We start from the raw sequence: 72,089 nt of genomic DNA, 5'->3' as shown, positions 1-72,089 counted from the left end.
AATTGATCAATTGTTTGCTAAATATCTCATTTTGATATACAGTCAGAATTTAATATGCGCATTTGCGCTTTTCAAATTGCTTTCTGACCACAAGCAGCGCTGGTTTCTCTCTTTTTGTTTTGTATTGGTTTGTGGCTGACCACCACTGTTGCCGTGCGCGCTTGGGTCATTTACGCCATTCTTTCTGTTTTCATTGTGATTGACCTAGGCTGCTGTACACACTTACAGCAGCCCTGCCCTGCCCGGGCTCTGTTTTAATTAGTGCACCTGGGCCTGGCTCTCTCTTTAAGCCATGGTGCTGGTTAGGCATTGTAGAGGTCAGATCTGACATGTCCATGCTTGGACCCGGTCGACCGTTATTGTTGCATACCCTTTCTGGCGCCATGGGAGTGATTCGGAAAAGCTACAGGTACGGTTTGCATTTAATATGGTCCCGCTTTTAACACATTTAGGAGGCCGTAATGGCACAGTGAGTAAAACATAAAAAAACTTACAGCGGGACTAATGTGGTCTTTCTCCCAGCATATTAAGGAGGCCGTAATGGCACAGCGAATATAAAAATCGTAGAGCAGGACTGCCCCAAGAGATTGCCGTGACGTGGCGGGGTGGCTCAAAGAATTGATCAATTGTTTGCTAAATATCTCATTTTGATATACAGTCAGAATTTAATATGCGCATTTGCGCTTTTCAAATTGCGTTCTGACCACAAGCAGCGATGGCTTCTCTATTTTTGATAGGACTTTGACCAGAGCTGAGCGGCAAGAACACAGACGTCAGAATGGGCTGTGTTTTTACTGTGGTGACTCCACTCATGCTATCTCCGATTGTCCTAAGCGCACTAAGTGGTTCGCTAGGTCTGCCACCATTGGTACGGTACAGTCTAAATTTCTTTTGTCCGTTACTCTGATTTGCTCTTTGTCGTCCTATTCTGTTATGGCATTTGTGGATTCAGGCGCTGCCCTGAATTTGATGGACTTGGAGTTTGCCAGGCGCTGTGGCTTTTTCTTGGAGCCCTTGCAGTATCCTATTCCATTGAGAGGAATTGATGCGACGCCTTTGGCCAAGAATAAGCCTCAGTACTGGACTCAATTGACCATGTGCATGGCTCCTGCACATCAGGAGGATATTCGCTTTTTGGTGTTGCATAATCTGCATGATGTGGTCGTTCTGGGGTTGCCATGGCTACAGGTCCATAATCCAGTATTGGATTGGAAATCTATGTCTGTGTCCAGCTGGGGTTGTCAAGGGGTACATGGTGATGTTCCATTGCTATCAATTTCGCCTTCCACTCCTTCTGAAGTCCCTGAATTTTAGTTGGATTACCGGGATGTATTTGATGAGCCCAAATCCAGTGCCCTACCTCCTCATAGAGATTGCGATTGTGCTATTAATTTGATTCCTGGTAGTAAGTTTCCTAAGGGCCGACTGTTCAATTTATCTGTGCCAGAGCACGCCGCTATGCGGAGTTATATAAAGGAATCCTTGGAGAAAGGTCTTATTCACCCGTCGTCATCACCGTTGGGAGCAGGGTTCTTTTTGTGGCCAAAAAGGATGGTTCTTTGAGACCTTGTCTTGATTACCGCCTTCTTAATAAGATCACAGTCAAATTTCAGTACCCTTTGCCGCTGCTGTCTGATTTGTTTGCTCGGATTAAGGGGGCTAGTTGGTTCACCAAGAGAGATCTTCGAGGGGCGTATAATCTTGTGCGTATTAAACAGGGCGATGAATGGAAAACAGCATTTAATACGCCCGAGGGCCATTTTGAGTACCTGGTTATGCCATTTGGGCTTTCTAATGCTCCATCTGTATTTCAGTCCTGGATAGATTCATGATTGTATATTTGGATGATATTTTGGTCTTTTCGGATGATTGGGAGTCTCATATAAAGCAGGTCAGAATGGTGTTCCAGGTGTTATGAAAGGCAATTCAGTACTACAATGGACATAGCGGTCAGAGCACATACAGTGATCTGACAATAACCCAAAATCATAGAACGAGCTCTGAGACGTGGGAACTCTGCAGACCGCAATCCCTAATCCTCTCCAAACAACACTAGAGGCAGCCGTGGATTGCGCCTAACTCTGCCTATGCAACTCGGCACAGCCTGAGAAACTAACTAGCCTGAAGATAGAAAATAAGCCTACCTTGCCTCAGAGAAATACCCCAAAGGAAAAGGCAGCCCCCCACATATAATGACTGTGAGTTAAGATGAAAAGACAAACGTAGAGATGAAATAGATTCAGCAAAGTGAGGCCCGACTTTCTTAACAGATCGAGGATAGAAAAGGTAACTTTGCGGTCTACACAAAACCCTAAAGAAAACCACGCAAAGGGGGCAAAAAGACCCTCCGTACCGAACTAATGGCACGGAGGTACACCCTTTGCGTCCCAGAGCTTCCAGCAACAAATTAGACAAGCTGGACAGAAAAAATAGCAAACAAATAGCAAAGAAGAATTTAGCTATGCAGAGCAGCAGGCCACAGGAATGATCCAGGGAAAAGCAAGTCCAACACTGGAACATTGACAGGAAGCCAGGATCAAAGCATTAGGTGGAGTTAAGTAGAGAAGCACCTAACGACCTCACCAGATCACCTGAGGGAGGAAACTCAGAAGCCGCAGTACCACTTCCCTCCACCAACAGAAGCTCACAGAGAGAACCAGCCGAAGTACCACTTGTGACCACAGGAGGAAGCTCTGCCACAGAATTCACAACATCCAGGTCCTTCGTGCAAATTCCTTGTTTGTGAAGGGGTCTAAATGTCTCTTCGGAGTTCAGAAGGTTTCATTTTTGGGTTTCATTTTTTCTCCTTCTACTATCGAGATGGACCCTGATAAAGTTCAGGCCATTTATGATTGGACTCAGCCGACATCTGTGAAGAGCCTGCAGAAGTTCCTGGGCTTTGCTAATTTTTACCGTCGCTTCATCGCTAATTTTTCTAGTGTGGCTAAACCGTTGACTGATTTGACCAAGAAAGGTGCTGATGTGGTCAATTGGTCCTCTGCGGCTGTAGAGGCTTTTCAGGAGTTGAAGCGTCGTTTTTCTTCTGCCCCTGTGTTGTGCCAGCCAGATGTTTCAATCCCGTTTCAGGTCGAGGTTGATGCTTCTGAGATTGGAGCAGGGGCTGTTTTGTCGCAAAGAAGTTCTGATGGCTCGGTGATGAAACCATGTGCCTTCTTTTCTAGAAAGTTCTCGCCTGCTGAGCGCAATTATGATGTTGGCAATCGAGAGTTGTTGGCCATGAAGTGGGCTTTCGAGGAGTGGCGACATTGGCTTGAAGGAGCCAAGCATCGCGTGGTGGTTTTGACGGATCACAAGAATTTGACTTATCTCGAGTCTGCCAAGCGGTTGAATCCTAGACAGGCTCGATGGTCGCTGTTTTTCTCCTGTTTTTATTTTGTGGTTTCGTACCTTCCGGGCTCTAAGAATGTGAAGGCTGATGCCCTGTCAAGGAGTTTTGTGCCTGACTCTCCGGGTGTTCCTGAGCCGGCGGGTATTCTCAAAGAGGGGGTAATTTTTTCTGCCATCTCCCCTGATTTGCGGCGGGTGCTGCAGAAGTTTCAGGCTGAGAGACCTGACCGTTGTCCAGCGGAGAAACTGTTTGTCCCTGATAGATGGACTAGTAGAGTTATCTCTGAGGTTCATTGTTCGGTGTTGGCTGGTCATCCTGGAATCTTTGGTACCAGAGATTTGGTGGCTAGATCCTTTTGGTGGCCTTCTTTGTCACGGGATGTGCGTTCTTTTGTGCAGTCCTGTGGGACTTGTGCTCGGGCTAAACCCTGCTGTTCTCGTGCCAGTGGGTTGCTTTTGCCCTTGCCGGTCCCGAAGAGGCCCTGGACGCATATTTCCATGGATTTTATTTCAGATCTCCCTGTCTCTCAAAGGATGTCGGTCATTTCGGTGGTTTGTGATCGCTTCTCTAAGATGGTCCATTTGGTACCCTTGTCTAAGTTGCCTTCCTCCTCTGATTTGGTGCCATTGTTTTCCAAGCATGTGGTTTGTTTGCATGGCATTCCGGAGAACATCGTCTCGGACAGAGGTTCCCAGTTTGTTTCGAGGTTTTGGCGGTCCTTTTGTGCTAAGATGGGCATTGATTTGTCTTTTTCTTCAGCTTTCCATCCTCAGACAAATGGCCAAACTGAACGAACTAATCAGACTTTGGAAACATATCTGAGATGCTTTGTTTCTGCTGATCAGGATGATTGGGTGTCCTTCTTGCCTTTGGCTGAGTTCGCCCTTAATAATCGGGCCAGCTCGGCTACTTTGGTTTCGCCGTTTTTCTGTAATTCTGGTTTTCATCCTCGTTTCTCTTCAGGGCAGGTTGAGCCTTCGGACTGTCCTGGTGTGGATACTGTGGTGGACAGGTTGCAGCAGATTTGGACTCATGTGGTGGACAATTTGACATCGTCCGAGGAGAAGGCTCAACGTTTCGCTAACCGCCGGCGCTGTTTTGGTCCCCGACTTCGTGTTGGGGATTTGGTTTGGTTGTCATCTCGTTATGTTCCTATGAAGGTTTCCTCTCCTAAGTTTAAGCCTCATTTCATTGGTCCGTATAAGATTTCTGAAGTTCTCAACCCTGTGTCATTTCGTTTGGCCCTTCCAGCTTCTTTTGCCATCCATAATGTGTTCCATAGGTCGTTGTTGCGGAGATACGTGGCGCCTATGGTTCCCTCCGTTGATCCTCCTGCCCCGGTGTTGGTCGAGGGGAAGTTGGAGTATGTGGTGGAAAAGATTTTGGATTCTCGTATTTCGAGACGGAAACTCCAGTACCTGGTCAAGTGGAAGGGTTATGGTCAGGAAGATAATTCCTGGGTTTTTGCCTCTGATGTTCACGCTGCCGATCTAGTTCGTGCCTTTCATTTGGCTCGTCCTAATCGGCCTGGGGGCTCTGGTGAGGGTTCGGTGACCCTTCCTCAAGGGGGGGGGGTACTGTTGTGAATTCTGTTATCGAACTCCCTCCTGTGGTCATGAATGGTACTTCGGCGAGTTCTGTCCATGGACTCCCTTGGTGGCTGTGAGTGGAGCTGCTGCTTCTGAGGTTCCTTCCACAGGTGACGTAGTTTATTCTTTGGCTGGCTGCTCTATTTAACTCCACTCAGATCGTTACTCCATGCCAGCTGTCAATGTTCTTGTACTGGTTCAGTTCGCTCTTGGATCTGTCGGGTGTCCTGTCTACTCCAGCAGAAGCTAAGTCCCTGCTAGTTTATTATTTGTTCTTTGTTTTCTTGTCCAGCTTGCTATCATGATTTTGCTTTGCTAGCTGTAAGCTCTGGGATGCAGAGTGGCATCTCCGCACCGTGAGTCGGTGCGGAGGTCTTTTTGCACACTCTGCGTGGTCTTTTTGTAGTTTTTTGTGCTGACCGCAAAGTTACCTTTCCTATCCTCAGTCTGTTAAGTAAGTCTGGCCTCCCTTTGCTGAAACCTGTTTCATTTCTGTGTTTGTGACTTTCATCTTAACTCACAGTAAATATATGTGGGGGGCTGCCTTTTTCTTTGGGGAATTTCTCTGAGGCAAGGTAGGCTTTATTTTCTATCTCTAGGGCTAGTTAGCTCTTAGGCTGTGAAGAGGCGTCTAGGGAGAGTCAGGAACGCTCCACGGCTATTTCTAGTGTGTGTGATAGGATTAGGGGTTGCGGTCAGCAGAGCTCCCACTTCCCAGAGCTTGTCCTTTGTTGGTTTAACCATCAGGTCATTCTGTGTGCTCCTAACCACCAGGTCATAACAACTCCCGTCTCCAAGACTTTACACGTGCTGCGCCGATTCTTTGGAATGCACTACCTAGGTTAATACGATTAATCCCCAATCCACACAGTTTTAAGTGTGCCCTAAAAATTCATTTGTTCAGACTGGCCTACCGCCTCAATACATTAACCTAACAATCCCTGTGTGGCCTATTTATAAAAAAAAAAAAACACAACATAATCAGGTTCCTCGCATTATGTTCTCATTCACTTTATGCAGTTAATAGCCCTCTGTGTCTGTACTGCTACATACTTAGGCAGTTAACTGGTTCATGCAGCTTTACATGAACACCCGAGCCTTACACCATGGCTGGTCCGAATAACTAAAACAATTGTTACCATCCACCTCTCGTGTCTCCCCTTTTCCTCATAGTTTGTAAGCTTGCGAGCAGGGCCCTCATTCCTCCTGGTATCTGTTTTGAACTGTATTTCTGTTATGCTGTAATGTCTATTGTCTGTACAAGTCCCCTCCATAATTTGTAAAGCGCTGCGGAATATGTTGGCACTATATAAATAACAATTATTATTATTATTATTATTATTATTATTGGTGCCGAGATCTCCATCTGCTCATGTGCCGCCCCCGCAGCCATTTTCTCGGAGTCCACCCCATAGGAAACCATGCAATTGAAGGGGCTCTGGCCATTCACAATATGTCGACAGAGCCCCCGCAGCACCGTACACCCGCAGCGACGCACCACACATGCAATCACCCATTCCAGCCTGAGGACTGCAGAGACCCTGGACCCTGCTCCAATGCAGCTGGTAAGGTATATCTGCATTATAAGACGCACCCCCATTTTCCCCCAAAATTTTGGGGAAAAAAAGTGCATCTTATATTCCAAAAAATACGGTATGTCTGATGCCTCTGTTTTATATTAGGGCCTGTTCACACTTTCTTTTACTGCTCCCAGTGCGTTCTGCCAGACACGGAAAGCGGCCAGAAGACACTTTTTTATTTTATAAATCTGTTGCTATTGTCTTTCAGCGTTTCTTTCCCTATTCAAATGAATGGGATACAAAAATGCAAGGGAAAAGGCTGCAAAAACACGGAATATTTCCAACACTGTAGATGAATCCGAAGCAAAAATGGTACGTGTGAACCGACACTACAGGGGTTTTCTGAGAATGTAAAAATAATTAGCATGAAATGATAAATCCCCCGCGGATCCAGCACTGATGCTCCGGGGGTCTCCGATAGTCTTATCACTGGGCTGCAGGGGTTTTGTGGCTCCCGGTGTCTCTGCCAGTCTCAGCACTGCACTGCAGGGCTCTTGTGGCTCTGGGGGTCTCTGCCAATCTCCGCACTAGACTGCAGGGGTCTTGTGGCTCTGGGGGTCTCCGCTAATCTTAGCACTGGGCTGCAGGGGTCTTGTGGCTCTGGGGGTCTCCGCTGATCTCAGCACTGGGCTGCAGGGGTCTTGTGGGTCCAGGGTTCTCCACCAGTCTCAGCACTAGGCTGCAGGGGTCTTGTGGCTCCAGGGGGCTCCACTAGTCTCATCACTGGGCTGCAGGGGTCTTGTGGCTGCACCTTATATTATAGCGGCAAAGTGAATACTAACCATCAGGGCCCCGGAACCATCGGCCACACGGAGCCAGAGGGGATTTAACAGAGTAGGTTGGGGGAAATGTAGGACTTTTTTTTAAATCGCTTTTTATTCTGCTGTTTGTGAGGAAGGATGTAGAAAAAGATGGCAATTCTGCTGTTTTCTATTATGTGACTGTACGGCCCCTTCACACAACCGGGTATCATGTTTTTCACGGATGCCACGTGTGCCCTATTTGACCTATGGTGATGCACTCATGTCCGTGTTTTCCCAGCAGCACAGATGACAAGGGCCAATACAAGTCTATGAGTCCGTGTAAACATGCCGTACGTGAGCTGTGCGTGTGCCGTCCGTGTTTAACATGGAAAGTATGTGAGAAGCTTTGTAATTTCATTTCCATTATCCATACCGGAAAAACACGGATGGCACAAGGACGACACACTGATTGAAAACACTTGTGACACCGATATCAGTGTAACATGTATGTGTTTTATATAGACATGGGGGCCCCACTTTGAATTTTGCCTAGGGCTCCAATTTGTCTAAGACCGGCCCTGCCCCAGATGAAGAGAGATTATCAGTGGTCTTGTATTTCTTCCATTTTCTTATTGTTGCTCCCACAGTTGATTTCATCACACTAAGCTGCTGGCCTATTGCAGATTCAGCCTTCCCAGCCTGGTGCAGGACTACAATTTTGTCTCTGGTGTCCTTCGACAGCTCTTTGGCCATCACCATAAAGTTCAAACAGGTGCCATTACTACAGGTAATGAGTGAAGGACAGAGGAGCCTCTTAAAGAAGAAGTTACAGGTCTATGAGAGCCAGAAATCTTGCATGTTGTTAGGAGATCAAATACCGTATATACTCGAGTATAAGCCGACCCGAGTATAAGCCGACCCCCCTAATTTTGCCACAAAAAACTTTAAAAACTTGCTCCATACATTTCATTATTGCCCCATAGATGCTCCATATAAAGCTGTGCCATATAGAATGCTCCATACATTTCATTATTGCCCCATAGACGCGCTATATAAAGCTGTGCCATATAGAATGCTCCATACATTTAATTATTGCCCCATAAGATTATCCATATATAGCAGTGCCATATAGAATGCTCCATACATTTCATTATTGCCCCATAAGATGATCCATATATAGCGGTGCCACATGTAACGCTGCTGCTGAAATAATAAAAAAAGACATACTCACCTCTCCTTGCTTGCTGCCCGCTGCTCCCCAGCATCCCGTCTGACCGCACTGACTGTTCAGGCAGAGGGCGGTGCGCACACTAGTACGTCATCGCGCCCTCTGACCTGAACAGTCACAGCAAGAGGACGGGAAGATGGAGCGGCGCCCGGCGGGTGGAACACGGACAGGTGACTATGAAATACTCACCTGCTCCAGCGTGGTCCCTGGCAGCTTCTCCCAGACAGATGGTCTCCAGCGCCCGCAGCTTCTTTCTGTAATAAGGGGTCACGTGGGACCGCTCATTTCAGGAATGAATATGTGGCTCCACCCCTATGGGAGTGGAGTCCAAATTCATTACTTTAATGAGCGGTCCCACATGACCGCTGAACAGAGGAAGAGCTGTGGCACCCAGAGACCATGGGACAGGCAGGGACAGCGACAGGAGCGCCGGGACTAGGTGAGTATATGACAGTCGACCCCACCGACCTCACCCACCGACCTCACCCGCCGACCCCACCGCCGATCATGACTCGAGTATAACCCGAGAATGGACTTTCAGCCCAAAAATTTGGGCTGAAAATCTCGGCTTATACTCGAGTATATACGGTACTTATTTTCCATCATATTTTGCAAAATACATCTTGCAAACTCAGACAAGTTGATTTTCTGGATTTGTTTTCTCATTTTGACTCTCATAGTTGTGGTCTTTTTAAGTGGGAGAACTTGCACAACTGTTTGTTGACTAAATACTTTTTTTCCCTACAGTATATTGAGATATGACTGTAGTTGCCATGGCACATCTTATGTCTGAAAACCGGAGGCTCTCAGGAGGAACAAAATTAATTTCCTCCCAGTACCCAGGATTTCAGTGTGGCAGCCGCACAGCTTTAGAATGTTGTTAACCTACAGATTGATCCCATATCTGCAGGTTAATAGCTTTTGGACACATGATAGGTTCCCTTTACATTTTCACCCACTCAAAAACATAATGATATTCTTCATGATGTTGGACCTAGTGTGTGAATGGAGAAAATCCTGAGCCACATTGGGGACTTTGGCATGGAGTAAATGTTTACAGTTTCTGTAAACTTGGAACTAGTTAATAGAAAGATACATCGGCTATACAACCTTGGAAGCTGGTTAGTATGAAGGCCAAATCAAAATCTTCAACTCATCCTTTTCCCCAAAACATTCCTGAAGAATACTTGAATGATGCCTTATCCTGCTGTTATAGGTACTACAATTAGGGAATACGGATGCCATGCAGCGGTAAACTCAGTGTGTAGTAATATTTAAAGAACCACTTCAGCATTTTTTTCACTGCTGAAGTTCCACTTTAATTGTAAGTCCCCTGCCCTGGTCATATACTCACCCTCTGCCGTCTTTACCGTTTTTCGGTACTGCTGCGATCCCACGGTGCCATTTTGTGAGCGCAGCTTCTGACTGGCCGAATGTCAGAAGCTATGTCACAAGCTCTCAATGCAAGCCAGAAAGAGACCAGAATGAAGCTCTCATAGACTTACATTGATTAGTAACTGCCTTGCAGCTCAAAAAAGGATTGGAGTTGCCGGCAGGACACTTTTCACCAGAGACCGATGTGAGTGATGCTGGAAAGTGATGAGAAGGTGGCAGGTAAGTATGAGACAGGAGGCAGGGGAATTACATTTAAAACACCACTCCAGCGGTTCAATAAAAGAAAATGCAGGAGTGATGCTTTAAGTACATAGTAACTGTTAAAGTAACAACCTCATGAATCAAGGTTCCCCAATAGAACATTGCCCAAGTGGTCACACTGCCTCTGCTAGCTTGCTTGTCTAGCGCTCCTTAAAGTTGCATAGATCATTATGCTGTCCATTTTTCCAGCTTCCAACACATTTGTAATACCATGTTATGTGCAGAAGTTATTACTCCACCATGGCAGTGACAAAAAAGGATTTGTTACTCCAGGATGCCCTTAGTTAGGCTTGCTTCACAATTGTTTGATCTGCGTAGATCCGCATGCGTACATGTATTTAACATGGTGTACGCAAGGACATGCGTTTGCCTGCGTTCGCTTGCGGATGCGTACGCATGCGTCGGTTCGCAGTGTGCAGTTGCATTTTTTTGAGGCATCAAATATGCGCTGCCATTCGCATGCGGATGAAATGCGTCAAAATAATGCATTGCTGTCTATGGGAACGCATTGGTACGCAAGGACATGCGTCCTCTTGCGTTCGATACGCATGCGTACTTCAGAATTAGCAGGTCCAGGAAATGGTTTACTTGACCCCCAAAACAAAGCTGTATAAAAAGAGGGTGTGGGCACTGGAAGTACAGTACTCTGAAGCCTCTGGAAGTGATTGTTACTGCTTTGCTGCTCTAAAGACTGTTTTGCTGATCTGAAGACTCTGGATTTCACTCAGGATGTGACTATAAAAGCTATGAAGATGTCTGTCTGTTTCTTTCACTGCAGTCTGTACTCACTTCTATCTCTCTTGCAGCATTCCTCATCTAAGAGGAGACTGATGAAGTGAGTACATTTGCTACTGATTGGTAAGTATTGACCATCAATATGACACATGTGGTAAAATCATGTATTTTCTTTACAGAACAGTTCCAGTGTGGCAGAGCAGGAGCAAACTCAGGCCCAAGTTCAGATGGAAAGACGGCGGGTAAGTATTCTTGACTGTTTTGTTTTGTTTTATCTTTACAACTATATTAATGTGTTTCTTTGATTTCTAGGTTCCACACTATGAAGCCACCATTGAAAATGACCTCCTAAGAACACTGGTGCAGGATCGAGTTCCGTTGTGGCACACCTAGGATCTGCTGCATTCGGACACTGTGGTCATTCAGCGTCTTGGGATGATGTGGCCAGATCGCTGTTGGATGATTGGGACCATGGCAGAATTTTTTTTTTAAGCATTGCAATGTGGTCTTTTTCCCCCCCCTTCACAGTGAAGAATGTCAAAGTCCGGTGGTGTTCGATGAAGGATCGCTTCAATGAGGATATGAGAGAGGAGAGTCGGGTTTGAAGTGGTGCTGCTCAAAAGATTTCCAAATACAAGCCTGAATACTGAATACTGAAGCCTACAATTGGTCATCGAACGTAAGTATTTTTGTGTTGTATTCCATGGTATAACATCTGAATTGTTCTTTTCAACAGGGTATGTTGGCACTTTAAAAAATTTTATTTTTTTGTAGCAAGGTTTTTCATTTGTTTTCAAACAGAACCTGGAGCAGCACCACTGAACCTGGATCATCCTCTGTTGGAGCGGCCACTCATCGATCAACCACCGAACAGTCCCAGTCATCCACCAGCGATGCAGCAAGTGGGCAGGCTTCACAGGCTGGAGAACAGGCAGCTGGTCCTTCAGGTTTTCCCCTGTCTCCGTCCTCTGCCACTGTTTTTTTTGCTTTTCTCGCCAGTGGTAGAAGGCCTGGAACAGGCTACTCATGACCGAGTTTGTTCACATAGGCTCAGTCTTCCAGAATGGCCTAAATGCCTTTGGAGACAGACTGGAAAGTGAGTTCGCGCATGTGAACTCACTTTTTCTGGAAGTCAACCTACACCGTGACGGCCTGGAAGCCAACCTTCAGAGACCGGCACAACATTTTTTTTTAATGCTAGTGAGAGGGGCATGTCAGAAAACCTTACGCCTGGTCTCCAGGTGAATGTGATGCAGGCCTGCCATGCTGCTTACAGCCAGGCTATGCAGCAGACTCGGTACTTCCAGCAGCCACACATGGCATTTCTGGCTGTTCCACCACTAACCAGGTTCACCACCATGCTAAGTCCTGCTGCACGCTTGTCTACCTCCACCACCATGCCGAGTCATGCTGCACACCAGTCTACCTCCACCACCATGCCGAGTCCTGCTGCACACCGGCCTCAAGCAACCATTCCCACCCTACCAAAGAAAAAAAGCAAACAGAAGGCCAGTATCAGTTCAGCCCAGCAAACCAAGAAGACTAGGACCAGCAAGCGTACCCCCAAAACTGTCCTACCACCTCCACCCTCACTTTCCAATGTGTCTCTGTTTTCTAATTTGTCTCTCCCTTCCACGCTTCCACTTCTAATGTGTCTACTTCCATTCTTGACCTCCCAGACCCCACGCATTTTGTAATTTTGTAGGCCTTTCCCCTGGAACCCCTTCATCATCCTCACATGCTAGCCAATCATCCCAGCTCCACACCCCCATGTCCATCATATTTCACCCTCTGACATTCCCCAAAGCTAATTTTTTATTCCCCAAAGCTAATTTTTATTGTTAAATAAAATTTTGCTTTTGTTTGCACATTCATAGTGTGTTCTTTATCTCTGCATGCACCATCGATATACACTTATGCGCCGTCACCGCAAACACACACTTATGTGTATTGTATTGTTGAGGGAACTTGGAACAGGTGTTTAACTAGAGGTTTTTATTATTTCAGTCAGCAAACATTACAGGCACATTTTAACATTACAGGTAAATTTAACCCCTTAATCCCATATGACGTACTATCCCGTCAAGGTGCCCTGGGACTTAATTCCCAGTGACGGGATACTATGTCATATGCGATCGGCCGCGCTCACGCTGGGTGTCAGCTGCCTATCGCAGCTGACATTCGGCACTATGTGCCAGGAGCGGTCACGGACCGCTCCCGGCACATTAAAGGGACACTGTCACCTGAATTTGGAGGGAACAATCTTCAGCCATGGAGGCGGGGTTTTGGGGTTTTTGATTCACCCTTTACTTACCCGCTGGCTGCATGCTGGCTGCAATATTGGATTGAAGTTCATTCTCTGTCCTCCATGGTACACGCCTGCGCAAGGCAATCTTGCCTTGTGCAGGCATGTACTACAGAGGACAGAGAATGAACTTCAATCCAATATTGCAGCCAGCATGCAGCCAGCGGGTAAGTAAAGGGTGAATCAAAAACCCCCAAACCCCGCCTCCATGGCTGAAGATTGTTCCCTCCAAATTCAGGTGACAGTGTCCCTTTAACCCCCGGCACACCACGATCAAACATGATCGCAATGTGCCGGCGGTATAGGGAAGCATCGCGCAGGGAGGGGGCTCCCTGCGGGCTTCTCTGAGACCCCCGCAGCAACGCGATGTGATCGCGCTGCTGCGAGGGTCTCCTTACCTCTCTGCCTGCTGCAGGCCCGGATCCAAAATGGCCACGGCATCCGGGTCCTGCAGGGAGGGAGGTGGCTTACCAAGTGCCTGCTCAGAGCAGACGCTTGGTAAGCCTGCAGCACTGTAAGTCAGATCACTGATCTGAGAGAGTGCTGTGCAAACTGTCAGATCAGTGATCTGTGATGTTTCCCCCTGGGGCAAAGTCAAAAAGTAAAAAAAAAAATTTCCACATGTATTTAAAAGAAAAATTAAAAAAAAATCCTAAATAAAGAAAAAAAAAAAAAAATTATTCCCATAAATGCATTTCCTTATCTAAATAAAAAAAACAATAAAAGTACACATATTTAGTATCGCCGCGTCCGTAACGACCCAATCTATAAAACTGTCCCACTAGTTAACCCCTTCAGTGAACACTGTAAGAAAAAAAAAAAACGAAGCAAAAAACAACGCTTTATTATCATACCGCCAAACAAAAAGTGGAATAACACATGATCAAAAAGACGGATATAAATAACCATGGTACCGCTGAAAAGTCATCTTATCCCACAAAAAACGAGCTGCCATACAGCATCATCAGCAAAAAAATAAAAAAGTTATAGTCCTGAGAATAAAGCGATGCCAAAATAATTATTTTTTCTATAAAATAGTTTTTATCGTATAAAAGCGCCAAAAAATAAAAAAAATGACATAAATGAGGTATCGCTGTAATCGTACTGACCCGAAGAATAAGACTGCTTTATCCATTTTACCAAACACGGAACGGTATAAACGCCTCCCCCAAAAGAAATTCATGAATAGCTGGTTTTTGGTCATTCCGCCTCACAAAAATCAGAATAAAAAGCGATCAAAAAATGTCACGTGCCCGAAAATGTTACCAATAAAAACGTAAACTCGTCCCGCAAAAAACAAGACCTCACATGACTCCGTGGACCAAAATATGGAAAAATTATAGCTTTAAAAATGTGGTAACGCAAAAAATATTTTTGGGAATAAAAAGCGTCTTTCAGTGTGTGACGGCTGCCAATCATAAAAATCCGCTAAAAAACCCGCTATAAAAGTAAATCAAACCCCCCTTCATCACCCCCTTAGTTAGGGAAAAATTAAAAAAATGTATTTATTTCCATTTTCCCATTAGGGTTAGGGCTAGGGTTAGGGTTAGAGTTAGGGCTAGGGTTAGGGTTTGGGTTGGAGCTAAAGTCAGGGTTAAAGATTGGGGCTAAAGTTACGGTTAGGTTTGGAGCTAAAGTTAGGGTTGGGGATAAAGTTAGGGTTAGGGTTGGAGCTAAAGTTAGGGTTAGGGTTGGGGCTAAAGTTAGGGTTGGGGCTAAAGTTAGGGTTAGAGTTTGGATTACATTTACGAGCACAGCGACGATAATGTCATAAAGGACGTAGATATCCTGCGTCTCTGATTGGTCGAGGCCGCAAGGCCTCGACCAATCAGCAACGGGCGGCACAGCGACGATGATGTCATAAAGGACGTAGAAATCCCACGTTTCTGATTCAGCGACGGGCACAGTATCGATGTAGATGTCATAATGGTTGCCATGGCGACGATGATGTCATAAAGAAAGGTTGCCTCGACCAATCAGCGACGGGCACAGTCTGCCGCGAATTCTGGAATCATCATTGTCCATATACTACGGGGACATGCATATTCTAGAATACCCGATGCGTTAGAATCGGGCCACAACTAGTCTATATATATAATTGCCTAAGGGTTTTTCCATCTGTCTGTCTTTCTGTCTGTCTGTCTGTCCTGGAAATCCCACGTCTCTGATTGGTCGAGGTCGCCAGGCCTCGACCAATCAGCGACGGGCACAGCATCGACGTAGAAATCCCGCGCCTCTGATTGGTCGAGGCCGCCAGGCCTCAACCAATCAGCGACGGGCACAGCGACGATGATGTCATAAAGGACGTAGACATCCCGCGTCTCTGCGACGGGCACAGCGACGATGATGTCATAATGGTTGCCATGGCGACAATGATGTCATAAAGGTTGCCTTGACCAATAAGCGACGGGCACAGCGACGATGATGTCATAATGGTTGCCATGGCGACGATGATGTCATAAAGGTTGCCTCGACCAATCAGCAACGGGCACAGCGATGATGATGTCATAATGGTTGCCATGGCGACGATGATGTCATAAAGGTTGCCTCGACCAATCAGCGACGGGCACAGTCTGCCGCGAATTCTGGAATCATCATTGTCCATATACTACGGGGACATGCATATTCTAGAATACCCGATGCGTTAGAATCGGGCCACAATCTAGTATCTAGATAAGTTCCTTGGGAGGTCTAGTTTCCAATATGGGGTCACTTGTGGGGGGTTTCTACTGTTTGGGTACATCAGGGGCTCTGCAAATGCAACGTGACGCCTGCAGACCAATCCATCTAAGTCTGCATTCCAAATGGCGCTCCTTCCCTTCCGAGCTCTGTCATGCGCCCAAACAGTGGTTCCCCTCCACATATGGGGTATCAGCGTACTCAGGACAAATTGTACAACAACTTTTGGGGTCCAATTTATCTTGCTACCCTTGTGAAAATTCAAAACTGGGGGCTAAAAAATAATTTTTGTGAAAAAAAAAAAAATAATTTTTATTTTTACGGCTCTCCATTATAAACTGTAGTGAAACACTTGGGGGTTCAAAGCTCTCAAAACACATATAGATAAGTTCCTTAGGGGGTCTACTTTCCAAAATGGTGTCACTTGTGGGGGGTTTCAATGTTTAGGCACATCAGGGGCTCTCCAAATGCAACATGGCGTCCCATCTTAATTCCAGTCAATTTTGCATTGAAAAGTCAAATGGCGTTCCTTCCCTTCCGAGCTCTGCTATGCACCCAAACAGTGGTTTACCCCCACATATGGGGTATCGGCGTACTCAGGACAAATTGCACAACAACTTTTGTGGTCTAATTTCTTCTCTTACCCTTGGGAAAATAAAAAATTGGGGGCAAAAATTCATTTTGTGAAAAAATATGATTTTTTATTTTTACGGCTCTGCATTATAAACTTCTGTGAAGCACTGGTTGGGTGAAATTGCTCACCACACATCTAGATAAGTTCCTTAAGGGGTCTTCTTTCCAAAATGGTGTCACTTGTGGGGGGTTTCAATGTTTAGGCACATCAGGGGCTCTCCAAACGCAACATGGCGTCCCATCTCAATTCCTGTCAATTTTGCATTGAAAAGTCAAACGGCGCTCCTTCCCTTCCGAGCTCTCCCATGCGCCCAAACAGTGGTTCCCCTCCACATATGGGGTATCAGCGTACTCAGGACAAATTGTACAACAACTTTTGGGGTCCAATTTATCTTGCTACCCTTGTGAAAATTCAAAACTGGGGGCTAAAAAATAATTTTTGTGAAAAAAAAAATTTTTTTATTTTTACGGCTCTCCATTATAAACTGTAGTGAAACACTTGGGGGTTCAAAGCTCTCAAAACACATATAGATAAGTTCCTTAGGGGGTCTACTTTCCAAAATGGTGTCACTTGTGGGGGGTTTCAATGTTTAGGCACATCAGGGGCTCTCCAAATGCAACATGGCGTCCCATCTTAATTCCAGTCAATTTTGCATTGAAAAGTCAAATGGCGTTCCTTCCCTTCCGAGCTCTGCTATGCACCCAAACAGTGGTTTACCCCCACATATGGGGTATCGGCGTACTCAGGACAAATTGCACAACAACTTTTGTGGTCTAATTTCTTCTCTTACCCTTGGGAAAATAAAAAATTGGGGGCAAAAATTCATTTTGTGAAAAAATATGATTTTTTATTTTTACGGCTCTGCATTATAAACTTCTGTGAAGCACTGGTTGGGTGAAATTGCTCACCACACATCTAGATAAGTTCCTTAAGGGGTCTACTTTCCAAAATGGTGTCACTTGTGGGGGGTTTCAATGTTTAGGCACATCAGGGGCTCTCCAAACGCAACATGGCGTCCCATCTCAATTCCTGTCAATTTTGCATTGAAAAGTCAAATGGCGCTCCTTCCCTTCCGAGCTCTGCCATGCGCCCAAACAGTGGTTTACACCTACATGTGGGGTATTAGCGTATTCAGGACAAATTGCACAACAACTTTTGGGGTTCAATATCTTCTCTTACCCTTGGGAAAATAAAAAATTGGGGGCGAAAAGATCATTTTTGTGAAAAAATATGATTTTTTATTTTCATGGCTCTGCATTATAAACTTTAGTGAAACACTTGGGGGTTCAAAGCTCTCAAAACACATATAGATAAGTTCCTTAGGGGGTCTACTTTCCAAAATGGTGTCACTTGTGGGGGGATTCAATGTTTAGGCACATCAGGGGCTCTCCAAACGCAACATGGTGTCCCATCTCAATTCCAGTCAATTTTGCATTGAAATGTCAAATGGCGCTCCTTCCCTTCTGAGCTCTGCCATGCGCCCAAACAGTGGTTTACCCCCACATATGGGGTATCAGCGTACTGAGGACAAATTGTACAACAACTTTTGGGGTCCATTTTCTCCTGTTACCCTTGGTAAAATAAAACAAATTGGAGCTGAATAAATTGTTTATAAAAAAAGTTAAATGTTCATTTTTATTTAAACATTCCAAAAATTCCTGTAAAACACCTGAAGTTTTAATAAACTTCTTGAATGTGCTTTTGAGCACCTTGAGGGGTGCAGTTTTTAGAATGGTGTCACACTTGGTTCTTTTCTATCATATAGACCCCTCAAAATGACTTCAAATGTCATGTAGTCCCTAAAAAATATTGGTGTTGTAAAAATGAGAAATTGCTGGTCAACTTTTAACCCTTATAACTCCCTAACAAAAAAAATGTTGGTTCCAAAATTGTGCTGATGTAAAGTAGACATGTGGGAAATGTTACTTATTAATTATTTTGTGTGACATATCTCTGTGATTTAAGGGCATAAAAATTCAAATTTGGAAAATTGCAAAATTTTCACAATTTTCGCCAAATTTCCATTTTTTCACAAATAAACGCACATTATATCGTAGAAATTTTACATCTATCATGAAGTACAATATATCACGAGAAAACATTATCAGAATCGCCAAGATCCGTTGAAGCGTTCCAGAGTTATAACCTCATAAAGGGACAGTGGTCAGAATTGTAAAAATTGGCCCGGTCATTAACGTGCAAACCACCCTCGGGGCTTAAGGGGTTAAACATAACATTACAGGTACATTTTAACATTACAGGTACATTTTAGCGGCTTAAACCATTTCATCTTGCCATGCCAGACGTCCATTATCAGAAACAAAGTAGGCAGCAAATGTATCCCTCATTTGGGCAACTTCCACTGAAGTCCTCAGAAGGTGATCTTGGTAATCTCGCAATGTGGTAGTAACAGGTTCTTCTAATTCTAAGTTTGGTCGCTCATTAGCCAGGATGTAGTTGTGCAGAACAATACTCGCTTTCACAACCTCATCAAAAATATAAATATTTAGATTAATGGCTGTTCCCAAAATGCGCCATTTAGAGACCAGCAATCCAAAGGCCTGCTCCACAGTTCTTAGTGCCCTTGTCAGTCGGTAGTTGTAAATCTTTTTTGTGTGATTTAAGTCTTGACTTGAGTATGGTTTTAGGAGGTTGGCACACATTTGGAATGCTTCATCCCCAACCACAACAAACGGCATTGGCGGTCCTTCAGTGTTGGGAAGAGGTCGTGGCTGTAGAAAATTAAAATCATTACCATACAAACATTGGCCCATGTCAGAGTTTTTAAAAGTCTGTGAGTAATTTCCTCGTCCTAATGAGCCAATGTCAACGGCGACTAATCTACAGTCAGCATCTGCAATCGCCATGAGAACATTAGAAAAGTACTTTTTATGATTGAAAAACTCGGATCCACTTCCAACTGGTTTCCTAATGCAAATGTGTTTGCTGTCCACAGCCCCCTAACAGTTAGGAAAATTACAAATGTCCATAAATTTTGCAGTATTTTCCAGCCACAGTTCAGTTGTGGGTTGGGGGAGGAATTCTGCATGCAGAACGTCACATAAAGAACAGCAGATGTCTTCAACAATCCCAGAAAGGGTGGACACTCCAATCTGGAATTGGAAATGGAGAGATGATAATGTCTCTCCAGTAGCCAGGAATCTGCAGAACCGAAAATGGAAAAAAAAATCAGTGCATGTCTTTTAGAAAAAAAACGAAAAAAAAAAAAACAGTAGATAGCTTTTAGAAAAAAATGGAAAAAAATCAGTACATAGCTTTTAGAAAAAAACGGAAAAAAAGTCAGTACATGGCTTTTAGAAAAAAATGGAAAAAAAAGTCAGTACATGGCTTTTAGAACAGTCATATTAATGACAGGTGTTTCTTTTTCAAAATTACGTACCTTAGGGTCACCAACAGACGTTCCTCAGCAGGAATTGCTCCCCGTAGCTGTGTGTCGTGCCTGGTGATGGATCCTCGCACACTTTGCAGCAATTCATTGAAGCTCTGTTCCAACATCCTGGTGTAGTCGAAAAACTTCTGAGGGTTTGCACGCAGCTCGGTGTACAATGAGTTGAAGGTTCCACGTCTCTCTCGGACTTCAACGATGAGGTATTCCCAGTAGCGACGACGATGTCTTCTCAGTCTTTCTCTTTTTCTTTCTTCATAACAAGCAGCAGCAAAGGCATAAGCCAAGTTCAAATCCAAATCCAGATTACGATATAAGCTCTCCATGCGAAGACCCATCTTGCAGCAGGAGACAGCAGCAAAAGATAAGGATTTCATCTGTACAAGGGTCTATATAGAGAATTTCCATGAGACACGCCCATTGGACATGGTTGTGTCAAGGAAATTCTTCTGGAAAAGCATTGTACTATCGAACGCATGCACATAAACGCAAACGCATGCCAAATGCAGCGCTTTTTTGGCATCATGCGTAAGATGTGAATAAAAAAGTCTGCGTTAGCATGCGTTTTGACATGTGTTTACGCATGCGGATGATTCGCTGCAGACTCAAACGCTAATGTTTGAGTCTAGCCTTAGCCTCTACTTCCGGGTAGTGTGATGTAATGTTGTGCACTCCAATTAACCCAGGAAACAGAGTGGACATAGGTTCAATTGCAACCATTTACTTGTGCAAGTATCACAGATACATCTATCTCAAGGGTTCTTGAACACAGTTTCCATTCTATTGCAGCAAATACAGTTACTGTGAATTGAGTTGGCAGTTCTCAGGCAAGGTATATTTTGTATGTGTTTCGAAGTTCACCTAACTTCTTCCTCAGGAGATGCATTTCCTGAGGAAGAAGTTATGTGAACTTCGAAACACGTTGAGAGAATAGTGAATAAAATACCAATTTCTTTATCCACATACTGGGGTTGTGATTTCTACAGCAGCGCAGTCTTTATCCACGTTTTCTTCTATCTGCTATTGTGAATTGGTCAAATGGTTTGACCTGTGGATCTGCGGCAGCTGTTGGCTCTGATGAGTCCTATGGGCTTTTGTAATATGGAATACTAGGTGAGTGCAAACTGATATTTATTATGAAACTACCATCGGATAAGACCCTATTTGTGCTTTTTCTCTGCTAGAGTGTTCTGTGACGCTGTTAGGATTGGCATGCTACAGTGCTTCATTTTACAATTATAAGGCTTGTCCAGGTTAGAGATTAAAATCTGCAGTCACTCTATGTGACTGCAGGCTTCTGAATTTTCACAGCACGTGCACTGCAGACTTTTAGGATTCTCCCTTGCCAGTGGCAAGAGTGGACAGTGATGTGAGCACAAGTATGCAATTTGTATACTTCTGGCCACATTCCGACTAGACCAGTGGCGTAGGAAGGGGGGTGCGGGGGGGGCGGTCCGCCCCGGGCGGCACAATGCGGGGGGCGGCCGGCGCTGCTGGAGAAGAAAAAAAAAAAAAAAAGACGCCCCTTTAAATCTTCGGGCGGCGCCGTCCGCCGCCACGACCAGGGCCAGCTCCCCCCACCACCGGACCCCGCCCCCCGCTCTATACTCACCTCTCCTGGTTCCTGCCGCGCCGGCAGCTGCAGCGTCCTCTGACTCTGCGACGTCTCAGAGCAGAGGGCGCGATGACGTCACTACTGTGCGTGCCGCTCTGCCTCTCTGTCCTGAGCGTCGCAGAGCCGGAGAGACGCTGACTGCACCGGACCTGCGCTAGGAACGGGAGAGGTGAGGATTTTACTTTTTTTTTTTTTCTTTATGTCTGACTGTCTGGGGCAATGCTGGACACACTGGGGCAATACTGGAGACCATGGGGCAGATTGCTGGACACACTGGGGCAATACATGAGACCATGGGGCAGATTGCTGGACACACTGGGGCAATACAGGAGACTATGGGGCAGATTGCTGGACACACTGGGGCAATACTGGAGACCATGGGGCAGATTGCTGGACACACTGGGGCAATACTGGAGACCATGGGGCAGATTGCTGGACACACTGGGGCAATACTGGAGATCATGGGGCAGATTGCTGGACACACTGGGGCAATACATGAGACCATGGGGCAGATTGCTGGACACACTGGGGCAATACAGGAGACCATGTGGCAGAATGCTGGACACACTGGGGCAATACAGGAGACCATGTGGCAGAATGCTGGACACACTGGGGCAATACAGGAGACCATGGGGCAGATTGCTGGACACACTGGGGCAATACTGGAGACCATGGGGCAGAATGCTGGACACACTGGGGAAATACTGGAGACCATGGGGCAGAATGCTAGACACACTGGGGCAATACAGGAGACTATGGGGCAGGTGCTGGACACACTGAATACTGGAGACCATGGGGCAGATTTCAGGACACATTGAGGCAATGCTGGAGACCCTGGGCAGACTTCTGGACATACTGGGGCAATACTGGAGACCATGGGGCAGATTGCTGGACACACCGGGGCAATACTGGAGACCATGGGGCAGAATGCTGGACACACTGGGGCAATACAGGAGACCATGGGGCAGATTGCTGGACACACTGGGGCAATACTGGAGACCCTGGGGCAGATTTCTGGACACATTGAGGCAATGCTGGAGACCCTGGGGCAGACTTCTGGACACACTGGGGCAATGATGGACACTGGGGCAGATTGCTGGACACACTGGGGGTAATATGCTGGACACACTGGGGCAATGCTGGACACTGGGGGTAATATGCTGGACACACTGGGGCAGACTGCTGGACACACTGGGGAAAGGCTGGACACTGGGGCAGATTGCTGGACACACTGGGGGCAGTGCTGGACATACTGGGGCAGATTGCTGGACACACTGGGGGTAATATGCTGGACACACTGGGGCAGATTGCTGGACAACATGGGGGTAATATGCTGGACACACTGGGGCAGATTGCTGGACAACATGGGGGTAATATGCTGGACACACTGGGGGCAGGACTTGAGGCATGGGCAGAATGTAGATACGGGGCATGATTGGAGACACGGGGCAGGATTGGATCATGGGGCAGGACGGATACGATGGAGGCTGGTGGGGCAGGATGTGGAGATCATATGGGGTAGAATGGATACTCATGAGGGCAGGATGCGAGAACATATGGCTGGAGCCAGGAATGAGAAACGGGGCCAGGGTGGGGAATATTATTACCATAGGGGCTAATTAAGGGATATTATTACTGCAGTGATGTATTTATTTTATTTTTTTGAGTATACTGTTTTAAATGGGGGGGCGGTCCTGTTACTGTGCAGAGTGACACTATATCACCTTTTTTTCTTCATGTGATGTAATGTAGAAGTTGTGAAAAATTAAGTAATGTGTTCTGCAAGCGGAGCTCGAGATAACTGTGTTATTTCCTGCAGAAACGAGTCCTGGCTGGAAGGAATGATGGCGGTCTGTGCTGGATGAAAGATGAAGGACTTCACCTAGAGACGTCACTGGTGAGTCAGTGTTACCTATACACTGACACTATACACTGTATACTATATAGAGGTCCTGTGTATAATGTCACCAGTGATCTCTGTATTACCTCTACACAGACACTGCATACGAAGTACAGATCTCCTGTGAATACTGGCACTTATGGTGATAGTATTGTGGGTTTTTTTTATTACTGATCAGTATTGTAGTATTCAGTCACTATGTGGTGGTAATATGTGGTCTGGAAATGGTGTTGTGGTATTTGTCCCTTGTATGTAGTATTATTCGGTCACTATGTGGCCTGGTCATGGTGTGGTGGTATTAAGTCACAGGTGTGGCATGTGGGGGTGACACCATTAGGCCCAGTTTAAGTTCTACAAAACAGGAAAACCGTTTTTGGTAACCTTTGTGTGTATTGAGCCGGGGGGGGGGGGGGGGCGCCAAACTCGGGAACAGCCCCGGGCGGCAAAAGCTCTAGCTACGCCTCTGGACTAGACGTGCTCAGCCTACCTCAATTCATTTTCATTGAATCGGGCCATGCATGTCTAGTCTACACATGACTGCACAAATGCAAATTGCTGGCACCAGAAAATCCTGACAGCGTGCAGTGTGCATTGTGAGATTCAGAAGTCTGTAGTCACAAAGATTGACTGCCGTCATCACAAACTTGGATAACCCCTTTAATGCTCCTAGCATAAATAAAAATTTGAGAATTAGTATCACAAAAAACATTTACATCCAAGTTACTTATAGATGATGTTCTCACTTATTGGAGTTGTTCTCTTTCTTTTTTTCATCTTGTCCAGACTTCATGATAACTTTTCACAGCTACAGCTCATCTTTGCAGACTTCCATCTTCTTTGGTCTTGTGCAGCATATCTTTACACGATGCCTATAAAAATCGCAGTGTCATTATAATTCTTCTGAATAAAAATATCTGCCCTATGTTGAGCCCCTAAATAAATAATTGCCCCTCACTATATTCCATGCACAAAATATGACCCCCACAATGTCCCTCTTATGGTACATGCCCTCCAGACCGTCCTTTCCTTTCCATAATGGGCAACCTCTTCACACTATCCTCTTGTACCATGTCCTCGCTACAGGGCCCAGTCTCTATACTGTACCCACTCATCACATTCTTGCTGCTTGATATACTGTCCCCTCCTGGCTGTGCCCTTACACTGTCCCCCCATGCTACCTCCACCCACACTACTCAGTCTCTATTCTGCGTCCACTCACACTTTTCTCTCCCCACTTTGTCTCCTCATACATTTCCCCCTCAATTCTCATACTGTCTCCTCTCAGATTTCACCTGCTAATCATACTGTCTTCTCACATATCTACCCCCTCGCTCCCCAAACTTCCTCCTCACGCATCCCCCAACTCACCATACTGTGCCTGCTCCCACCCCATCTCCCTCTTCCCCATACTCTGTCTGCATACATTCTTTCCCTTGCTCCTCATACTGTGTCCACACCCATGCCCACACTCACCATACTGTGTTAGCACCTATCCCCTCACTCACTCTCCATTCTGTGTCCACATATATTTCTCCCCCCGCACCCATCCCTCACTCACCATATTGTGTCTTTACCCATCCCCCCATACTGTTTCCTCATACATGTCTCCTGCTTCACCCTCCCCATATTGTATGTATCCCATATATCCCTCCTGAACATATTAATGCAAACATGATTCTCTGCAGTATAGGATATCTGTATCCTAGTACATAAATTGCATTAACCATTACACACTGCAATAACTGATCATGTAAAGACATGTGTGTTAAATGATAATATTGAACACTCTGTTGTACCCTGCTTTGGGGTACTGCATATTCACTTCAGGAACTGCATGCTCACTTGCCTTCTTATTTATCCCAATCCTTCACAAGTGCCATTGTCAGATGATAATTCATGATATTAACTTACCTCTCAGGATGCGTTTCATACTATGACTGATCATTTTACGATACTTTTTTATTTTTTACATTTTTGTCCAGTTAGTGTGGAGTGAGGTAGCACTAGAAGAACAGACAGCGGCTTCCAGGTGACATATCTGGCAGTGTCTCTACAGGAAGCACATGTCCCTTGAAATGTGATTATATATCTAAGAAACAGATCATGTTCGGAGTGAAACAGAGCATCTGCATCTTCCATATATTCAGACTTGAATGTAGGGAGGTGTGTTCAATCACAGTGTGGTAGTGGCTCTTTGATCTCGCATTATCAGTCTTACAGGTCTAATGTTTAGCAGCTCCATTTATTCACAATGCTGTGCAAAGTGTTTTTTTTACAATCTAACTTTTGCACGTAATTAGCAGTATCCATCAATAAGAGTAGACATATTATGCAAACGTCAGCTTAAGAATCTCAGGGGCTTGCCTAAATGATCAGCACTCATAAATATCAGTCGTTGCTGTAAATTGTGTACGTGTGTGTATATCAGTATATCCTCTTGAATGTGGAGGGGGCTGGGAAGAGATATCCAGTCCCTACTCACTTCTATTCTTGCCTTAAGCAATGGGAAGGAAGTTTAGGAAGCAGCTGGTGGGAAAGGGGGTCCCCTATTGTATACAGATGGGAAACGTACACATCTGAGTTCAGACACGCCTGACTAAAAGTTGTGAATACGATATTTAAGTGAATAACTCTAAAAAGGTTCATTATACTATGAATCTGATAATTTGCTATACAACAGCCAATATTCGGCTAGTCAGAGAGGGACAATCGTTCTGCCTCCATGTCACATGCAAACACTAGTACAGTTGTGTGAAAAACTGTTTGCACCCTTCCCTCTTTTGCATGTTTTTCACACTTAAATGTTTCATATCACCAAACAAATTGAAATATTAGTCAAAGAATACACAAGTAAGGCTTCTTTCACACTTCCGTCGGTACGGGGCCGTCATAAAGCATCGGCACAACGTACCGACGGACAGTGGTGATTTTTTGCACAACGTGGGCAGCGGACGCAGTGTTTCAACGCGTCCGCTGCCCATTGTGAAGTCCAAGGGAGGAGGGGGTGGAGTTCTGGCCGCACCTGCGCAGTTCAAAATGCAGGACCCGACGTACGAAAAAATGTTCACTTGAACGTTTTTTCGCTACGATGGTCCGCCAAATACCGACGCATCCAGTGCACGACGTATGGAACGTATGTCCATACGTCACGATGCGTCGGTAATACAAGTCTATGTGAAAAAACGCATCCTGCGGGCAACTTTGAAGTAGGCGTTTTTTCTCCAAAACGACGCATTGCGACAGAGGCCAAAAGATGCAAGTGTGAAAGTAGCCTAAACACAAAATGCAGTTTTTAAATGAAGGTCTTTATTATTGAGGGAAAAAGAAATCCAAACCTACAGGGTCTTGTGTGAAAAATTGATTACCCCCCTTAAGACATAAATTAACTGTGGTTTATCATGTCTTTGGAAAGCTGAGTTCAAATTCCCCAGCCACTCCCAGGCCTGATTACTGATACACATGATCCAATTCAAGAAATCAATTATATAGGCCCTGCCTGGCAGGAGAGAAGAGAAGTAGATCCAAATTCTGGAACATATGGGAAACAAAGTGTAACGAATGGAAACGGAGGCACAGATGTAGAAGTTCACATTCGTATTTATTGAGGATAGATGTGGAACCACTAGACCACGATATGGGGGGCTCTGAAGGGGGTGTTACTGCGTGAGACCCAAACACCCGTAGTAAGTCCCCTCGAACAGGGACAGAGTGGAATGTCTAAAGGACACGGGTGCTACCTCCAATTAGACCCCGTACTCATGGCGGCTGTCCCAGCAGAACAGATGGAACAGCAGGGTTAGCGGATACTGCAGAGCTGGCCAGAAGGTACCGGGAGTACTGGTGAAGTCCAGAAGAGTAGCTGGCAGACTGGCGGGACTAGACGGGTCCAGCGTAGACAGTACGGATGCAGTCCAGATTAATCAGGTAACAGGTTGCAGAGGCTCTGTGGAGACAGACAGAGTAACAGAGTACTTGGCAGATATCTCAGAAACAGATACGCATGTTAACAGCAACCAGAAGTAAGCAACAGTGGATACTTGTTGCTCCGGCGCCCTGCCTAAGGTGGAGGAGCTAGAAATAGTAACCAGCCATACGCTATTGGTTAGAGGCAACTTTTGGAAAATGCACACTGTCTCTTTAAGAGACCGGGAGCGAAAGCGCATGCGACCTAAGAACCCTGCCTGGGAACCTGCTGGCCACACACCAGGAGAGGAAGGAGGGACAGGAGCAGCATTAAGACAGCGTGGAGCCGGTACAGAGCGGGAGTCCCGACGGGGCCCCTAGGAGGTACAGGAAATGGTCATGGTTTAAATTTTTGCACAATTAGACCAATGCTGGATTTTTTTTCCACAATGTGGAACACCTCTCCTCCCTGTTCACTGTTTAGTGGCCACTGTCCGCTCCATACACTGCTAGAACAAATGTCAGCCAATCGTAGGGGTGCTCGGTGTCAGATTGCCATTTATTTTATATTGATGACTTATTCTTTGGATAAGTCATCAATATGTTAATCCTGGACAGTCTCTGTTATGATGCGGTGGTCTAGTAGCAACATGGAACGAGCTCTGAGGGAAGTGGTAACTGTACTGACCGCAGACCCTAAGCTCAACACAACACTAGAAGCAGCCGTGGAATGCTCCTAACTCTCCCTAGGCATCTCGTCACAGCCTAAGAGCTAACTGTTGTGAATTCTGTGGCTGAATTCACTCCTGTGGTCACAAGTGGTACTGCAGCTTCTGAGCTTCCTCCCTCAGGTGTTCTGGTGAGCTCGTTAACTGCTTCATTACTTAACTCCGCCTGATGCTGCTATCCTTGCTCCTTGTCAATGTTTCAGTGTTGGATCTGAGCTTCTCCTGATTGTTCCTGTGACCTGCTGCTCTGTATAGCTAAGTGCTTTTTGCTTTTTTGTTGCTTTTTTTTCTGTCCAGCTTGTCTTTTGTTTTGCTGGAAGCTCTGAGACGCAAAGGGTGTACCGCCGTGCCGTTAGTTCGGCACGGTGGTTTTTTTTTGCCCCCTTTGCGTGGTTTTGCTTTAGGGTTTTTTGTAGACTGCAAAGTTCGCTTTACTGTCCTCGCTCTGTCCTAGAATATCGGGCCCCACTTTGCTGAATCTATTTCATCCCTACATTTTGTCTTTTCATCTTACTCACAGTCATTATATGTGGGGGGCTGCCTTTTCCTTTGGGGAATTTCTCTGGGGCAAGTCAGGCCTATTTTTCTATCTTCAGGCTAGCTAGTTTCTTAGGCTGTGCCGAGTTGCCTAGGTAGTTGTTAGGCGCAATCCACAGCCGCTTTTAGTTGTGTTTAGGATAGGATCAGGTGTGCAGTCTACAGAGTTTCCACGTCTCAGAGCTCGTTCTTGTATTTTTGGGTATTTGTCAGATCACTGTGTGCGCTCTGATCGCTAAGCACACTGTGTTTCTGGATTGCCTTCATAACACCTGTCATTAGCAAACATAACAGTACAAGGAGCCTAACTAATGATTCTCAATAGAGGGAAAGAAAAAGTTCTGACATCATTTTTATTTTATTTTTTGTTCTCTGTGTTCACTTTTTTTTTTCCCCTAGACATTTGGGTGATTCTGGACACAGGTGTGGACATGGATATTCAGGGTCTGTGCTCTTCAATGGATAATCTCGTTATAAATGTACAAAAAATTCAAGATACTATTGATCAGAAATCTATGTTAGAACCAAGAACTCCTATTCCTGATTTGTTTTTGGAGATAGAACTAAGTTTCTAAGTTTCAAAAATAATTGTAAGCTATTTCTGGCCTTGAAACCTCATTCTTCTGGTAATCCTATTCAACAGGTTTTGATTATTATTTCTTTTTTGTGCGGCGACCCTCAAGACTGGGCATTTTCTCTTGCGCCAGGAGACCCTGCATTGAGTAGTGTCGATGCGTTTTTCCTGGCGCTCGGATTGCTGTACGATGAGCCTAATTCAGTGGATCAGGCTGAGAAAAATTTGCTGGCTTTGTGCCAGGGTCAGGATGATATAGAAGTATATTGTCAGAAATTTAGGAAATGGTCAGTACTCACTCAGTGGAATGAATCTGCGCTGGCAGCTTTGTTCAGAAAGGGTCTCTCTGAGGCTCTTAAGGATGTCATGGTGGGATTTCCTATGCCTGCTGGTTTGAATGAGTCTTTGTCTTTGGCCATTCAGATCGGTAGACGCTTGCGCGAGCGTAAATCTGTGCACCATTTGGCGGTACTGCCTGAGGTTAAACCTGAGCCTATGCAGTGCGATAGGACTATGACTAGAGTTGAACGGCAGGAATACAGACGTCTGAATGGTCTGTGTTTCTACTGTGGTGATTCCACTCATGCTATTTCTGATTGTCCTAAGCGCACTAAGCGGTCCGCTAGGTCTGCCGTCATTGGTACTGTACAGTCCAAATTCCTTCTGTCCATTACCTTGATATGCTCTTTGTCGTCGTTTTCTGTCATGGTGTTTGTGGATTCGGGCGCTGCCCTGAATCTGATGGATTTGGATTATGCTAAACGTTGTGGGTTTTTCTTGGAGCCTTTGCGGTGTCCTATTCCATTGAGAGGAATTGATGCTACACCTTTGGCCAAGAATAAACCTCAATACTGGGCCCAGCTGACCATGTGCATGGCTCCTGCACATCAGAAAGTTATTCGCTTTCTGGTGTTGCATAATCTGCATGATGTGGTCGTGTTGGGGTTGCCATGGCTACAAACCCATAATCCAGTATTGGATTGGAATTCCATGTCGGTATCCAGCTGGGGTTGTCAGGGGGTACATGGTGATGTTCCATTTTTGTCGATTTCGTCATCCACCCCTTCTGAGGTCCCAGAGTTCTTGTCTGATTATCAGGATGTATTTGAAGAGCCCAAGTCCGATGCTCTACCTCCGCATAGGGATTGTGATTGTGCTATCAATTTGATTCCTGGTAGTAAATTCCCTAAAGGTCGATTATTTAATTTATCCGTGCCCGAACACGCCGCTATGCGCAGTTATGTGAAGGAATCCCTGGAGAAGGGACATATTCGCCCATCGTCATCACCACTGGGAGCAGGGCTCTTCTTTGTAGCCAAGAAGGATGGTTCGCTGAGACCGTGTATTGATTACCGCCTTCTTAATAAGATCACTGTTAAATTTCAGTATCCCTTGCCATTGTTATCTGACTTGTTTGCTCAGATTAAGGGGGCTAGTTGGTTCACTAAGATAGATCTTCGTGGTGCGTATAATCTGGTGAGAATCAGGCAAGGAGATGAATGGAAAACTGCATTCAATACGCCCGAGGGTCATTTTGAGTATCTAGTGATGCCGTTCGGACTTGCCAATGCTCCATCTGTGTTTCAGTCTTTTATGCATGACATCTTCCGTGAGTATCTGGATAAATTCCTGATTGTTTACTTGGATGACATTTTGATCTTCTCAGATGATTGGGAGTCTCATGTGAAGCAGGTCAGAATGGTTTTTCAGGTCCTGCGTGCTAACTCTTTGTTTGTGAAGGGATTAAAGTGTCTCTTCGGTGTGCAGAAAGTTTCATTTTTGGGGTTCATCTTTACCCCTTCTACTATCGAGATGGATCTAGTTAAGGTCCAAGCCATCCAGGATTGGATTCAGCCGACATCTCTGATAAGTCTGCAAAAGTTCCTGGGCTTTGCTAATTTTTATCGTCGTTTCATCTGTAATTTTTCTAGCATTGCCAAACCATTGACCGATTTGACCAAGAAGGGTGCTGATTTGGTTAATTGGTCTTCTGCTGCTGTGGAAGCTTTTCAGGAGTTGAAGCGTCGTTTTTGTTCTGCCCCTGTGTTGTGTCAGCCAGATGTTTCTCTTCCGTTCCAGGTCGAGGTTGATGCTTCTGAGATTGGAGCAGGGGCGGTTTTGTCACAGAGAGGTTCTGATTGCTCAGTGATGAAACCATGTGCTTTCTTTTCCAGGAAGTTTTCGCCCGCTGAGCGTAATTATGATGTGGGCAATCGAGAGTTGCTGGCCATGAAGTGGGCATTCGAGGAGTGGCGTCATTGGCTTGAAGGAGCTAAGCATCGCGTGGTGGTATTGACTGATCATAAGAACTTGACTTATCTCGAGTCTGCCAAGCGCTTGAATCCTAGACAGGCCCGTTGGTCGTTATTTTTTGCCCGCTTCGACTTTGTGATTTCGTACCTTCCGGGCTCTAAAAATGTGAAGGCGGATGCTCTGTCTAGGAGTTTTGTGCCCGACTCTCCGGGTTTACCTGAGCCAGCGGGTATCCTCAAGGAAGGAGTCATTGTGTCTGCCATCTCCCCTGATTTGCGGCGGGTGCTGCAAAAATTTCAGGCGAATAAACCTGATCGTTGTCCAGCAGAGAAACTGTTCGTCCCTGATAGGTGGACTAATAAACTTATCTCTGAACTTCATTGTTCGGTGTTGGCTGGTCATCCTGGAATCTTTGGTACCAGAGAGTTAGTGGCTAGATCCTTCTGGTGGCCATCTCTGTCACGGGATGTACATACTTTTGTGCAGTCCTGTGGGATTTGTGCTAGGGCTAAGCCCTGCTGTTCTCGTGCCAGTGGGTTGCTTTTGCCCTTGCCGGTCCCAAAGAGGCCTTGGACACATATTTCGATGGATTTCATTTCTGACCTTCCCGTTTCTCAAAAGATGTCAGTCATTTGGGTGGTCTGTGATCGCTTTTCTAAAATGGTCCATCTGGTGCCCTTGGCTAAATTGCCTTCCTCCTCTGATTTGGTACCTTTGTTCTTTCAGCATGTGGTTCGGTTGCATGGCATTCCTGAGAATATTGTTTCTGACAGAGGTTCCCAGTTTGTTTCAAGGTTTTGGCGAGCCTTTTGTGGTAGGATGGGCATTGACCTATCCTTTTCCTCGGCTTTCCATCCTCAGACTAATGGCCAGACCGAACGAACCAATCAGACCTTGGAAACATATCTGAGATGTTTTTTTCTGCAGACCAGGATGATTGGGTGTCCTTTTTGCCGTTGGCTGAGTTCGCCCTTAATAATCGGGCCAGCTCGGCTACCTTGGTTTCTCCATTTTTTTGCAATTCTGGGTTCCATCCTCGTTTCTCTTCAGGACAGGTTGAGTCTTCGGACTGTCCTGGTGTGGATTCTGTGGTGGATAGGTTGCAGCAGATCTGGACTCAGGTAGTGGACAATTTGATCTTGTCCCAGGAGAAAGCTCAACTTTTCGCTAATCGCAGACGCCGTGTGGGTCCCCGACTTCGTGTTGGGGATCTGGTTTGGTTATCTTCTCGTCATATTCCTATGAAGGTTTCCTCTCCTAAATTTAAACCTCGTTTTATTGGTCCGTATAGGATTTCTGAGGTTCTCAATCCTGTGTCTTTTCGTTTGACACTCCCAGACTCCTTTTCCATACATAATGTATTCCATAGGTCGTTGTTGCGGAGATACGTGGCACCTATGGTTCCATCTGTTGAGCCTCCTGCCCCGGTTTTGGTGGAGGGGGAGTTGGAGTATATTGTGGAGAAGATTTTGGATTCTCGTGTTTCTAGACGGAAACTCCAGTATCTGGTTAAATGGAAGGGTTATGCTCAGGAAGATAATTCCTGGGTTTTTGCCTCTGATGTTCATGCTTCCGATCTTGTTCGTGCCTTTCATGCGGCTCATCCTGGTCGGCCTGGGGGCTCTGGTGAGGGTTCGGTGACCCCTCCTCAAGGGGGGGGGGGGGTACTGTTGTTAATTCTGTGGCTGAATTCACTCCTGTGGTCACAAGTGGTACTGCAGCTTCTGAGCTTCCTCCCTCAGGTGTTCTGGTGAGCTCGTTAACTGCTTCATTACTTAACTCCGCCTGATGCTGCTATCCTTGCTCCTTGTCAATGTTTCAGTGTTGGATCTGAGCTTCTCCTGATTGTTCCTGTGACCTGCTGCTCTGTATAGCTAAGTGCTTTTTGCTTTTTTGTTGCTTTTTTTTCTGTCCAGCTTGTCTTTTGTTTTGCTGGAAGCTCTGAGACGCAAAGGGTGTACCGCCGTGCCGTTAGTTCGGCACGGTGGGTTTTTTTTGCCCCCTTTGCGTGGTTTTGCTTTAGGGTTTTTTGTAGACTGCAAAGTTCGCTTTACTGTCCTCGCTCTGTCCTAGAATATCGGGCCCCACTTTGCTGAATCTATTTCATCCCTACGTTTTGTCTTTTCATCTTACTCACAGTCATTATATGTGGGGGGCTGCCTTTTCCTTTGGGGAATTTCTCTGGGGCAAGTCAGGCCTATTTTTCTATCTTCAGGCTAGCTAGTTTCTTAGGCTGTGCCGAGTTGCCTAGGTAGTTGTTAGGCGCAATCCACAGCCGCTTTTAGTTGTGTTTAGGATAGGATCAGGTGTGCAGTCTACAGAGTTTCCACGTCTCAGAGCTCGTTCTTGTATTTTTGGGTATTTGTCAGATCACTGTGTGCGCTCTGATCGCTAAGCACACTGTGTTTCTGGATTGCCTTCATAACACCTGTCATTAGCAAACATAACAGCTAACTACCCCTGAAGACAGTAGCAGGAAAACTATCTTGCCTCAGAGAAAATCCCCAAAGGATAGATTAGCCCCCACAAATAATGACTGTGAGTGGAGAGGAAAAAGACATACACAGAATAAGACCAGAATGAGCACAGGAGGCCAGTCTAGCTTGATAGATAAGACAGGATGGAATACTGTGCGGTCAGTATAAAACACTACAAAAATTCACGCAGAGTTTACAAAAAATCTCCACACCTGACTAAAGGTGTGGAGGGTAACTCTGCTTCCCAGAGCTTCCAGCAAGACAGAAAATACTTCAAACTGATAATGCTGGACAAAGAAAGAAAGCACAGAATGGATAAGACCACAAACTATGGACAGAAAAAGTAAGCAAAAACTTAGCTTTGCAGAACTGGTCAGGATAACAGGGAACTCCGAAGAGATGTGAATCCAACCAGGAACCATTTACAAGTGGCACTAGCTGAAGGAACAGCCAGGCTTAAATAGGCGAGAGAGGAGATGATAAGTGGAGGCAGCTGACCACAGCTAACTCCAAGGAGCAGCCATACCACTTGAAACCACAAGAGGGAGCCCAAGAGCAGAACTCATAAAAGTGCCACTTACAACCACCGGAGGGAGCCCAGGAGCAGAATTCACAACAGTACCCCCCCTTGAGGAGGGGTCACCGAACCCTCACCAGAGCCCCCAGGCCGATCAGGACGAGCCAAATGAAAAGCACGAACCAAATCGGCAGCATGGACATCGGAGGCAACAACCCAAGAATTATCCTCCTGGCCATACCCCTTCCACTTGACAAGATACTGAAGCCTCCGCCTCGAAAAACGAGAATCCAAAATCTTCTCAACCTCATATTCCAACTCCCCCTCAACCAACACCGGGGCAGGAGGGTCAACCTAGGGAACAACGGGCACCACATATCTCCGTAACAAAGATCTATGGAAAACATTATGAATGGCAAAAGAGGCTGGAAGAGCCAAACGAAAAGACACCGGATTAATCATTTCAGAAATTTTATAAGGACCAATAAACCGAGGCTTAAACTTAGGGGAGGAAACCTTCATAGGAACATGACGAGAAGACAACCAAACCAAATCCCCCACACAAAGCCGGGGACCAACACACCGACGGCGATTAGCAAAACGTTGAGCCCTTTCCTGAGACAACGTCAAATTGTCCACCACATGAGTCCAAATCTGCTGCAGCCTGTCCACCACAGAATCAACACCAGGACAATCAGAAGGCTCAACCTGCCCAGACGAAAAACGAGGATGAAAACCAAAATTACAAAAGAAAGGTGATACCAAAGTAGCCGAACTAGCCCGATTATTAAGGGCAAACTCGGCCAACGGCAAGAAAGCCACCCAGTCATCCTGATCAGCAGACACAAAGCATCTCAAATAGGTCTCCAAGGTCTGATTAGTTCACTCAGTTTGGCCATTAGTCTGAGGATGAAACGCCAAAGAAAAAGACAAATCAATGCCCATCCTAGCACAAAAGGCCCGCCAAAATCTAGAGACAAACTGAGAACCTCTGTCAGAGACAACACTCTCCGGAATGCCATGCAAACGAACTGCATGCTGAAAAAATAAAGGAACCAGATCCGAGGAGGAAGGCAACTTAGGCAAAGGTACCAGATGGACCATTTTAGAGAACCGGTCACAAACAACCCAGATAACAGACATCTTCTGGGAAACAGGAAGATCCGAAATAAAATCCATGGAAATATGCGTCCAGGGCCTCTCAGGGACCGGCAAAGGCAAAAGCAACCCACTAGCGCGGGAACAGCAAGGATTGGCCCGGGCGCAAGTCCCACAGGACTGCACAAAAGCACGCACATCGCGCGACAAGGAAGGCCACCAAAAGGACCTAGCAACCAAATCTCTGGTACCAAAAATCCCAGGATGACCAGCCAACATAGAACAATGAACCTCAGAAATAACCTTACTTGTCCATCTATCAGGAACGAACAGCTTCCCCACTGGACAGCGGTCAGGCCTATCAGCCTGAAATTCCTGAAGCACCCGCCGCAAATCAGGGGAGATAGCAGAAAGAATCACCCCCTCCTTAAGAATGCCAACCGGCTCAAGGACTCCAGGAGAATCAGGCGAAAAACTCCTAGAGAGGGCATCAGCCTTAACATTCTTAGATCCCGGAAGATACGAGACCACAAAATCAAAACGGGAGAAAAACAGGGACCATCGAGCCTGTCTAGGATTCAGCCGCTTGGCCGACTCGAGGTAAATCAGATTCTTATGATCGGTCAGGACCACAACGCGGTGTTTAGCACCCTCAAACCAATGTCGCCACTCCTCAAACGCCCACTTCATAGCCAACAACTCCCGATTGCCGACATCATAATTGTGTTCCGCAGGAGAAAACTTTCTGGAAAAAAAACCACACGGTTTCATCAAAGAACCATCAGACTCCCTCTGAGACAAAATGGCCCCTGCCCCAATCTCAGAAGCGTCGACCTCAACCTGAAAAGGAAGAGAAACATCCGGCTGACGCAACACAGGGGCAGAAGTAAATTGGTGTTTAAGCTCCTGAAAGGCCTCAACAGCCTCTGAGGACCAATTCCTTACATCAGCGCCTTTCTTCGTCAAATCAGTAAGGGGCTTAACCACACTGGAAAAATTGGCAATGAAACGGCGATAGAAATTAGCAAAGCCCAAAAATTTTTGAAGGCCCTTCACAGATGTGGGTTTGATCCAGTCATGAATAGCTTGGACCTTAACAGGATCCATTTCTATAGACGAGGGAGAAAAAATAAAACCCAAAAAAGAGACCTTCTGAACTCCGAATAGGCACTTAGACCCCTTCACAAATAAAGCATTATCACGAAGGATCTGGAACACCATCCTGACTTGCTTCACATGAGACTCCCAATCATCGGAAAAAATCAAAATATCATCCAAATATACGACCATGAATTTATCAAGATAATTGCGGAAAATATCATGCATGAAAGACTGGAACACAGATGGAGCATTAGAAAGCCCAAATGGCATCACAAGATATTCAAAATGGCCTTCGGGCGTATTAAATGCAGTTTTCCATTCGTCACCCTGTTTAATACGAACAAGATTATATGCCCCTCGGAGGTCGATCTTAGTAAACCACCTAGGCCCCTTAATCTGAGCAAACAAATCCGTAAGCAAGGGCAAGGGGTATTGGAATTTGACCGTGATTTTATTAAGAAGACGATAATCAATACAGGGTCTCAAGGAGCCATCCTTCTTAGCAACAAAAAAGAAACCCGCTCCCAAAGGTGACGAAGAGGGCCGAATATGCCCCTTCTCCAAAGACTCCTTAACATAACTCCGCATGGCGGCATGCTCCGGCACAGACAGATTGAAAAGTCGGCCCTTAGGGAACTTGCAACCAGGAATCAAGTTAATAGCACAATCACAGTCCCTGTGCGGAGGAAGGAAACTGGACTTAGGCTCATCAAATACATCCAGGAAATCTGACAAAAACTCAGGAACCTCAGGAGAGGGGGAAGAGGAAATTGACATCAAAGGAACGTCACTATGTACCCCTTGACAACCCCAACTAGTCACCGACATAGTTTTCCAATCCAGCACCGGGTTATGTTCCTGTAACCATGGGAAAACTAGTACAACAACATCATGCAGGTTATGCAACACCAGAAAACGGCAATCTTCCTGATGTGCTGGAGCCATGTACATAGTCATCTGTGTCCAGTACTGAGGTTTATTCTTGGCCAGGGGTGTAGCATCAATACCCCTCAAAGGAATAGGGCTTTGCAAAGGCTGTAAGGAAAAACCACAGCGCCTGGCGAATTCTAAGTCCATTAAGTTCAGGGCAGCGCCTGAATCCACAAATGCCATGACAGAAAAGGACGACAATGAGCAAATCAGGGTTACAGATAAGAGAAATTTAGGCTGTATGGTACTAATGGTAACAGACCTAGCGACTCTCTTAGTACGCTTAGGGCAATCAGAGATAATATGAGTAGAATCACCACAGTAGAAACACAGCCTATTCTGACGTCTGAATTCCTGCCGTTCTATTCTAGTTAAAATCCTATCACATTGCATAGGTTCAGGACTTTGCTCAGAGGATACTGCCATATGGTGCACAGCTTTGCGCTCGCGCTCGCGCAGATGCCGATCGATCTGAATGGCTAGAGACATAGATTCGCTCAAACCGGCAGGCGTAGGAAAGCCCACCATAACATCTTTGAGGGCTTCAGAAAGACCCTTTCTGAAAATAGCAGCCAGAGCCTCTTCATTCCATTTAGTGAGCACAGACCATTTTCTAAATTTCTGGCAGTATAACTCTGCCTCTTCCTGACCTTGACACAGGGCTAACAGGGTTTTTTCTGCATGATCCACAGTATTAGGTTCGTCGTACAATAATCCGAGCGCTTGAAAAAATGCATCAACATTCAATAATGCCGGATCCCCTGCTTCAAGAGAGAAAGCCCAGTCTTGAGGATCACCCCGCAGCAAGGATATGATGATTTTTATCTGTTGAATGGGATCACCAGAAGAATGGGGTTTCAAAGCAAAAAACAATCTGCAGTTATTTTTAAAGTTCAAAAACTTGGATCTGTCCCCAAAAAACAAATCAGGAGTAGGAATTCTAGGCTCTAAAGCCGGAGTCTGGACAACATAGTCCTGGATGCTCTGTACTCTTGCAGCAAGTTGATCCACACGAGAAAACAAACCTTGAACATCCATGCCAAAGCATATATCCTGAACCACCCAGATATCAAGAGGAAAAAAAAAAAGACAAACTAGAACACAGAAAAAAAATGGTTCAGAACTTTCTTTTCCTTCTTTTGAGATACAATCAATTCATTTTTGGCCACTTGTACTGTTATGATGCGGTGGTCTAGGAGCAACATGGAACGAGCTCTGAGGGAAGTGGTAACTGTACTGACCGCAGACCCTAAGCTCAACACAACACTAGAAGCAGCCGTGGAATGCTCCTAACTCTCCCTAGGCATCTCGTCACAGCCTAAGAGCTAACTACCCCTGAAGACAGTAGCAGGAAAACTATCTTGCCTCAGAGAAAATCCCCAAAGGATAGATTAGCCCCCCACAAATAATGACTGTGAGTGGAGAGGAAAAAGACATACACAGAATGAAACCAAGATGAGCACAGGAGGCCAGTCTAGCTTGATAGATAGGACAGGATGGCATACTGTGCGGTCAGTATAAAACACTACAAAAATCCACGCAGAGTTTACAAAAAATCTCCACACCTGACTAAAGGTGTGGAGGGTAACTCTGCTTCCCAGAGCTTCCAGCAAGACAGAAAATACTTCAAACTGATAATGCTGGACAAAGAAAGAAAGCACAGAATGGATAAGACCACAAACTATGGACAGAAAAAGTAAGCAAAAACTTAGCTTTGCAGAACTGGTCAGGATAACAGGGAACTCCAAAGAGATGTGAATCCAACCAGGAACCATTTACAAGTGGCACTAGCTGAAGGAACAGCCAGGCTTAAATAGGCGAGAGAGGAGATAATAAGTGGAGGCAGCTGACCACAGCTAACTCCAAGGAGCAGCCATACCACTTGAAACCACAAGAGGGAGCCCAAGAGCAGAACTCACAAAAGTGCCACTTACAACCACCGGAGGGAGCCCAGGAGCAGAATTCTCAACAAGTCTCTTTGCGGGTTTCACTACCTTGGCACAAAGAATTTACAAAAGTGTGTGTATTTATGTGGTTTTTAGAAACATATTCTAGGTGATAATACCTCCATACAGGCAGTGTCCATCAGAGCATGCTAAGAAATATTTCAATTTTATATGGAATTGGACAAAAAATACACCTTTTATCAAACTATGCAATGAGAAATATAAGGAGGTATAGAAGACTTGAGCACCTCTATGGCAGCACTATTATGGTGCATTTTAAAACTAAGCTGTAATGCAACTGTGTGTGTGAAATATTATACTGTATGTCAGGGCAGACTGCGGTACACTTGTACAAACCTTGGTTATACAGATATAAGTTAGAATTATTTCGGTAGGTCTTTTGTATAAGATTTTACCAAAGCAAATCAATATGTAAAATTAAACCATTATATTTCTCATCATTTCCATTTAATAAGCCTCTGGATAGAGTAACAGCAGTCATGAAGCAGTTGTCTCTGTGTTGAATAGGTGTGTGTATGGATGACCTCTGTGCAGTCCTTGTATGTACATGTGATTGCTCTGCCTCATTGCCTACCAGAGACACAAACACACAATGTTCCAAGTCTCCCGTCATTAATCTCACCTACAGTTTGATTTCCTGGTAAATTGAAAACTTTGCAGTGAAGATCATGTAGGCTAAGGCAGTAGTATGTGGGCATATATTTGTTGTTTAAAAAGAACCTGTCATTTCCTCATATAACTGAGTTAAATATTTTGTAAAAATCCCTGTGCTCCCCTGATTCTGCAATCCTTTTCTATTTTGTACTGCGTCACTCTATTGCAGAGATATTCACATTTATTTATTCTCCGCTGCATTATGTGAAATCTGTTGTGCGCTTTTATCCCTCCCACCCAGATGCTATCAATCACAGCTCGACTGTGAGGATAGTCACTACTCACGGAAAAGCTTTCAGGTTGGAAAGTCAAGGAGTTCGAGGTTGAAAACCAGGAGGGTACATCATAAACAGAGTGGTGAGAAAAAGGCATAGTTAAGTTAGGTCATAGTCTGGGGTCAGAATTCCAAGAAGGTAACGGATCAAGACAAAGGGATCAAGACAAAGGGGCTCGGCAAAAGAATCGTCAAAGGCAAATCCAACGTCGGGCAAAAAAAAATCAGAATACTAGAACTTAAAGCAAAGAACAGACACATATAGCACTTGATCAGAGCAGAAAGACAGGAGACACCTGTAGAAAACCCTGCACACTCCGGCCCTGATTGGGTGACTGGACTGTCACTCACCGCACTGACAGTCTGAGATTGGATTGCTGAGCCGTCAATCACAATTCTGACAGCTCAGCATGCCCTATCCCAGAATGGACAGCTGAGCTACCACTCACCACACTCGGTGGAGGAATTGTAATATTGGCATCCTCTGAGACTGCTAATCTGCTTTAACAGCTGCTGAGCTGTGATTAGCAGCATCTGGGAAGGAGGGGTGATAGCACACGCCCCCAGATAATAAAAGAGTAATTGGACTGCAAAGCAGAGTCAAGATATTAAAAATATGTGAAATATCTGTATTTTGTATATTCCTGAATGTATGACATAACTAGCATTTCTATTACCAAAAGGACTAAATATTATACAGTTTTTCTAATGAGGGTTGATATCACCTGGGATTCATGTCTCTTTTTTGTGTGATTGGAATGCGGTGTGCTAACGAGGGATAGTCAGGATGTTGTACTACATACTAACTAGGATACAATATGACATTGCAGCGCCCCAGGATCCTGCTCATTGCAGTAATGTAATTCTCCTCTACGGGAGAGTGGTGTTACGTTTGGAGGCAAAGAAGGACAACTGCATCCAGGTATCACAAACATGCAACACATTTCACACTCCAGGCCACCAGGGGGAGCTCTTGCCTCTATTTATTAGGTCACTCCCCACACTTAGGTAAAACTGGTCGCCTGTGGGAAAGTTAGTGAGTTGCTGTCTGAGCTTCGTTCAGGTAGTTGGTTCCTGACAGGGGTGGGATCCTGTCAGAGATCGAGGGAGAAGGACACAGAGCTGTGCATGCCCTCAGAGCTGCAGCTCCTAGAAAGAGACACTGAAGGTAGAACTGTATTGCAGCGAGCATGCAAGGAGGTCGTAGCAAAGGAGTGGATACCAGAAGGGGACCAGCCCTACACAAGCTGCCTCCTTCTGAGGCGCAGAAGCCCGTTAGCTAGAACACCGAGGGAGTAACGTCCTTTATGCCTTGCTCCAGAGACCAGCAGGACAGCTAATTTCACGTTACCTGTCCACCCTACACCAAGGAGGCACGGTGGCACCCCTTAGAGGCTGGGGCATGATAGAGTCCCTATAAACCACCTCAAGCCACCAGTCATACGGGTTTGTCCTATCCTATCCGGGGGACAGAGAGAGAGACATAACATCTACAACAGTTCTGAGGACCTTATGAGAAGCTTAGCAGTAAGGGACTACAACACTGCAGCGCAAAGTAAGGCTACTGATTTCCATCTGGACAAGGGGACTCTGGACTTGCCTCCAAACCGGCCGGACTCTGCCTGCCCTGTGGTCTGGTGCTCTGGACTGTGGATGCTGAAGTCTTCAGTAAAAGTAAAGAGACTGCAACCTTGTGTCCTCGTTCTTCACTGCGCCTCTGACCATCCACCATCTACACACCAGGAAGCCCTGGGGACATACTTCACCTGTGGGAAGGTATACCATCTAGCTGCCATAACAACACCCCAGCAGACCCCTTAAGCAGCGTCGGTCACCCTGACCGAATACCACAGATTGGCGTCACGAACATTCCCTTTAAAGACCTTTCCTTTTTACACGGATGTCCCAGGGCCACGGACCGGGTCAGCCACCGTGACTTCCCACCTTGAACCGAAGGACCCGATACCGAGTACCCCGCTGCCCTGTCGAGGCGATCCAACATTACACTCCTTCATTTGCACATTGGAGGGAAAGAGTAAACAGATTAGTCAAAACAGATCTTTAATCATAAGGTGAGACATAGAGACTTCAGGTTGGAAAGGGGATTTACAAAAAGGATAGAAAATACCCAAGCATGGCTCATATATCAGAGGAAGAAAGGCATTCAACGAGGTGTCTCTGGGGTAGAGATGTGAGGGAACCGGCATCCCTGGACCAAGGAGATCCCTAGAGGACAGGCATTCCTGGAGGAATCTGCTAAGAGGGCATTCTAAGAACGCCATACCATAAGGAGATACCTAGGGGTGTGACTGAAGGAATTAGCTGAAGGAGGCACTGTGTGAAAGGTTCCTTTCTGGAAATTATGACATTATGGAAATTCTTTTAAGCTTACAGATTTAATGTCTGTCTGTTGTAATCACACGGTCATTAGCCCCTAATCAACAAAGTGTTTACGTTCTGGCGTAAAACACATTCAAAAGTTTTTGCGCAACATGAAGTTGCACAAGAAGCTTGTGACTTTTGGCTTTATCACCTTACTTTCAGAAAGCTCCACTAAAGTGGGAGAAATTGGTGAAGAGCCTTTATGGCCTAGGGCGAGGCAAAGTCCGCCCAGCAAATTAATCAGAAGCTTCAGCGGACATTATGCCAAAAATGTTACTTCAGTCTCTGACTGGAGTAACATTTCTGGTGAAGTGCACGGAGTCACATGCCCCCAGTAAGATGCGGGAAATGTATTAAGGGCTGTGTTCCTCTGAATGAATTTGACACATCTTTTTTCTGCAAGCCCCTCAATAAACGTGCGCATAAAAGGTCAGTCATAATGAATTGGGGCCATTGTGTTTTGTGATCCTTTGCTATTTGTTTTGTCAATTTTATAATGTTTATACTGTTCATTTGAGTCTGGGTGTAAAATAATTTCTTTTATACACTTTTTGTCAGTGTGCTTTGTTTATTGACCGTCCCCTAAAATGTACGGACAGTCATGGCTAAAAGTATTGACACCCCTGCAATTCTGTCATATAATACCCAGTTTCTTCCTGAAAATGATTGCAATCACAAATTTTTTGGTATTATTATCTTCATTTAATTTGTCTTAAATGAAAAAACACAAAAGAGAATGAATAAAAAAGCAAAACATTGATCATTTCACACAAAACTCCAAAAATGGGCCAGACAAAAGTAATGGCACCCTCAGCCTAATACTTGGTTGCACAACCTTTAGCCAAAATAACTGCGACCAACCGCTTCCGGTAACCATCAATGAGTTTCTTACAATGCTCTGCCGGAATTTTAGACCATTCTTCTTTGGCAAACTGCTCCAGGTCCCTGATATTTGAAGGGTGCCTTCTCCAAACTGCCATTTTTAGATCTCTCCACAGGTGTTCTATGGGATTCAGGTCAGGACTCATTGGTGGCCACCTTAGAAGTCTCCAGTGCTTTCTCTCAAACCATTTTCTAGTGCTTTTTGAAGTGTGTTTTGGGTCATTATCCTGCTGGAAGACCCATGACCTCTGAGGGAGACCCAGCTTTCTCACACTGGGCCCTACATTATGCTGCAAAATTTGTTGGTAGTCTTCAGACTTCATAATGCCATGCACACAGTCAAGCAGTCCAGTGCCAGAGACAGCAAAGCAACCCCAAAACATCAGGGAACCTCCGCCATGTTTGACTGTAGGGACCGTGTTCTTTTCTTTGAATGCCTCTTTTTTTCTCCTGTAAACTCTATATTGATGCCTTTGCCCAAAAAGCTCTACTTTTGTCTCATCTGACCAGAGAACATTCTTCCAAAACGTTTTAGGCTTTTTCAGGTAAGTTTTGGCAAACTCCAGCCTGGCTTTTTTATGTCTCGGGATAAGAAGTGGGGTCTTCCTGGGTCTCCTACCATACAGTCCCTTTTCATTCAGACGCCGACGGATAGTACAGGTTGACACTGTTGTACCCTCGGACTGCAGGGCAGCTTGAACTTGTTTGGATGTTAGTCGAGGTTCTTTATCCAACATCCGCACGATCTTGCGTTGAAATCTCTTGTCAATTTTTCTTTTCCGTCCACATCTAGGGAGGTTAGCCACAGTGCCATGGGCTTTAAACTTCTTGATAGAGATTTTTAGTAAAGCACATTATTCTGCTGTTTACTGTAAATGGAACAAGGCCTACAAATAAAAGAACACAGTAGTTACAGTCAAATATAATTTAGGTTCAAAGATATTTTAGGGTTGTTTTGCTGCCTCTGGCACTGGATGCCTTGACTGTGTGCAAGGCATTATGAAATATGAAGATTCCCAAAGAATTTTGGGTCGCAATGTAGTGTCCCGTGGCAGAAAGCTGGGTTTGCATCCTTGGTGATGGGTCTTCCTGCAGGACTATGACCCCAAACATACTTCAAGAAGCACCCAGAAATGGGTGCAAACAAATCACTATAGAGTTCAGAAGTAATTATTCCAGCTCAAGTAGTGTAAATGCTCCCACAACATCCTCTTACATACAGATGGTACAGAGAAACTGCGTATGGACACATTAAATCAGTTAATTTTGCCTGCTTTGATGAATTTATGAGTACAGATTACTGTAAAAAAAAATCTGTCAATGAGTGTATGGAAAAAAGCAATCAAGGTATGGACTGTGGAAGAAATGTATGTGACCAGAATGAACACTCTTTTCCAGCACATGATACCTAACACCTATCCCAACATTAAACACAGCTAACAGCGTTATTAATAGGCAACAGAATAGATGTAACCTTGATATTTTTTTTAGGTTGCAGCAAGGATTATAATTTATAAGGCAATAATCCCTGACTAGTTGCCTGTAATACGCTATCCCACTACGACAGCTCACCCTAGACGAATTACAGTATTATTTCAGAATATAGAAGGGATTTGAATTGGCCCTGAAAAGATTTTTTTCTTCTATGTGGCAGCAACAAACTCTGGAGGAACGCTAGCAAAGCTGCCTGCTCACCCTACACGAATTGCAGCTAAGAGTAGTATTATAACAGAATAGAATCTATTCAAATTAACCCTGAAAAAAGCGGTCACTTTAATGTCGCAGCATCAAGACCTGTTATTTCATGAACCCCTTTAGGGAATATAGTGGAGTGTTTTGCATGTACACAGCCTGATATAAATGATACCATGATTTTCTGTACTTACTGTACAAACTCTCCTGTCCCGGCTGTGAAATCCTGTATGCAGTGTGAGAACGTGGGACGACCACTTGACAGCCCACAATAAGGCTACTTTCACACATGAGGTTTTTTGCATCAGGCACAAACCGGCGAATGTAGGAAAAACTGAATCCAGCACAGATTGTGAAAAACTGATGCGACGGATCCGTTTTTTCGATGGATCCAGCTAGCATATCTAGATTATTGGCTAAAAACTTTTTGGGAGCATGCTCATTTAAAAAAAATGGAACCCTTTGCCGAAATCCATCATTTTCCAGATCCGGCACCTTCCGACTCCCATAGGCTTCCATTCTAGCAAACAGCCAGAAGCACCAGATCCGGCGCTTCCGGCTTTTTCGCCGGAGACAAAAAACGTTGCTATGGGCGTTTTTTCAAGAAACCGAAAATCGCATGTTTGCCGAAAACCGGACGAAATGCAAGGTCATCAGGCGCAATCCGGCACTAATACAAGTGGAGTGCCCCCAGACACAGGGCCACAGGTTACTCGGTGCCGGTCCTCTGTGTCTCGGTGCTGGGGTTGTCACGGTGGCTGGACCCGGTCCGTGACCCTGCCAAGGGGCGTCCAATGAAAGGGGTGATGATAGTTTGTCAAGGTTTCGTGATGCCGCCTGTGGTGTTCGGTCAGGGTGACCGACACTGCTTAGGGGTCCGCTTGGGTGATGGAATGGCAGCTGGATGGTATACCTTCCCACAGGTGAAGTGTGTCCCCAGGGCTTCCCAGTAGTGTAGGTGGCGATGGTGTGAGGCGCAGTTAATAACGAGGACACAGGGTTGCAGTCTCTTTACCTTTTACTGAAGACTTCGGGATCCACAATCCAGAGCACTGTTAACTGGGCTGTCTGAGACCGGCCGGTCCGAAGGCACATCTAGAGTTCCCTTTGCAGGTGGAAATCAGTGCCTACCACTAGCGCCTGTGTGTTGTAGTTCTTCCCTGCTGAGCATTCGGGATAGCCCTCACAACTTCTGTTCTCGTTCTTTCTCTTTCTCTCTCTTCGTCCCCCAAGTCATCTGGATAGGATGCACCCGTTTGACGGGAAGGCTCGGAGCTATTTTGGGACCCTAGAGACGCCCCTCTCGACGCTTGCCCCCTATGTCTGCTTAGGTGATGTATGGTAGACAGCCAACCTATAATTAACTGTCCTGCGGTATTTGAAGTAAGGCATAGTCAGTTACTTCCTCGGTCACCGGCTACGCGCCTCAGTAGGAAGTTGCTGTTCTCGAGGCACGACTCCTACTGGCTCTCCTTTGTGCTTGATCTCGTTTCTCACTTTCCACAATATCCTTCTCTTCTTGTCCTTTCTTAGGATACCGCTGCAAGGTAGTGCAGGCGCGGTTCCATTGCTTTCTATTCGTTCTGCTAGGCCCCTGTCAGGAACCCACCCCTGACAGGTCCTCCCTGGATCTCTCCCAGGCTGCGTTCTGTTCTAACTTCCTATCCGACCCCCAGTTTTACCAGTGTGAGGAGTGGCCTAATACATAGTGCCTTTTGCTCCCCCTAGTGGCCGGAGTGTGAAGTGTAATGTGTGCTGTGATACCTGGTCAGGTGAATTCTTTTAGTGCAATCAGACATAACATCACTCCCCTTAGCGGCAGAGCGATATTACTGCAACGACCAGGACTCTGGGGCGCTGCACAAGTCTATGGGGAAAAAAAACTGATTCAGCGGCAACATTCGCTGGTTCCGTTTTTTTGATAATTAGCCGGATTGAGCCTGATGCTGAAAACCTGATGTGTGAAAGCAGCCTAAGGCACTGGATTATATACTAATAGAACTCATCGGCTCTTTTGGTTTCCAAAAATATTCCCTGAACTGAAAGATGGAGCCTCAGAAAAGCATTTTTTCATTTTTTACCATTATTAAGGAGTGGGTCTCCTAGAATGGTAAAGCGTGTGCACTAAGTGCAAGGGATCACAGATGTCAGACATTCATGCCCACTCATTAGATCTTATATGCAAAGGCTGACAGGAATACTGATGAGTATGTTGTAGCTGGTATTCAAATACTGCCCTCTGCTGCTCACAAAGCCTTGCCAACATATGTAACGAGTTCTAATGCATGGTGACATCACACACCAGTCGATGAGCTTTAAGTTACAATCGCTGCTGCAGCACTGCCAGGTCAGCAGCAGCTGTAGTTGGCTTGCAGAGATGGATACACACGCAGTGTTCTTTCACAAGTAGCTCAGGCAGATCTGGGTAGGTTTTGAGAAATGTAGCATCCCTGGCCACAAGCACTTGTCCGTGGTTAAATGAACCTTCCCAGTAACAGTGTTGGTCATGGCATAGGTAATGTTATGTGACATGTGCTTGTATAAGGCAGGGACGGCACACCGGGAAAAATAGTGGCGGCTAGGGACTGAGTATAAGGGGACGGCCACTGCCATGAGATTACGGATAGCTTCCGTCCACAATCCTAAACGGCAACATTTCCAAGGAAACCAGTCTGAAAATGTAGCTGTTTAGTATTGTGGCCTGTGGGTGGGTGGCTGCGTGTTTATGTTTGCGCTCCAATGACTGGGGTAGGGACAACTGAAGGCTGCGCTGGGACAAAGATGTGGACATAGTTGCTGACGGTGGTTCCAAGTGTATAACAACAGGTGCAGAGTGGGAGGCATCTGTGCCTGTGTCATTGACAGGGGATTTGTGTGCGCGCAGAACAGGGGAAGAGACAGTGGCATCACCAGCAGAAAATGTTTCTGTACCCTGAGGGTCAGCCCAACTAGTTGGGTGCTTTGCTGTCATGTGCCCTAGTATGCTGGTGGTGGTCAGGCTGGTAGTCATACTGCCCCTGCTGATGCTGGGATGGCAGATGCTGCAAATGGTCTTTTTTGGGTTAACTGGACTTTAAAAAAAAATCACCAGACACGGGACAAGTCTGGACAACTGTTCTCCAGAGCACCAACACTGGTGAAGATGCCAGGCCAAGGGTTATGCATCTTCACCCGTGTTGGTGCTCTGGAGAACAGTTGTCCACCTTGTGTCTCTGGCCACCCCACTGCCCTTTCCTGCCTGTTGTGATGCTTCTGATATCTCCTCCTCTGCGCTGCTGTCCTCACTCTGCATGTCACCTTCCCAGGTTGGGTCAGTGACATCATCGTTCACCACCTCGTCTTCCACTTCCGCACCGTGGTTCCCCTCCTGACATGCTGACTTATCAACATCCCTTATTGGCAATTGTATCTCGTCATCAGCCATCTCTTGCGACATTAGTTGCATTTTCCCACCATCGCCTTCTTGTGAGCATGGCTGCTCAAATATTTGGGCATCGCTTCCTGCGATCTCCTCATGTCCCATTTAAAACTGGCAGGGCGAGAGAAATTGAAATGTGAACAGCTCTTTGGATTGTCCAAGAGTGGGATCACTTGTCTCCAAGCACTCGGCATGGTGGGATGATAGAGGAACAGGGTGAGAATTATGTGGTCCAGAATTATGGCTACTAAGACTGGACAGTGTGGAAGACAGGGTGGTGCTGGCAAACCGATTGGAAGAATTATCTGCTATACATCCAAAACCTTTTCACACTGGTCTTGCTTCAAAAGTGGTGTTCTTTGCCCCACTATTGTCACAGGTGTGTCAGAGGCTGCAGATAGTCACACAGCATCTGGCTGCAGAAGCTCTCTGTGATTGGGTTTGCAGACGCCTTCCTAGTCCTTCTGACTCTTGGACTCAGTGCCAACCTCTCCCCAGCTCTAATTGTCACACCTGGACTGGTTGTTTATAGACTTTCTGTTTACTTCTGGGAATCGCCAGTGATATTTCCATTTTCCCCTGTTGAGGCTTGGAGCTATAACAGTTGGCTATCTTCCTCCTTGGTGTTTCTGGAGGATGTCTGAGTTACCTCTCTGAGTCTACTCAAGATAAGTGTTCCCCTTGTTTGTCTATCCCAGCTGTCTTTAGTTATAGTGGGGATTAACTAGTGGCACCCCTTCCTTCACTAAGCAGGGCTTACTGCCAGGGTTAGGCAGGAAATAGGTTCCTGCTCGGCGATAGGTGCAAAACCTATATAGGGATGTTTAGGGCACACAGGGTGACTTTATATCTGCCTTAGGGTCCCCACTCCCCCTTCCCTAGTGTTGGGCTCCTTTCTCCTCATCCCTTCGTGTTGCACTTAGTCTTTCCAACACTGTGTGTGACATGATCACCGGTCATGCATATTTAAGGAAAAATAAATAAATAACATGGTTTTATTTGTGTGTGTGTGTGTTTTTTCTCAGATGTTTTTGTTTCCTTTTTCCCTTGGTATGGATCCGGTTGCAGGGCTGACAGAGCAGCTACTTTGTCTGTCTCTGGAGGTGAATGACCTCCGATATGAGGTTCAACAGCAGCAACAGCGGCTGCAGGTTGCTGATGTTGTGGTCTCTGCAGGTAGGCCGGTCCAACCTGATCCCAAGGTTGCCTTCTCAGATAGGTTTTCCAGAGGAAGAGACAAGTTTTTTGTGTTTAAGGAAGCTTGCAAACTTTATTTTAAACTTCATCTTCACTCCTCCAGAAATGAAGAGCAAGGAGTCGGTATTGTGATCTCTCTACTACAGGATTCGGTTTGTCTCCAGTCTGTGGAGGGATTGTTTTTGGCCCTAGCCTTTATCTATAATGGCCCTGACCAAGTTCCCTTGGCTGAGTCCAGGTTGCGTCACCTTCAGCAAAGGAATCGGTCAGTGGAGACGTATTTTTTCAGGGTCTCACTGAAAGGTTGAAAGATGCTTTGACGGTATATGAAACCTCTGAGACCTTGGAGGCCGCTATGTTGTTGACTATTCATATTGACAGATGCCTTTGAGATAGGTTGGTAAGACCAACTTCTGCGGAACTTCTTTTCAGGGTATTGACCCTTTGCCAGGGGAGTAGCCTAGCGGTGAACCCATGCGGGAAAGAGTGGAGGAACCCATGCAGTTAGGGGGCACCTCTGCAATGTGTGTTTACCAGGAGGTACGGCAAAAAAAGTGGGTGTGGTTTTTTTTGTGGAAATAAGGGACATTTTATTGGTTCTTGCCCTTTGATGCTTAAACATAAGGAGACTCATTTAACCCTTGGACTGAGGGTGGCGTTGGGGCATTCTGAAATAATTCCTTGCTATGTCCTGGACAGTCTTCCCACCCCAATTGTATTGGGTCTTCCCTGGTTGGTGAAACATAATCTGTTGGTGGATTGGCAAGCCAGGGAGATCATTGTTTAGGGGCATTACTGCCATGAGAACTGTTTAAGGATTTTATTGCAGAAAGTCTGGAGAAGGGACACATTAGACCCTCATCTTCACTTTGGCGGCAGGGTTCTTCTTCGTGAAGAAAAAAGATGGCAGTCTATGTCTCTGTTTAGATTTCTGGGAATTAAATCAAATTACCCTCTTCCTCTGATTCCTGATCTGTTCAAAAAGGTTGTGGGAGCTAATGTGTTCTCCATATTGGATTTAAGGGGGGCCTACAAGCTGTTTACAATCAGAGAACAGGGTGATTGTAAGATGGCATACAATACCCTTGAGGGTCATTTCGAGAATCTGGTCATGCCTTTCGGTCTAACCAATGCACTTGCGATATTTCAGCATTTTATCAATGACATCTTCCATCATTTGGTGGGTGGGTTTGTGGCGGTCTATCTAGATGATATTTTGGTTTACTCTTCTGATTTGGAGACACATTGGGGGCATGTTAAACAGGTGCTGCAAATATTAAGAGATAACAATTTATATGAGAAACTAGAAAAATGTGTTTTCACCATCCAGGAGGTGCAGTTTTTGGGGTACCTGTTGTCATCTCTAGGTTTTTGGATGAATTTGAAAAAGAGCCATGCTGTCCTTGATTGGGACTGTCCCACTCCCGAGAACGAGCTTGAAGACCCTGTAACGTTTTTTGGCTTTGCTAATTTTTACCGGAAATTCATCTGGAATTATTCAGTAATTGTGAAACCCTTTACTGACATGACAAGGAAGGGGTCAGGCTTTTCCAAATGGTCTGATGATGCCCTGCGGGCTTTTCCCTCCCTTAAGAGCTGTTTTGCCACAGCTCCTATACTTAGCCAACCTGATGTTTCCCAGCGCTTTGTTGTGGAGATTGATGCATCGGAGGTGGGGGTTGGGGCTGTGTTGTCTTAGGGTCCATTCCCTGGTAAATGGCATCCATGCGCCTTCTTTTCTAAGAAATTTTCTTCGGCTTAGAGAAATTATGATGTGGGTAATGGGGAGCTTTTTGCAATTAAATTGACATTTGAAGAATGTCGACATTGGTTGGAGGGGGCTGTCGATTATATTACTACTAGATGGTGGCCCGATTCTAACGCATCGGATATTCTAGAATATGCATGTCTACGTAGTATATTGCCCAGCCACGTAGTATATTGCCCAGCCACATAGTATATTGCCCAGCCACGTAGTATATTGCCCAGCCACGTAGTATATTGCCCAGCCACGTAGTATATTGCCCAGTCACATAGTATATTGCCCAGCCACGTAGTATATTGCCCAGCCACGTAGTATATTGCCCAGACATGTAGTATATTGCCCAGCCACGTAGTATATTGACCAGCCACGTAGTATATTGCCCAGACATGTAGTATATTGCCCAGCCACGTAGTATATTGCACAGCGACGGCGTATACAGCACAGAGCCACATAGTATACAGACTTAAAATAAAAAATAAACATATACTCACCCTCCGAAAGCCCGTTGAAGTCCTGGCCCTGTGTGCGGTGCACTCGGCAGTTTCCCGTCCCAGGGTTGGTATGGGCGCAGGACCTGTGATGACGTCATGGCAGGTCCTTCTCGCAGGACCTGTGATGACATCCTGGTCACATGACTGTGACATCATGGCAGGTCCTTGTCTCATACCATCCTTGCCACCGGAACCTGCCGCTTGCATGGAGCAGTCACCGGAGCATCTCGAGGAGCGGGAAAGGCGCCGGAAGGTGAGTATATGATGATTTTTTATTTTTTTTAATTATTTTTAACATTAGATCTGATGCATAGGCAGCATCAATAGTAAAAAAGTTGGTCACACAGGGTTAATAGCAACGTTAATGGAGTGCATTACACCGCGGCATAACGCGGTCCATTATGTCTGCCATTAACCCTGTGTGAGCGCTGACTGGAGGGGAGTACGGAGCGGGCACTGACTTCGGGGAGGAAGGAGCGGCCATGTTGCCACCGGACTGCGCCCGTCGCCGATTGGTCGTGGCAATGGTCGTGGGCGTTTTGCCACGACCAATCAGCAACTTGGATTCCATGACAGACAGAGGCCGCGACCAATGAATATCCGTGACAGAAAGACAGAAGGACAGACAGAAGGACGGACAGAAAGACGGAAGTGACCCTTAGATAATTATATAGTAGATTATCACTGACCATAAGAACTTGTCATATCTTCAATCGGCTAAATGTCTCAACCCTAAGCAAGCTAGATGGTCCCTGTTTTTTACTAGGTTCAATTTTGTGGTCACTTTCTATCTAGGGGTCAAAAATGTCAAAGCTAATGCTTTGTCCCAGAGCTTCTCTGATGGTGGTGACCATGAGGATCCTGTCCCGATTTTGCAGAAGGGGTAGTCAAGGTTATTTGTGCCATCAAATCTGTGCCACAAAGTAATTGGGGAACATCACAACTTTGTGCTTGCTGGTCATCCATGTGGTAAGTCAACTGTGGACCTCCTTTCTCATCGTTTTTGGTGGCCGAGGTTGCATCGAGATGTGGTTGAAAAAGTAGCTGCTTGTAGTATCTGTGCAAGCTCTAAAGTATCGCATACCCATCCATCTTGTACCCTTCCTCCACTACCTATTCCTAGTAGACTATGGACACACTTGCCATGGATGTTATTACTGACCTGCTGGTATCTGCAGACAAGACTGTGGTTTTAGTGGTTGTAGATAGGTAGAGTAAAATGGTTCATATCGTTGCATTACCGCCACTTCCGAATGCCAAGACTCTTGCTCAGGTGTTTATAAATGAGATTATAAAGCTTAACAGGGTTCCCTCCGATGTGGTGTCAGATCAGGGGACCCAGTTTGTTTCCAAGTTCTGGAGGGCATTCTATTCTCAGTTGGGGGTGCAGATGTCCTTTTCCGCTGCCTTTCATCCCCAGTTGAATGGACAGACCGAGCGCATTAACCAGAATTTGGAGACCTGCCTTAGGTGTTATGTCTCTGAAAATCAGGAGGATTGGGCATCCTACTCACCGCTGGCAGAACTTGCTATCAATAATCACCATCAAGAATCTACCGGCAGGTCACTGTGCTTTGGTGCATGCGATTACCATCCACAGTTTGGCACCTTTAGCGGGGGGGAGGGGCTTCGAGAGTTCAGGAACGTTTTGCTTCGTTGCCCTCCTCAGTGTGGCGTGGGGGGTTCTGAGCAATTTGAAGATTATGGGAGACAGGTAAAAACTTATGGATGACATAAAGCGCTTGCCAGGTCTGGACCAGAATTTGAATGACTTTGTTCGGTTATCTATCAGGAATATCAGGTTGAAGATTTCTTCCTCGAAGATGGGACCTAGATTTATTGAAGTAACCTGCGTCATTAATTTAGCAGTAGTTCGTCTTAAGGTACCTCAAGCTGTTAAGATCCACAATGTCTTCCATAGGTCTTTGCTCAAGAAATATGTGGAACCTCTTGAGCCTTCACGCCTACCTCCACTCCCAAAAATGGTTGATGGAAACCTAGAATTTCAGATTTCGAGGATTGTAGATTCTCGCCTCCAACGTCATTCCCTACAATACTTGGTGCACTGGAAGAGTTATGGCCCAGAGAAAAGGATGTGGGTCACGGCATCAGAGGTGAATGCCCAAGGGCTGGTTCGTTCATTTCACACCTCTTGTCCTGAGAATCATGGTCCAGAGTGTGCGGAGGCCACTCGTAGAAGGGGGTACTGTCACGAGTGTGTCAGAGGCTGCAGAGAGTCACACAGCATCTGGCTGCCGAAGGACTCTGCAGTTGGCTTTGCAGATGCCTTCCTAGTCCTTCTGACTCTTGGACCCAGTGGCAACCTCCTCCCTGCTCTAATTGACACACCTGGACTGGGTGTTTATAGACTTCTTGTCTACTTTTGGGAAATGCCGATGATATTTCCATTTTCCCCTGTTGAGGCTTGGAGCTATAGCAATTGGCTATCTTCCTCTTTGGTGTTGCTGGAGGATGTCTGAGTTACCTCTCTGAGTCTACTCAAGTTAAGTGTTCCCCTTGTTTGTCTATCCCAGCTGTCTTTAGTTGTAGTGAGGATTGACTAGTGCAACCCCATCCTTAACTATGCAGGATTTACTGCCAGGGTCAGGCAGGGATTAGGTTCCTGCTTCGCGATAAGTGCAAAACCTATATAGGGACATTTAGGGCACACAGGGTGACTTTAGATCTTCCTAGGGGTCCCCACTTCCCCCTCCCCTAGTGTTGGGCTCCCTTATCCTCATCTCTTCGATTTGAACTTAGTCTTTCCTACACTGTGCGTGACACCTACAAAGTAGTACAGGAAGCTAAGTCAACATGATGTGTGTGTTTGTTGTGGTCCCGCAGCAGGCACAGTTTCACCTTGCCCATGGCCTCGGCCTCTGTACTTGCCATCAGCATCATGTCCACTTCTATGTCCCTTACCATGCACCTTGCCCATTATAAATTATGTAACATAAATCTCCCTGCTGAGAAAACTGCAGGATTAGTATCGCAGGAAAATTTGCCCACCTCAGATGGACTTGTTACACTGCAGTAGCAATATAGTGATGCTATGCAATATTTTTGAAGCGCAACTGGTGCAGTATAAATATAAATATATAATATTTCCTTGCTCGGAACAATTTTCAGGTTTAAGAGCAAAAAGAATATTATTATCCCTGAGAAGGGCTTTTGGTATGAGTTGCCGCAATTAACACTATCCTTTTTGACATTATCCCTTTAGCACAATCTCTCCCTATGTGCTGCTAACAGAATTATGTATATTGTTTACAATTTGTCCTAATAAGGGCTGTTGTTGCAGTTGAAAGAAATATTAATGATGTCTAATCCGTGCCTATAGTTAAGTAAAAAGGGCAGCACACTGCAGCGCCAAAGCATGCAAACATGAAAACACGAAATTTGAACTGCATTACTGCACTAGAAATATGAAAAATGAGAGCTTTTAGCGCATAAAAATGGCCATATTTATGTGTACCTCGTAGCCACTTTACGGCATCTCTCTTATACGAGGTCCTACGCTTGACCTACCTCGCTGAGAATAAACGTCTCCATCTGAATGGGTACATGTGAAACCTCTTCTTGGACTCAAATTCTCACTCTCTGTGGAGGGGTATTAGACCTACTATAATTAAAACACCTGTGGCTAGGAGGCGGGAGTGCTCGATCAGAAGGCTAAAGAATACATTTCAAAAACCTGACCTGCACATCCAAACATAGACTGAGTGTGAACAGGTGCTGAACCCAGAGTCGCCAACTCGTATATAGTTAAGTAAAAAGGGCAGCACACTGCAGCGCCAAAACATGCAAACATGAAAACACGAAATTTGAACTGCATTACTGCACTAGAAATATGAAAAATGAGAGCTTTTAGCGCATAAAAATGGCCATATTTATGTGTACCTCGTAGCCACTTTACGGCATCTCTCTTATACGAGGTCCTACGCTTGACCTACCTCGCTGAGAATAAACGTCTCCATCTGAATGGGTACATGTGAAACCTCTTCTTGGACTCAAATTCTCACTCTCTGTGGAGGGGTATTAGACCTACTATAATTAAAACACCTGTGGCTAGGAGGCGGGAGTGCTCGATCAGAAGGCTAAAGAATACATTTCAAAAACCTGACCTGCACATCCAAACATAGACTGAGTGTGAACAGGTGCTGAACCCAGAGTCGCCAACTCGTATATAGTTAAGTAAAAAGGGCAGCACACTGCAGCGCCAAAACATGCAAACATGAAAACACGAAATTTGAACTGCATTACTGCACTAGAAATATGAAAAATGAGAGCTTTTAGCGCATAAAAATGGCCATATTTATGTGTACCTCGTAGCCACTTTACGGCATCTCTCTTATACGAGGTCCTACGCTTGACCTACCTCGCTGAGAATAAACGTCTCCATCTGAATGGGTACATGTGAAACCTCTTCTTGGACTCAAATTCTCACTCTCTGTGGAGGGGTATTAGACCTCCTATAATTAAAACACCTGTGGCTAGGAGGCGGGAGTGCTCGATCAGAAGGCTAAAGAATACATTTCAAAAACCTGACCTGCACATCCAAACATAGACTGAGTGTGAACAGGTGCTGAACCCAGAGTCGCCAACTCGTATATAGTTAAGTAAAAAGGGCAGCACACTGCAGCGCCAAAACATGCAAACATGAAAACACGAAATTTGAACTGCATTACTGCACTAGAAATATGAAAAATGAGAGCTTTTAGCGCATAAAAATGGCCATATTTATGTGTACCTCGTAGCCACTTTACGGCATCTCTCTTATACGAGGTCCTACGCTTGACCTACCTCGCTGAGAATAAACGTCTCCATCTGAATGGGTGCATGTGAAACCTCTTCTTGGACTCAAATTCTCACTCTGTGGAGGGGTATTAGACCTACTATAATTAAAACACCTGTGGCTAGGAGGCGGGAGTGCTCGATCAGAAGGCTAAAGAATACATTTCAAAAACCTGACCTGCACATCCAAACATAGACTGAGTGTGAACAGGTGCTGAACCCAGAGTCGCCAACTCGTATATAGTTAAGTAAAAAGGGCAGCACACTGCAGCGCCAAAACATGCAAACATGAAAACACGAAATTTGAACTGCATTACTGCACTAGAAATATGAAAAATGAGAGCTTTTAGCGCATAAAAATGGCCATATTTATGTGTACCTCGTAGCCACTTTACGGCATCTCTCTTATACGAGGTCCTACGCTTGACCTACCTCGCTGAGAATAAACGTCTCCATCTGAATGGGTACATGTGAAACCTCTTCTTGGACTCAAATTCTCACTCTCTGTGGAGGGGTATTAGACCTACTATAATTAAAACACCTGTGGCTAGGAGGCGGGAGTGCTCGATCAGAAGGCTAAAGAATACATTTCAAAAACCTGACCTGCACATCCAAACATAGACTGAGTGTGAACAGGTGCTGAACCCAGAGTCGCCAACTCGTATATAGTTAAGTAAAAAGGGCAGCACACTGCAGCGCCAAAACATGCAAACATGAAAACACGAAATTTGAACTGCATTACTGCACTAGAAATATGAAAAATGAGAGCTTTTAGCGCATAAAAATGGCCATATTTATGTGTACCTCGTAGCCACTTTACGGCATCTCTCTTATACGAGGTCCTACGCTTGACCTACCTCGCTGAGAATAAACGTCTCCATCTGAATGGGTACATGTGAAACCTCTTCTTGGACTCAAATTCTCACTCTCTGTGGAGGGGTATTAGACCTACTATAATTAAAACACCTGTGGCTAGGAGGCGGGAGTGCTCGATCAGAAGGCTAAAGAATACATTTCAAAAACCTGACCTGCACATCCAAACATAGACTGAGTGTGAACAGGTGCTGAACCCAGAGTCGCCAACTCGTATATAGTTAAGTAAAAAGGGCAGCACACTGCAGCGCCAAAACATGCAAACATGAAAACACGAAATTTGAACTGCATTACTGCACTAGAAATATGAAAAATGAGAGCTTTTAGCGCATAAAAATGGCCATATTTATGTGTACCTCGTAGCCACTTTACGGCATCTCTCTTATACGAGGTCCTACGCTTGACCTACCTCGCTGAGAATAAACATCTCCATCTGAATGGGTACATGTCAGATGGAGACGTTTATTCTCAGCGAGGTAGGTCAAGCGTAGGACCTCGTATAAGAGAGATGCCGTAAAGTGGCTACGAGGTACACATAAATATGGCCATTTTTATGCGCTAAAAGCTCTCATTTTTCATATTTCTAGTGCAGTAATGCAGTTCAAATTTCGTGTTTTCATGTTTGCATGTTTTGGCGCTGCAGTGTGCTGCCCTTTTTTCTTAACTATATACGAGTTGGCGACTCTGGGTTCAGCACCTGTTCACACTCAGTCTATGTTTGGATGTGCAGGTCAGGTTTTTGAAATGTATTCTTTAGCCTTCTGATCGAGCACTCCCGCCTCCTAGCCACAGGTGTTTTAATTATAGTAGGTCTAATACCCCTCCACAGAGAGTGAGAATTTGAGTCCAAGAAGAGGTTTCACATGTACCCATTCAGATGGAGACGTTTATTCTCAGCGAGGTAGGTCAAGCATAGGACCTCGTATAAGAGAGATGCCGTAAAGTGGCTACGAGGTACACATAAATATGGCCATTTTTATGCGCTAAAAGCTTCTCATTTTTCATATTTCTAGTGCAGTAATGCAGTTCAAATTTCGTGTTTTCATGTTTGCATGTTTTGGCGCTGCAGTGTGCTGCCCTTTTTACTTAACTATATACGAGTTGGCGACTCTGGGTTCAGCACCTGTTCACACTCAGTCTATGTTTGGATGTGCAGGTCAGGTTTTTGAAATGTATTCTTTAGCCTTCTGATCGAGCACTCCCGCCTCCTAGCCACAGGTGTTTTAATTATAGTAGGTCTAATACCCCTCCACAGAGAGTGAGAATTTGAGTCCAAGAAGAGGTTTCACATGTTTCCATTCAGATGGAGACGTTTATTCTCAGCGAGGTAGGTCAAGCGTAGGACCTCGTATAAGAGAGATGCCGTAAAGTGGCTACGAGGTACACATAAATATGGCCATTTTTATGCGCTAAAAGCTCTCATTTTTCATATTTCTAGTGCAGTAATGCAGTTCAAATTTCGTGTTTTCATGTTTGCATGTTTTGGCGCTGCAGTGTGCTGCCCTTTTTACTTAACTATATACGAGTTGGCGACTCTGGGTTCAGCACCTGTTCACACTCAGTCTATGTTTGGATGTGCAGGTCAGGTTTTTGAAATGTATTCTTTAGCCTTCTGATCGAGCACTCCCGCCTCCTAGCCACAGGTGTTTTAATTATAGTAGGTCTAATACCCCTCCACAGAGAGTGAGAATTTGAGTCCAAGAAGAGGTTTCACATGTTTCCATTCAGATGGAGACGTTTATTCTCAGCGAGGTAGGTCAAGCGTAGGACCTCGTATAAGAGAGATGCCGTAAAGTGGCTACGAGGTACACATAAATATGGCCATTTTTATGCGCTAAAAGCTCTCATTTTTCATATTTCTAGTGCAGTAATGCAGTTCAAATTTCGTGTTTTCATGTTTGCATGTTTTGGCGCTGCAGTGTGCTGCCCTTTTTACTTAACTATATACGAGTTGGCGACTCTGGGTTCAGCACCTGTTCACACTCAGTCTATGTTTGGATGTGCAGGTCAGGTTTTTGAAATGTATTCTTTAGCCTTCTGATCGAGCACTCCCGCCTCCTAGCCACAGGTGTTTTAATTATAGTAGGTCTAATACCCCTCCACAGAGAGTGAGAATTTGAGTCCAAGAAGAGGTTTCACATGTTTCCATTCAGATGGAGACGTTTATTCTCAGCGAGGTAGGTCAAGCGTAGGACCTCGTATAAGAGAGATGCCGTAAAGTGGCTACGAGGTACACATAAATATGGCCATTTTTATGCGCTAAAAGCTCTCATTTTTCATATTTCTAGTGCAGTAATGCAGTTCAAATTTCGTGTTTTCATGTTTGCATGTTTTGGCGCTGCAGTGTGCTGCCCTTTTTACTTAACTATATACGAGTTGGCGACTCTGGGTTCAGCACCTGTTCACACTCAGTCTATGTTTGGATGTGCAGGTCAGGTTTTTGAAATGTATTCTTTAGCCTTCTGATCGAGCACTCCCGCCTCCTAGCCACAGGTGTTTTAATTATAGTAGGTCTAATACCCCTCCACAGAGAGTGAGAATTTGAGTCCAAGAAGAGGTTTCACATGTTTCCATTCAGATGGAGACGTTTATTCTCAGCGAGGTAGGTCAAGCGTAGGACCTCGTATAAGAGAGATGCCGTAAAGTGGCTACGAGGTACACATAAATATGGCCATTTTTATGCGCTAAAAGCTCTCATTTTTCATATTTCTAGTGCAGTAATGCAGTTCAAATTTCGTGTTTTCATGTTTGCATGTTTTGGCGCTGCAGTGTGCTGCCCTTTTTACTTAACTATATACGAGTTGGCGACTCTGGGTTCAGCACCTGTTCACACTCAGTCTATGTTTGGATGTGCAGGTCAGGTTTTTGAAATGTATTCTTTAGCCTTCTGATCGAGCACTCCCGCCTCCTAGCCACAGGTGTTTTAATTATAGTAGGTCTAATACCCCTCCACAGAGAGTGAGAATTTGAGTCCAAGAAGAGGTTTCACATGTTTCCATTCAGATGGAGACGTTTATTCTCAGCGAGGTAGGTCAAGCGTAGGACCTCGTATAAGAGAGATGCCGTAAAGTGGCTACGAGGTACACATAAATATGGCCATTTTTATGCGCTAAAAGCTCTCATTTTTCATATTTCTAGTGCAGTAATGCAGTTCAAATTTCGTGTTTTCATGTTTGCATGTTTTGGCGCTGCAGTGTGCTGCCCTTTTTACTTAACTATATACGAGTTGGCGACTCTGGGTTCAGCACCTGTTCACACTCAGTCTATGTTTGGATGTGCAGGTCAGGTTTTTGAAATGTATTCTTTAGCCTTCTGATCGAGCACTCCCGCCTCCTAGCCACAGGTGTTTTAATTATAGTAGGTCTAATACCCCTCCACAGAGAGTGAGAATTTGAGTCCAAGAAGAGGTTTCACATGTACCCATTCAGATGGAGACGTTTATTCTCAGCGAGGTAGGTCAAGCATAGGACCTCGTATAAGAGAGATGCCGTAAAGTGGCTACGAGGTACACATAAATATGGCCATTTTTATGCGCTAAAAGCTCTCATTTTTCATATTTCTAGTGCAGTAATGCAGTTCAAATTTCGTGTTTTCATGTTTGCATGTTTTGGCGCTGCAGTGTGCTGCCCTTTTTACTTAACTATATACGAGTTGGCGACTCTGGGTTCAGCACCTGTTCACACTCAGTCTATGTTTGGATGTGCAGGTCAGGTTTTTGAAATGTATTCTTTAGCCTTCTGATCGAGCACTCCCGCCTCCTAGCCACAGGTGTTTTAATTATAGTAGGTCTAATACCCCTCCACAGAGAGTGAGAATTTGAGTCCAAGAAGAGGTTTCACATGTACCCATTCAGATGGAGACGTTTATTCTCAGCGAGGTAGGTCAAGCGTAGGACCTCGTATAAGAGAGATGCCGTAAAGTGGCTACGAGGTACACATAAATATGGCCATTTTTATGCGCTAAAAGCTCTCATTTTTCATATTTCTAGTGCAGTAATGCAGTTCAAATTTCGTGTTTTCATGTTTGCATGTTTTGGTGCTGCAGTGTGCTGCCCTTTTTACTTAACTATATACGAGTTGGCGACTCTGGGTTCAGCACCTTTTCACACTCAGTCTATGTTTGGATGTGCAGGTCAGGTTTTTGAAATGTAATCCGTGCCTATAGGCAGCTAAGATGCTGTCCGTAGTTCAGCAGTGCAGCACTTCTCCCTGCTCTGCCTGTTTTTGTTGGTACACTGTGCCGAGTATGGTGTCATGGGTCTTATACAGATCTGATGACGCTATGCAGCCAGCCAATCACAGTAATGCCACAACCAAGATGGCTACATATTTCAGTGATTGACAGGCAATTCCTGCATGTTTATTGCCTGTCTAACAAGCGCCAAACATGTGGGGCGGGGAATCCAGCTTGCTCATGAGCATTCAGAAATACTTGCCGAGTAACAAGCATCTCGAGCATACTGATGCTCAACTCAGTAACGAGCAGTGATGAGCACGCTCGCTCTTCACTAATGTTCACATTAGCCATTAAACAGACAAAACCTACAAGAAACAAAATGACAAAAATAATCTCCAAGTCATCATGTTACATCTAATCATAGTGCAAATAATTGCACCCCATATGTAGAATACATAATGGAAATAGCAACTCAATAATATATTACATAAGAATAGAACCCGAGTCCAAGCTATATTGTAAAACTTTATAATTTTTATTTAAAAAATAGTAAACACACATATATAAAACTAAAAAAGAATAAAGGGGTATTTGAGCAGAAATGTGTAAAGGTAAGTATAAATACTGGTCAGTGACATATAGACCCAAAGCTAATAACCACGAGCGCTAAACGCATCACACATAGCAGGCAAGGCATATAGATTGTCAATATCCTATAATGCTAACCATAATTAGTACGGCAAAATGAAGGCCTAATAGTTAGACATGAAGGAATCACATTTTATCCTGGTCAGAGGTCAGGAAAAAAGAAGAGGTCAGTGTAAAGATTTCTCCCATAATTTAAATCTGGTATGTGTATATCTGGGGACGTCTAAACACTGACCCATATACCTGCACCGTAACCACGGTGTAGCAGGGCTCAGAATTCTAATGTCAATACAGACCAGGTGTAGAGGAAAAGGGACAGGCAGCAAAAGGATGGTAAGTTATAAATTACCCTACATCTCGTTTGGTGTGCGCCAGGAAACTTGGTCCCCGACGTACGTTTCTTTGATTTTCCTTTCTCAGGGGGAATGGTTTATAAGGTCTGGTGTCTCTAAATATATATCCGGTTAACCCAGTCACGTGGTCGGTAAAAACCAATCAGGATGGCGTGGCGACGCATGCGCACTGCCGCCACGGCCACTCACATCGGCGCATCATCCCGTCAGACAAGCCAGGTCATGTGGGGCGGCCGGCACCTGGACATTGCCACGCAACTCAACAAGCTGGAAGACAGGAGAACGCGCAGAGGAGTCAGCCCGGGGCAAACAGCACGCATGCGCACATATCCCGAATAAGGTGTTTGTGCTGAGAGGGTATACATGTGTAAGATGCACATAAAAAGTAGAGCCCAACTGAATACTTTGGATAAAAAAAAGCATAAAATAAATAACATAGTTTTACACCTATTGCCTAGAAAAAACATAATTGCCTGATGGATGAAAATCTATTATGCATAGATAATAACATGGCTTTAAATAGTAAATTGTACTTAAGGTATAATACAATTATCCAAGACACAGCTATTAGTACAACAGGTGCAAACGCAGAAGACACATGCAGTAAAAAGCAAACAATCAGATGCTCCATGTTTTGTTCAATTCCAGATGATGCTGTAACATGGAGTTTTCTGAAATACGTTGGAAGTCTCATTCGGGATAAGATATTCATATACTGTAGGTAATAAGTAGAGATTAGTCACGTCAAGACAGGGTTAGGGGACAATACCATGGACAGATGTAGACAATATTAGTCCTGTGCTTCATTTAAACCATGAGGGGACATCGTCCCCAAGATGGTAATTCATCTGCACTCCTTTTGAGTTCTAAGGCATTTAATGTCACTTCCCCTGATTCAACACTGGACATTCTGAATGCCTCTAACCATGAAAGATTTAGGGTTAGACTGGTGGAATAACATGGTGCTGCATGGTGGACATGTCTGAATAGTTAGTGCCAGGCCGTGGCCACATTGGAGCTGCCCAGAGTTTTGTAGGTGTGTGCCAGAGATAATAGGTTGGCAATCAGTGCTGCCTCCTGTGCTATAAGGATGCAGTACTGTGTCTGACTACAAGACCACAGCTCTGCAGCCATCACTGTGTATCTGTATGCCTGTGCCCAGCCTGCCATTGCCATTAATGACCCTTGTTCTGGATTCTTCTGTGAGGTTTTTGTATGTGTGTCTTATGGTGCTGACATCCTTGTATTTGGACATCTTTTTTTCTATTTCTCTAAATTAAAATGTCCGCTATTGTCCTCATTTTTACAGTATAGATATATATCTGTATGAACCAGATTTATTCCTACTGATTTAAAAAAAATTACTATGGGGGTGGCGCCGTTCTGCACTTCGCCTACGGCAACACAGAGTGTTGTGAATTCTGCTCTTGGGTTCCCTCCAGTGGTTGTTGGTGGGAATGCAGTTGTCTCTGACTCACAGTCCTAGCCAGGTGTATCGGATAATTACAATTCTGACTGGGATATTTAGGTGTGCAGGATCCTTTAGCCCTTGCCAGTTGTCAATGTTTCTTTGGAAGTATTGGATCTCTGCCTGGCCTCTCCTGCTTATCTGCCAGTTCAGCAAAGATAAGTGTCTGTTTCTTTTCCTGTGGCACACATGCAGTGTGCTTATTTTCAGTACTGTTTGTTTGTTTGTCTTTTGTCCAGATTAGACTGTGTCTGTGTTTTCTCAGTCTGGTTGGTTTCACTGGAGTTGCAGATATACGCTCCTACATCTTTAGTTAGATGTAGGAAGTTTTTTGTATATTCTGCTGTGGATTTTTGAAGGGTTTTATACTGACCGCACAGAACTCTGTCCTATCCTGTTCTATCCAGCTAGAGTGGCCTCCTGTGCTAAATCCTGTTTTTTCTGCCTGTGTATGTTTTTTCCTCTCCGACTCACCGCCAATATTTGTGGGGGACTGTCTATCCTTTGGGGATTTTTTCTGAGGCAAGACAGTATTCCGATTTGCATCTTTAGGGGTATTTAGTCCTCTGGCTGTGACGAGGTGTCTAGGTGTGTTAGGTACACTCCACGGCTACTTCTAGTTGCGGTGTTAAGTTCAGGTTTGCGGTCAGTATAGTGGCCACTTTCTCCAGTGAAAGTTCTCATGCAGCTCCAAGGTCACCGGATCATAACAGTACAACTGGCCAACAATGAGTTAAATGCATCTTAGAAGAAGGGAAGGAAGCTCTTGAGCCATTTTTTTTTCTCCAGTCTGTTTTGTGTTCTCTTCCCTCTTAATATCTGGGTGGCTGAGGAGCCTGGTGCAAGCATGAATGTTCAGGAATTAGCTTCTCGTGTAGACCAGCTTGCTGCTAGGGTGCAAGGTATTTCTGATTATATTATTCAAACTCCTGCTTTAGAACCAAAGATTCCTAATCCTGATTTGTTTTCTGGTGACAGGTCTAAATTTTTGAGTTTTAAAAACAACTGTAAACTGTTTTTTGACCTGAGACCTCGATCCTCTGGTGATTCCATTCAGCAGGTGAAAATCGTAATCTCCCTGCTGCGTGGCGACCAGCAGGATTGGGCGTTTTCCCTGGAATCTGGGAATCCGGCTTTGCTTAATATTGACTCCTTTTTTATATGATGAGCCTAATTCTGTGGATCAAGCTGAGAAGACCTTGTTGGCCCTGTCTCAGGGTCAAGAGGCGGCAGAATTGTATTGTCAGAAATTCAGAAAATGGTCTGTATTGACTAAATGGAATAATGATGCTTTGGCGGCAATTTTCAGAAGGGGGCTTTCTGAATCCGTTAAAGATGTTATGGTGGGGTTTCCCATGCCTTCCGGTCTGAGTGATTCTATGTCTCTGGCCATTCAGATTGACCGACGCCTGCGGGAGCGCAGAACTGTGCGCGCTGTGGCGTTATCCTCAGAGCAAATTTCTGAGCCTATGTAATGTGATAGAATTCTGTCTAGAATGGAACGACAAGGTTTCAGACTTCAAAATAGGTTGTGTTATTATTGTGGCGACACGTCTCATGTCATTTCTGTCTGCCCTAAGCGGACAAAGAGGATCGCCAGTTCAATTACCATCAGTACTGTACAACCTAAATTTTTGTTATATGTGTCCTTGATCTGCTCATTGTCATCATTTTCTGTCATGGCGTTTGTGGATTCAGGCGCCGCCTTGAATTTAATGGATTTTGAGTTTGCCAAGCGTTGTGGTTTTCCCTTGCAGCCTTTGCAGAACCCTATTCCTTTGAGAGGCATTGATGCTACACCCTTGGCTAGAAATAAGCCCCAGTTTTGGACACAGGTAACCATGCGCATGGCGCCAGCCCATCAGGAAGATTGTCGATTTCTGGTGTTGCATAACTTGCATGATGTTATCGTGCTGGGTTTTCCATGGTTGCAGGTACATAATCCTGTGTTGGACTGGAAGTCCATGTCTGTGACTAGTTGGGGTTGTCAGGGAGTTCATAATGATGTTCCTTTGATGTCAATCTCCTCTTCTTCACCTTCTGAGATTCCAGAGTTTTTGTCTGATTTTCAGGATGTATTCGATGAGCCCAAGTCCAATTTTCTTCCACCGCACAGGGACTGTGATTGTGCTATTGACTTGATTCCAGGCTGTAAGTTTCCTAAGGGTCGACTTTTTAATCTATCTGTGCCTGAACATACCACCATGCGGAGCTATATTAAGGAGTCTTTGGAGAAAGGGCATATTCGGCCATCTTCTTCACCGTTGGGAGCGGGGTTCTTTTTTGTTGCTAAAAAAGATGGTTCCTTGAGACCCTGTATTGATTATCGCCTCTTGAATAAGATCACGGTCAAGTTTCAATACCCGTTACCTTTGCTTTCCGATTTGTTTGCTAGGATTAAGGGAGCTAGTTGGTTTACCAAGATTGACCTTTGAGGGGCATATAATCTTGTTCGTATTAAGCAGGGTGATGAATGGAAAACTGCGTTTAACACGCCCGAAGGCCATTTTGAATACCTTGTGATGCCATTCGGACTCTCTAATGCTCCATCTGTTTTTCAGTCCTTCATGCATGATATCTTCCGGACTTATCTTGATAAATTCTTGATTGTATATTTGGACGATATTTTGATTTTTTCCGATGATTGGGAGTCTCATGTGCAACAGGTCAGGATGGTATTTCAGATCCTTTGTGACAATGCCCTGTTTGTGAAAGGGTCTAAGTGTCTGTTTGGGGTGCAGAAAGTCTCTTTTTTGGGCTTCATTTTTTCTCCTTCGTCTATAGAGATGGATCCGGTTAAGGTTCAGGCCATTCATGATTGGACTCAGCCCACGTCCGTTTAGAGCCTTCAGAAATTTTTGGGTTTTGCAAATTTTTATCGCCGTTTCATTGCTAATTTTTCCAGCGTGGTTAAACCCTTGACCGATTTGACGAAGAAGGGCGCTGATGTGGCGAATTGGTCCTCTGCTGCTGTCTCTGCCTTTCAGGAGCTTACACGTCGATTTACTTCTGCTCCAGTGCTGCGCCAACCGGATGTTTCTCTTCCGTTTCAGGTTGAGGTTGACGCTTCTGAGATTGGGGCAGGGGCCGTTTTGTCTCAGAGGGATCCTGTTGGTTCCTTAATGAAACCGTGTGCCTTCTTTACCCGTAAGTTTTCGCCTGCTGAACAGAATTATGATGTCGGCAATCGGGAGTTGTTGGCTATGAAGTGGGCGTTTGAGGAGTGGCGACATTGGCTTGAGGGTGCTAAGCACCGTATTGTGGTCTTGACCGATCATAAGAATTTGATTTACCTCGAGTCTGCTAAACGGCTGAATCCTAGACAGGCTCGATGGTCCTTGTTTTTTTCCCGTTTTGATTTCGTGGTCTCGTACCTTCCGGTTCTAAGAATATTAAGGCTGATGCCCTCTCTATGAGTTTTTTGCCTGATTCTCCTGAGGTCTTAGAGCCGGTTGGTATTCTGAAAGAGGGGGTGATCCTTTCTGCCATTTCCCCTGATTTACGACGGGTTCTTCAGGAATTTCAGGTTGACAAGCCTGACCGCTGTCCAGGGTGGATAAAAATCTTGATTTTTTTAAAAAAATCAAAAAAATCAGATTTTTTTGATTTAAATCAGATTTTTTGATTTAAATCATTTGATTTAAATCAGATTTTTTAATCAAGTTGTACACAAGCAAAACTTTGTCTTTTTGCAAATCTAATTGTTTTACACAAATAAAAATATTAAAACAGTTGATTATGAAACCTAATAATTTTTATTTGCACTATTAAACACTCAGAATTGAACTACAGAGAGTAAGTACTTTTTAACAATAGCCTATCTCTAACGTTTGAAGTAAGCAAACATCTTCAGTGAATACATCAGTCCTTTAAGCCTACTGTTTATTTAGGACTTTTAATAGGAAAACCAGTTGTCCTGCTTTAGCAGTTCCTAAGCGGTTTCGGACTGTTGTGTGCACAAAACCAAATGAAGAAAACAATCTCTCTACTCCTGCGGATGAAGCCGATGCAGTCAGTAGCTGAGTAGCTAGATTTATTATCTTTGCTGGAAGAACAAGTGATTGCGACTTCCACCAGTCCAGTGGTTTTAGTTCATTAACGACGTTATCTGCAAACATGTATTTTTGAAATGGTGCAGATTCACACTTCAATTTCAGCACAGTTGCCACAATGTCATGGTTAGTATTGGCGAGCCACTCCATTGCAGAGTTGATTTCCGCCTCAGATAATTTTTTCCCTCTAGATGGGATGCAAGATATTGGCTAAATAGTGTTCTTCTTTTAATGCTTGGTCCTTGCGGTGCTGTATTGCAACCTTTACATTGTTTGAGAGGTTCAAGCGATCTAGAGAACCTTCTAAATCTTTCCAAACTTCTGTGGCATCAGCTATGGTTGCAGTATCTTTCTGCATTTTATCCAACGCAATCGATATTGGCTTTAACCTTTCCAAAAGGTCCTCGGCATTTCTCTTCACACCAAGATTTAATACTTTGCTTCGTATATTAGCATCAATTTTATCCCGATGTGTTTCGCAAATGGACAGTAATTTTGACCAGTTGTTAATAAACATTTCCAAGCAGTCAGCCAAGGTATTCCATCTAACATCTTGTGGTAGAACCAACTTCAGTCCTCCCATTTCCTTGTAGGTTGCATGTGCAAAATGATTATTGCGGAAATATTTAACAATTTCTACAACATGTTCCTTGACACCCGAAATATGCAGGTCTTTTGCCAAAAGATGCAACAAATGGGCAGAACAACCGTATGTAATGACATTTGTGTCATCCTCATGTGCCAGTTCCGCTCGCATTTTTGCCACATTGCTTGCGTTATCAGTAACTAAGCTCCTTACTTAACATCCAAACTGTTCTTGGCATTGGTGAATTGAGTTCTTAGCAATTTCAAGTAAATATTCAGCAGTATGTGAATTTCCAGATGTGTCGATTGTGTCTGTAAGGTAAGTTTCACCATCTTCTGTTGTGACACAAGTGCAAATTATGGGGTCGTTGTGGATGTTGCTCCAACCATCCAAGCTCATGTTAACAACCTTGTCTTTCAAATATTTTGTACAAGCCGCTCTTTCTATGTCGTATACAGCCTGAAGATGTTTTCCTGAGATATCAAATCTACTTGGTGGTTTGTAGCCTGGTCTAATTCCTTCGATCATTTGTACAAACAATGGGTGCTCAACTAGTCGGAAAGAAGAATTGGTTGCAAATATGAATTTAGCAATTAATTCATCAAAATGTTCTTTCTGGCTCGTCGTAGTCTTTAAGATGAATTTTTCTACACTTTGCACTCAAAGTTTTTTTTTGGGCTGCTTTGTTGAAGTTGTACCCAGATATTGATTGTCACGTGCAGCACAAGCCATATTTGACCCTGAAAGCACAGAAATTAAAAATATAAATCGACTGCGTATTTGAAGAAATATAACGAAAATATTTTGAAACAAACTTTTTGAACAATGTAATGGTCCTCGTCCTATAAGGGCTGTCTCAAAAGTTATGCTACTCAAGTTTTCCGGTGAAGTTGCTGTAATACTGGTAACTAGGGTTGAGCGAAACGGGTCGAACATTTTCAAAAGTCGCCGACTTTTGGCTAAGTCGGGGTTTCATGAAACCCGATCCGACCCCTGTGCGGGGTCGGCCATGCGGTACGCGACTTTCGCGCCAAAGTCGCGTTTCAATGACGCGAAAAGCGCCATTTCTCAGCCAATGAAGGTAAACGCAGAGTGTGGGCAGCGTGATGACATAGGTCCTGGTCCCCACCATCTTAGAGAAGGGCATTGCAGTGATTGGCTTGCTGTCTGCGACGTCACAGGGGCTATAAAGAGGCGTTCCCGCCGACCGCCATCTTACTGCTGCTGATCTGAGCTTAGGGAGAGGTTGCTGCCGCTTTGTCAGAAGCAGGGATAGCGTTAGGCAGGGTCCATTAACCACAAAACCGCTTGTGCTGCAGCGATTTGCACTGTCCAACACCACCCTCGGTGTGCAGGGACAGTGGAAGTTTTTTTTTTTTTTTTTTTCCCCTCAGCGCTGTAGCTCATTGGGCTGCCCTAGAAGGCTCCCTGATAGCTGCATTGCTGTGTGTACGCCGCTGTGCAAACCAACTGCTTTTTTCAAAGCACAAATCCTCTTGTTCCTTCCTTTCTGCACAGCTATCTTTTTTGTTTGTCCACACTTTTTATTTCATTTGTGCATCAGTCCACTCCTTATTGCTGCCTGCCATACCTGGCTGAGATTACTGCAGGCAGGGAGATAGTAGCTGCATGCCATACCTGGCTGAGATTACTGCAGGCAGGGAGATAGTAATTGTAGGACATTCCCTGTTTTTTTTTTTTTTTTTTTTTTGGTGGGAGATTAAGATTGGCAATTTGGCATTTCTGCTAGAGTGCCATCCCTGTGTGTGCCATCTCTCTCACATAGTGGGCCATAGAAAGCCTTTTCATTTTTCTGTATTTTTTTTTGTGGGGTGTATAAATTCTCCCTGATAAAAATACAGTGGGAGATTAATATTGGCCTTTGGGCTTGTGTGCCAGTCCTGAGTGTGCCATCTCTCTCACAAATAGTGGGCCATAGAAAGCCTATTTTATTTTTTTTGGGGTTTTATAAATTCTCCCTGAAAAAAAGGGAGATTAATATTGGCCTCTGGGCTTGTGTGCCAGTCCTGAGCGTGCCATCTGTGCCAGCCCTGAGCGTGCCATCTCTCTCACAAATAGTGGGCCATAGAAAGCCTATTTATTTTTTTTTTTGGTTTTATAAATTCTCCCTGAAAAAAAGGGAGATTAATATTGGCCTCTGGGCTTGTGTGCCAGTCCTGAGCGTGCCATCTGTGCCAGCCCTGAGCGTGCCATCTCTCTCACAAATAGTGGGCCATAGAAAGCCTATTTAATTTTTTTTTTTGTTTTATAAATTTTCCCTGAAAAAAGGGAGATTAATATTGGCCTCTGGGCTTGTGTGCCAGTCCTGAGCGTGCCATCTGTGCCAGCCCTGAGCGTGCCATCTCTCTCACAAATAGTGGGCCATAGAAAGCCTATTTAATTTTTTTTTTTGTTTTATAAATTTTCCCTGAAAAAAGGGAGATTAATATTGGCCTCTGGGCTTGTGTGCCAGTTGTGAGCGTGCCATCTGTGCCAGTCCTGAGCGTGCCATCTCTCTCACAAATAGTGGGCCATAGAAAGCCTATTTAAATTTTTTTTTGGTTTTATAAATTCTCCCAGAAAAAAAGGGAGATTAATATTGGCCTCTGGGCTTCTGTGCCAGTCCTGAGCGTGCCATCTGTGCCAGTCCTGAGCGTCCCATCTCTCTCACAAATAGTGGGCCATAGAAAGCCTATTTTATTTTTTTGGGGGGTTTTATAAATTCTCCCTGAAAAAAAGGGAGATTAATATTGGCCTCTGGGCTTGTGTGCCAGTCCTGAGCGTGCCATCTGTGCCAGCCCTGAGCGTGCCATCTCTCTCACAAATAGTGGGCCATAGAAAGCCTATTTATTTTTTTTTTTTGTTTTATAAATTTTCCCT

The sequence above is a fragment of the Ranitomeya imitator genome, chromosome 1, assembly GCF_032444005.1.
Source record: "Ranitomeya imitator isolate aRanImi1 chromosome 1, aRanImi1.pri, whole genome shotgun sequence".
Lineage (NCBI taxonomy): Eukaryota > Metazoa > Chordata > Amphibia > Anura > Dendrobatidae > Ranitomeya > Ranitomeya imitator.
Note: the sequence above shows the minus strand (reverse complement) of the source record.